Source organism: Cupressus sempervirens, chromosome 9 (assembly GCF_028749045.1).
Source record: "Cupressus sempervirens isolate cs-2001-9-10 chromosome 9, ASM2874904v1, whole genome shotgun sequence".
NCBI lineage: Eukaryota > Viridiplantae > Streptophyta > Pinopsida > Cupressales > Cupressaceae > Cupressus > Cupressus sempervirens.
In genome coordinates this window covers 189,295,210-189,367,298 of record NC_143126.1, presented here as the reverse complement: position 1 = coordinate 189,367,298, position 72,089 = coordinate 189,295,210, and the positions used below count along the sequence as shown (strand labels likewise).

General features: G+C 35.1%; 1 protein-coding gene across 1 annotated transcript; it reads left to right on the top strand.

The window, feature by feature from the left end:
• Nucleotides 1-23,674: 23,674 nt before the first annotated feature.
• LOC149538112 (Zinc finger protein 622) lies at nucleotides 23,675-58,348 on the top strand. The gene is made up of 5 exons (XM_089799493.1): nucleotides 23,675-24,119; nucleotides 56,643-57,227; nucleotides 57,330-57,499; nucleotides 57,649-57,870; nucleotides 57,991-58,348. Exons 1-5 carry the CDS (start codon nucleotides 24,015-24,017, stop codon nucleotides 58,148-58,150), a joined length of 1,242 nt encoding a protein of 413 aa, XP_089655619.1. The 5' UTR covers nucleotides 23,675-24,014; the 3' UTR covers nucleotides 58,151-58,348.
• Nucleotides 58,349-72,089: the final 13,741 nt, after the last annotated feature.

The window sequence follows — 72,089 nt, the reverse complement described above, 5'->3', positions numbered from 1 at the left end:
AACACAACAACACCTTATCAAGTTGTCTACAAGGATATGCGTGGCTTTCTAAAAGGAGTCCTCGATATACGCAAGGTACATGAGGCCCAAATCCGTCGATGAGAAGAATCCAAAATCACACAGCCGGGGGGAGACGGTAACCCAAATCTCCTCCTTCACCTCTCAAAGGTATAAAGTTCTTTGAGGCTTAGCCAACAGTGATATCAAACTCAATTCCCAAGAGAGGTGTCTTTGGATTCACCTCCCGATATTTATACTCCACCGAAACACAGGAGTTGAGGTTGTCCCAAGGGGTGATGAAATCCCCAAGTAGGCCTCCTAGAAATAAAAACTAAGTAATTCACTATCAAAAGTATTTAGAGCACTAAAGGTGGAACACTTAACTCTTCAAGTAAATGCGAAGTGAGTTCAAAAGTGGAACGTTTAACCCTTTAAGATAATGTGAAGTGAGTCCAAAAGTGGAACATTTAACCCTTCACACAAACTCAAAGTGAGTCCAAAAGTGGAACATTTAACTCTTCACACCAACTCAAAGTGAGTCCACACCTTAGAGAACAAGTGATTTCCAAAAAGAACAAAAGGGTTGCCTAGTGGAGCAATTAATGCTTCTTTCATGTAGACCCCTCCCCCTTAATGTGGCGCTGATCTTGCAATCATAGGGTGGAAATGAGGGGTTGACGGATTAGCAAGTCCAATAACCCAAGATAGTAATCTAGATCAATCACAAGTAATCTAAGACTGCTAATCAATACTACTCACAAATGAAAAAGGGTTGAACAATGGAATATTTAACTTTCCAAGTAAACATAGACGAGTCTACAAAGTGGTGCATTCAACTCCCTATGTAAACAAGGAATGAATCCATGCCCTCAATCACTTAATGAGATATTTGATATTGGAACCAAGAATTACTTAAAGTTTAAACACAAGCATTCACTTACACAAACTTGTATGAAAGCAAATCTATGTTCATTTATTTCCCATTAAGAGCATCAATTGAAATGTGTTTTATGAAAGCATGTAAAACACTCAAGCCAAACACATGAGAGGTTTAATTTTAATGCCAAATCTAAATGTTTTAGAGATCAAACAAAATACCTGATAATCTTTGCAACACATCTTTTCTTTGTTGTACCTTTTGTTTATGCTTGAATGCTCGCTCACAACGAACAAAGCAACAAATAAAACAAGCAAACACAAGATATACAATATATGTCAACTCATGCAAAACTAGAGTTAGATCTAAAAATCTTATTTTTAAGAGTGATAATAATCAGTAAGTAACCCAAATGAAAGCTCACATCATGCATTGATTCATTGTAAAAATTAAATGCAAGCTATTCATTAAATGCCATTTTTTTAAATTGATTTTTGACCTAGTCCTAAAGATTGGATCTATATGATATGAACTCGGATCCAAAATTCAAAATACAGAAAAGTGACCCCTATCAAAAATTAGAGAGCTTTCCAAAAATGTCAGAATTTTGAAAAGATCTTTTAATTTGTGCCATAGGGAGTCATTTTGTTAGAACATACTAGTTTTTGCAAATTGAATTATTGACCCCTAATATGACCTCTAATATCAAAACACAAAGAACCAACTCTATTTAAAATTCTAAGATCTTTCCGAAACTGTAAATTTTTCCAAAAAATTTGTTAATTTACTCCCGAAAATTATTTTTCATGAAAAATCATAAAATATCGAAAATATTTTAGAAAAATCTGAAAATTGTATCAAATCTTCTCTGATGTATCAAAACCTTACAAAAAAAATTTCAAATCAAAATACCTAGCCAGTTGAAAGATATGATCAAATCTTTCAAATCTAGGGTTTCTTTGAGTCTTGAATTATTGACCCTTCATATAACCTCTAAAATTGAAACACAAAGAACCAATTTTGTTTAAAATTAAGAGAGCTTTTTGAAACTGTAAATGTTTTCAAAAAATATGCTAATTTACTCTCGAAAATGATTTTTTATGAAAAATCAAGGAAAAATCATTAAAAAAATTGAAAATATTTCAGAAAAATCTAAAAATTGGACCAAAGCTTCCCTGATATATTAGAACTTTGAAAAAAAAAAAAAAGATCAAAATACCTAGCCGTTTGAAAGGTATGATCAAATCTTTCAAATCTAGAGTTTTTTTGAGTCTGCAAATAGATCTGCATAAAATCCAACAAGCAAAGGTGGGTTGCCCCATGGTAGGGCACCAAAAATGTATGCCTAAAATGTGAGCACACTTCTATGAGTCATTATATTCAAGATTTCTCAAAAATGAGGTCTCGAATGGCGACTCATAACTCCCTATTCATGGAGTGCAAGGGTTTGTAATGAAGGCCCTCAATCTAACCTAGTTTGTGCCCATGCAAGTACACCACGAAACAAGAGATTCAATGATCTAATATGCATGCAAATAGAAATGAAAAACTAATCTAAATGATAACAATGCAAAACAATGCAAGAAATGAAATCTAATCTATGAAAGCAAGATCTAAGCTAACATGACAATCAAAGTATGGATCATGATGATGGAAGGCATGCATGCAAGAGAGAATGAGACAAGAAGATAGAAGTTCTGCACAAAAGCTTTAATATTCAAAACTCCTTCTTCAAAAATCACTCTCCAAACCTGCAACATAACAATAGCATAATAATGGGTGTCTCAAAAATGAGGAGAGGGCTCTCTCTTATAAAGAAGATTGGATGATCTAAATTGAGAGGAAAAAGATTTAATCAAGGGTGGAGAAATAATGATCCATGTGAAATAAAGATCCACTAATGAGAAAAGTGGAGTGGTTGAGAAGAAAGTGGAGAGAGGATGAAGATAAGTCCCATATTAAGTGTAGATAAAAGATTTATTTAATTTTTTATTTGTTTTAACTCTATTTTCATCAAAAAGAGATTTAAGTGGGATATTTTATTTAATTAAAAGGGAGCAAGTTCTTTTAATTAAATAGAAAATATTTAATTAAATTAAAAGAGGAGTTTTTCTCTTAATTAATTAAATGTAGATGAATTATTTAATTAAAAGAGAGGTTTTCTTTTAATTAAATGGAGACTTATTTTATTTAATTAAAAGAGAGCAAGTTCTTTTAATTAAATAGGAAATATTTAATTAAATTAAAAGAGAGGTTTTTCTCTTAATTAATTAAATGTGGATGAACTATTTAATTAAAAGAGAGGTTTTCTTTAAATTAAACGGGGACTTATTTTATTTAATTAAAAGAGAGCAAGTTCTTTTAATTAAATAAGACTTAGGATAAAATGATCAACCTTACAAATAAAAAAAATTGAATTTGATCAAAGAAATTGATTTGAATTGATTTAATAAAATATTGCAAACCATTGATTCAAGAAATTTGATAATTGATAAATTAAATAATGGGGCCCATAGTCTAGGCGACCATTTTAGGGTGCATACAGATTCTACAATAAAAGTGACAACAACTGTCAAGGAGCAAGCTAAGGAACAAACAGGGCAAGATGTTCCTACTGCACAAAGTCAAGGTGCACCTCCTCAAATTGTCACCATTGATCAAGGCAGTAGAGAAGAGGAGAAATAAGTAGAGAAAACCCCTAAGGAGCAAGAGGCAATACAAATATTGGTGAACTTGTGTACCTCGAGGACTCCTAATAAGAAGTCGAGCATTGATGCAGTACCATTGCAGATTTTAGCACCAGGCTCGAGCACTACCAAGGTTGCAAGGGTACTTCGCTATCGAGACCCTGCACTTGATGAAGAAATAGTCATACCCAGTTATGACTCAAGAACCATGAACATGCAACAAATAAATGAAGTGCAAGAGGCACTAGAAAGAAGGAAGAGATAAGAGATACTCATAAATGAGTATAGGCAGAAGCAAGCACTGGTAGAAATCAAGGATATACTTCTTGATGCATTCAGCTTGCAAGTACTTGATGAAACCCAGCCCATAATGGAGCAATTGTCCAACATTGTGGACTAGGTACAGAATGAGGACCTAGAAATTGATGTCAAATTATTAGAATGGTCAAAAAAGAAATTTCAGACGAAAGTGAATGAGAAGTTATCAAGTGAAATATAACTTTCACAAGTTGAATTGGTGAAGAAGATTGAAAAAGTAAAGAAAGTACTTGATAATGTATTCTCATTGTACACTAAGTTGTGCAATTCATCATATTTCACACAAGAAACAAGCCAAAGGATACTGAGCTTGGAGCAAAATCTAAATATTTCCAGCACTCAGCTACCAAAAGATCCAGCTTAGAGTGAAGCATTTTGCAGCTACGCTTCACACACAAAAAGAACTAGTTGTGTTGATAGCTGAAGAGGCCAAATTAATGCAAATTCAATCCTCCATAAGTCCACATCTAGAAGTACTCCATAAGGAGCAGGCCTATGCAGAAAATGTACTAAAGAAAGATCCTAATCTTTCTACTCTAGAAGGCCTTGTTCATCTTGTAGCAGAGATAGCCATCCAACACAAGTCAGTGGAGATAGCTTCAGATAATTGGGATGCTTCTCTCAAGATGATTATGGAGGTAATTAAAACATTTTTGGCAAAGTATTCTATTTATCCTTAGGACATAACTATCAAAAAAGGGGGAGAATATACTTATTGGGGAGTATAATTCATTATTTATTAGGGAGATATTCACATTCACATTTTTAAGGAAGTAATAAAGCCAAAAGGATGTAAAACTACAAGATGTGACAGGGAACAAATTCAAAAATAGGGTACATCGATATAATAAAGGCAGATAAGGCAAAAAGTATCAGATATATTAGCATGAGACATATTCAACACAAGAATTTTGGTTACAGGAATGGAAATGGTACATCAGCTTAGGGGGAGTTACAAGATTTTAAGGTATACAAAATTTTGAATAAGTTTTTGAAGTCTTATACATATGCTGAATAGAATGTGTAGTATACTCATAAAGATCAGATTTATAATGTCTAGTTAATTATTTTTTCCACTCATGTCAAAGGGGAAGATTGTTGGTCTCAGAGTGGTTTTGACATTCGAGTGTCAACACACTTAACCAAACTCTCAAGTCAATGTCGAGTATAATATAGAAGTCGAGCTACAGTGTATGTCAACCTAGAGAATTCAACAGGTGCTGAGTGAACTTCAGGTGCCGAGCAATGTTTAGGTGCCAAGTAGAGTTCAAGTGCCAAGCAAAGTATAGGTGTCGAGTCACTATAGATGTCAAGTGAAACAAAATTGCTATAGGAGCCAAGTGAGCTAGTTTTTCTATATGTGTCGAGCATCACCAACTAGTATGTGTCGAGTAACATAGAATCAACATATGAGTTTGTGCCTTCACAAACTCAAATATAAACCATTTTTGGAGCCAACATGGAATGAATCTCAAAGATAAGAACGAATCTTTCACATTACCTATGCAATCAACATGCAACCAATAAGAAAAAATGAAGAAGGCATGCAATCAATAAGAAAAGTGCAAGAGTTGAGCAGGAAATGAAGATTTAATATTGATCATAGTTTCATACCTAATCCTAAATCTTCGAAATCTTTAAAAGGAGGACAAAGTCATATTATGAAAAAGAGAGAGGATGCGCAAGGGAGGATGTGTATGGGTGAAATATAGTGAAGTGCAAAAGAGTAAAAGACTTAGTGAAGAACAAAGTAGTATTGCATAATCCAGTTATTGAAGAACAAAGTATCAGAACCTCACAGAGTGACATATCAAAACCTCACAGAGTGACATATCAGATCAAGCAAGGATCAAAGTGACAGAACAGAACAAGGATCTGGAATTGATAATTGAAGATTGCAAAGCTACTAGGTCAAAGGCTTCCTAATACTCTCTAGCAAATTGTATTAGATATGGAAATCCTATGGACTTAGGTGGGCCTAGTAGCCATTTGTAAATCCTTTAACAAGATGGCATTCCAAGTGAATGTACAAAAGTCCTTTAACTAGGCCTACTTTTAGTAGGGTAGTGAAATCCTTTAACCAAGTCACTTTTAACAGAGTGTAAAGTCTTTAACAAGATAGGCCTTTCAAAGGGTAGAACATTGGAAGTGGTCAAACATTATAATCTTGAACAGTTACACATTGCTACAATGATATTTTGTGGGTGTCATCCCCACCCCAGTTTTACCTTCTCATTTTGGAGGGTTTATGGGTTACCAAATTTGTGTGTTATCTATTTTTTCATGCATGTATTTACTTTCATGTTTATCAGATAAATTAGATGAATGTGAATGGTTTCAATTAAAGGAATTTGAAAAGGTTAAAGTTAGTTACTTCTGATTCACCCCCGCCCCCCCTCAAAAGTAAATCTTCCTACTTGTTAATTCCAATAATGCTTAAAGACTTGAAAACTTGAATGCTTGAGAACTTGAGTGCTTGTGTATGTAGATTATTGATTATGGATGAGAAATGGAGCAAATGGAAGGACTTATATAGGGCTTAGAATTGACTAACTCCCACAAGATGACTTACTTAGGAATTAACACCCTGAAGATATCCAGGCATGGGATCCAAAGAGGGTACCCAAAATAGGTCCAAATCAAGGGCACATTACAACCCTAATTGGCCCGTTAGGGCTACACTATGTCCCTAATTCTCAAGAGTGCATTGCACCTTTGATAGCTAGGTTCCAAAACCTTTGGGGATCCCAAAATAGGACTAAGATCCTCAAAATTAGGTATAGAGTTTGAAACATAGCTGTTACGATGTGGAGAGCATATTCCAAGTGGATAGATGAAGTGAAGAGAGGACATATGAGGATAGATCCTACCTCGAGATTAACACAAAGAAAATAAGATCTTTTAAAGAGGATCTATTAGGTTTTACCCCAATTCCTCCTAGGAAAAAGGATAGAAAAGGGAAGAAAGAAGGAAAGGTGCAAGGAAATTGATGATCTCACATTAAATAGGTGCTAAACCTTCATTGAATTGAAGTGTCTCCAATTTAAGATGGTATAATTTCCATATAATATTTTGAGGAGTGTGAAACTAGAATGCCCAACTACTACGTTATCTCCTTTGAGTACATAAAAGGACTCTTATCATCTTAATACAAGAAAGTTAGATATGCCCTAACTAAATTTTAAGAGGAAACCAACTATGAGTTTATGTAATCTATATCTTTGGCTTTGTTAACCCAATAATATCATACATATATCAATCAAATTTGAAAGAGACACACTTCATATAAGAGAAAATCCTACAAACTAACCATATGTTTTGTTCATTTTCATTGCCATCAAAAACCTTTTTTGCAAGTAATGTTAGAATATTATCAACCCACTAAATTTTGAAAATGCAACCTCATTAGAACAAGTACACATTATACACATGGAGACAAATATTATATGCTATACTCTTGACTCATTCAATAAGTGTTAAAATAGTTGTTCTCATTGAGGTTATCTTATGAGGAGTTCAGACCTACTTATACACAATTCAATGCTTCATATTGATCCAAGCTCAAAATTAGAATATTAGTACATTTGAACCCATACATGTTCTCTTTTCTTATTGTTGTTTATCTAATATTTAATGGTAAAAACATCAACAACTCCTTCTTAACATTAAGCATTACAACAAATGGTCTACCTTGTCAAATATATTTTTAAAATAGTGTTATCTAGTACACTAACCTCTCGACTTTTTGGAATGAAAAATATTACATGACGAGAGGGTTTTGACAAGTATTTATGTATGTGCACAATATTTGTTGCAACATTAATTCCTCCTCATTAATCTAAAGACAATTAAAATGATAAACACAATCTCTTGCCACAAGCAATAGTTTGCATTTTTTCTCTTCTACACATAAATATATTATATTCCTATAACCTCTATAATATCATTGGGATTCATCTAAACCTCACACAAAACAAGTTATTTTCACCAATATGAGTGATTGGGATTGGGATAAAGATACATATTTTTTTAAGGATCATGAATTGGCTAGTTAATAATCATCTAAACTAATCTTAGTCTGGGTTTTCTTTTCACAATTGTCAAGTTGTTAGAGACTTGCCTTTTATGTTCTAAGCTGGTATATTATTGAAGAATCTCATTATTAGCTTAATTTTTTTCTATTTCTATAATGGGAACAATGTTATGTGCTATCTTAGCTAGCGGTAAAAGGGATAGGAAAAATCTTGTACACATAGATCCTCAATGAATCACTCATTGTAAAATGTGAGTAGAAAGATTGTGGACATCCATGCATTATATGTTTCAATCAAGCCTTTTTGGATAATTAGTATGATGCACTCTACATTGAATCAATGTACATAGTGGTATATTCATTAAATGAGATTCAAAGGAGATGAGGTATTGCTTTATTCATGGAATTCTTTATGTTATCATTGCATCATTGGAGGAAATTATTTTGATCGTAGTGAAAAGGACTCAATCAGTTGAAAGATGCAACACATTTGGAGCTTTATTTGTTCACCAAATGAAAAAAATATGTTTGTATATCTATCTTAATCAAATTAAATTGTTTTGCAACGTGAAATCTTAAACTCTGATCACATTGGTTGTTATGATTTGAAATAATTAATAGTTGATTTTTACGATAATTTTTGCTAGAAGTTTAATTATTTTATGAACTTAAGTGTATGTGGATGGATTTAATTGGAGTTAGTTAAAAAAAATATAGACTACTATGTTCACCTTTAAAAAAATTAATTGAATTATGAATATGGATTAGATTTTCAAGATAATTCCATATTGATCTTCAAGATCATTTCTTCAAGTTCATTAGATTATCTTGAACTCAATTTATATTTAAAGAATTTCAAGAGGAAATGTGAGGATAAACTTTGATAGATGAAAGACAATGGTAAGAGAGTTATACTACCTCGTTTGATCCACTAGTGAACAAAATAAATTGCATAAATAATGATACAGTTAGATTAAAAGCTCCAGGGAAGAAAGTAATAATGCACGAGTCCCATTGTTAACTCTAGAGTATAATCCAATTATGGAAAATTTTCCAAACATTTATGTCTCTATCAATACCACTAGCTCAAATTATTCATATTTATTAACTTATAAGCAAGAAATATATCAATCCTCAAATAGATTCTTTGAGACAAATTGGTAGATTGAAGTTAAAAAGGTCATAAAATGCATTCATTGTGGTACCCATAAAACCTGATAGTGGAGAAATAGGCCAATGGATTCTAAGACATTATGCAATATTTTCCTATATATTCTATAACTCCTACATTTCTTGTTGATATGATTAAAGTCTAAAAATGTGTATATTGTAGCACCCAGAAAACCCATAGTGGAGATCTAGACCAATGGGTCCTAGTTCACTATGCAATTCATGCGGGGTGAGATACACACGTGGAAAACTTCTTCCATAATATAGACCTAAACTTGTAAAATGCATGCACTATGGCACCCTAAAATATCCTATGATGGAATGCAATGTCTGTTGCATGAGATATAGGTATGAAAGACTTGTGCCAAAATATAGACCTTCTCAAGTTCTACATGTTTAGTTGATAAGAAATCTAAGGAAAAGGGTGAAAAGTAATTTATATCACAAGCCTTTGAATCAAAACAAACAAGTTCTAGTTCTAAAGTATTGGAAAACTATCCAAACTCTTCTCCCCTTGTCGATACTCTTTGCTAAGATTTTAATTTATTTGGCAATATTTTTTTCCATAAGCTAAGAAATGTGCTGAGTATGGCAACCAAAGAACAATGGATTTAGTAACACCATGCAATGCCTATGGTGTGAAATAGAGGTCTAGAATAATTTCGCTAGAGTACAGCTCCTTATTACAAGTCCTAAATCTTTAGCTGATCAAGACTCTTACTCCTACAAGTTGGTCTTGGAAAAGAAGGCTCAAAAGGAACTTGTCTATTAGGAAAATTAAACATATATTAATTTTGAATTACAATATTAATATATTGAACCACCACATAGTGCATTGGAGATTTAAAAAAATCTTCTTTATGATGATGCTAGTAAGCAAATGAAATTTGGTCCTTTAAAAAGGATTCAAAAGGACCAGGGGATCACTAGAAACATGTAGAAATCAATGGAGGTAATGAAGTTTATATGGTGCAAAATTATGAAAGCCAAAGATGGACCGATGAGATCTAAGACATTATGCAATTCTTGTAGGGTGAGATATAGAGTTGGAAAATTGCTGCCAAAATACTGACCTACTTGTTCTACATTTCTAGCCAATTAGCACTCAAACTCCCACAAAAAAGTGGTAGAGATAAGGAGTCAAAAGTAATTAGTTTCCTAAACCTCGAAATATATGTTGGTTAAATACAACCTTGCTATTAAAAAATCATCATAAAAATTTGACAAGTTTATTTATTGAGGAGTTCAAGCATTCAAAGTTTATCTTGGGCTTTTAAATAAGGCTTTTTATATTACTTGTATATGGTTTGAAGTGCAAGAGGTTTCTTGGTGAAATTAGTTACGGAAAAATCTATATTTGATAAATACAATCAATATGGAAGTTCCATAATTTTAGCTTCTTGCACTTGGAACATGTCTTTTGTCTTGAGGGAAAGAGATAAGAAATAAGGTTGTAGATTTATTGACTGAAATATTTTATGTTCGTGTGTTGCTTACTTGGAGTTGAGGATAAAATGGAAAAATAATCTTTCACTTCTAAATTTTTGCACATTAAGTTACATAATAGACACAAATAAAACATTTATAGTTGTAGGTACAAGACAATAGTATGTATCCAAAGGTAAGTTGTGGATTTTCTAGAAGCAACATATTGGCAATCTTGGATCACATTTACATGTGTAGAAATATGCAAATTTTATAGAATAGAATAAATAGATTGTGTATGACTTCTAATAAGTAATTATTGTTTTATAATAGGTATTGAGAATAGAAGTTACAATAAAGTTGTTTTCTAAAAAAACCATCTTTTCTAAGCCATTAAGACAACACATATGAAGAAGTAAAACTGCCCAAACCAAAAATAAATGTAGTCAAAACCATCTTGGGCTTGTTTCTTTTTTATTATTTTATGTTGAATTAGTATCTTTGATTTCGTTGTTAATCTGAACATATATTTCCTTTATCTCTATTGACTATATTTTTAAAATTAAATATTTTCAGAAAATTATAGTAAAAAATAGAAATTACTAAAAGAGGGAAGGAATCTTCTCTAGGCCCTAGAGGAACTATAGGGTTTTGAGGAATATAGTAACATGATGTAGAAACTGAATGACATTATGCTCCAACGATGATGGAATGGGTGTTAGTTTTAATTTAAAATGTATTCATGTGCACGTGTTTTCGATACCCTTTTAGGGAGAATGCAATTTTGGTCTAATTTTATAGTTAAAAACTAATACTTAAATCAACCCCCCTATATCATTACCAAATCTTAAACAATTTTCTAGGGTTTTAAAACATCAAGACTTTGTATGACAATACAATTTGGTTCTAAGATCAATAAATTGATGCAATACATGAATCAAAACTTGCAACAATTTATTAAATTTAAAATAATTTTCAAGAGTTAAAGGGGGAATAAAAATATAATCCAATGCATGAATCAAACTTTCCAAACTCTATAAAGTTTAAGACAATGACATGTTACATGGAAGGTAGAGATATTTGGAAGGGGAATGGTAAGTTTTTAGGTATCACTTGTATGTTTGGGAAAATTTCAATAGTTTATTTTAAAATTAAAACTAATATTCATGTGAATTTAAATTTAAAAATAAATAAATAAATATGTGACTTAAATTTATAGTTTAACTAGATGGTAGAGAGAAGAGGTTTATGGTATAACAGAAGGTTTGGAAGCCATGGAGGCTAGGATGATGGATCTAACAGAAGGAAGAGGTTTCAAGATTGGAACATACCATTTGGGTAGCATGAAGGGTTACCCTACTCAACCCAATGGCAAAAAAGATGTATGTTCGAGGGCAGGCTTTCAAAGAGAGGAACATATGGGTTTTCCTAATAGAAAGGAGGATGGGAAGATTAGGAATCCTTTCCCCCATTCCCATCCAGTACAACATTTCACTTCTACAAATCTAGGGGGTGAGTGGATTTTAGCATTATAGCTCAAAAAATGTGGTGCCCTAAGGTAGCAGAGAATCACCTCAAAATGTGTGTGGAGGATCTAGTGGTAGAGAGATGAACGGTGTATATTCTCAAGGTAGAGATGTGATCATGGCAAGATTGAGTGAGCCATTTAAGAAGTAATGCCTTTTTTTTGAGTGGGGAGGGAAATGGTCGACTATTAGAAAGCTAAAAGACTAGTGTGACAAATAGTGGGGGCATGCAAAAACTCTTGAAATTGGTTTTTATATTATTATAGTTGATAGTGCCCAAGATAGGGACTAGATTTCAAATAGTGGGACTTACTTTTTAGATGGAATAGGTTTTTATATGAAGCCTTGGGAGCCAAACTTTGACCCAACTAAAGAAGCTATTAGGTCTTTGCCAATTTGGATTGGATTAAGGAATTTACCTCAAGAATATTGGAATTAAGAATATTTTCAACTTACTACAAATAATCTTGGGACTTATGTTCAAATGGTGGAAATGGTGGATAAGGAGACTTTTCAAATGTTTCCTCACATATGCATAATGTGGAATGACTATCATCCTTTACCAAAGATGGTGGAGTTATTCTCTACGGAAGGAAAATAGAGACAAGCTCTATCTATAGAAGAGAACTTACATGTTTGTATGGAATGCCTAAGTAAAGAACATGATTCAAGTGGGTGCTCTTTGAAAGGAAAATTGAAAGAGAAATAGGCATAAAAGCTTCTCAATAGAGCTATGACTTTATTAGAATCTTCATCTAGAAGGGATGGAAAGGAGTGCCAAAGAATGTTAGCTATCTTGATATTTATAGTTATTCTAGCCTTAACTTCCACATATTTTTCAAAAGATTCAGCCTCATTGTCTATTTCTTCTTTCAATAGTGCAACAATGTTTGCACTTACTAAATCACTATCAATTTCATAATCAAAACTTTGTAGCCAAGCCTTCCTCGGCTTTACTGCTTGCACAAATGTGTTATACGTATCTATAAGAAAACACATGTCATTGTAATACCTTGTAACCAATTCTTCTGGTATCCTCATCCTCATATTCATTCTTTGCTTGAATTCCTCAAAATAAGCATCCATGGAATTCTCAAAATTTGCTCCTAATTGAGTAATTTATTCATTTATCTATCTTCTCACTAGTTTGTCCTATTCCCAAACAATAATACCAACACTAGGAAAATACTTCTTGATATAAAAGAAAATAAATACGAGGGATCCAAACTTACACATTGAATTCTTTGCTTTTCTAATAGATGATAGATTATCTACTAATTGTAGTCTTTGTAGCTTGGCAAGATCATATTCATGATCTTTCATCACTATCTTCCATGCTTGATCCACTACCATACACGACACACTATTCAATATGCTTGATTGATAAAATTTGTAAGCTATAACCCTCACATCAAGTTTGATTAGTGAATCATAAATGTTTTTTATGGACAAACCTTGTCCATTCCACTTGGCACCTGTGTTTGCCTCAACTTCCTCTCGATTCAGGCATCACATAGTTTTCTTCTTTTCTAAGGTTGGATAGCCTATAACTCTGTGAATCATTTTCTTCGTAATCACCATAGGTCCATTCTGTAACCAAAACTTGATATCATGGATTTTGCTCAAAATAATTTTTAATCCATTCAATCTTGAAATTCTTTAGAAGTTCTAGGACACAAGTTAACCCTTTCCTCTCAAAAACTTTAAATTTATCCTTCAAGATTCATCCATTACATAGCTTTTCATAAATTTCTTCAATCTCATAGTCTCCCACTTGTTTAATCTTACACATATAACAACTCCTAACATCATGGATCACAATAACTTTGGGTGGTATCGAGGATAGTGTACCCATTGAATCTCCTTTAATTGCAATTTCTAGAATAACATAAAACTTTGGTGGAGGACAAGTGCCACTCTTCACCAATTGAATTTTACTAACCTCTTGGCTTATTCTAGTGGTAGATGAAGTTGTCATATTCTCTGTTAGGATTTTAAGTCTTTTCTTTCTCTTTTGAATTACTCGAAACAGTCCAGATCTTTACTTGTTCGAGCTTCACATCCAAATCACTCTTGAATAATGTTGCTAGTCACTCAAATCGCCAAATTGCTCAGTGCTCTTGGAATTTGTATGAAAGACATGAGATAATGTCTTCAAAATTTGATATATACCTTCTTTCGATCGATTTAGGGTCTCTATTAATGGTGTGTACTCAAGTGGGTGGAAGCCAATTGTCTCAGTCGATATTGGTGCCTTTAAACAAATAAACTATAAATGGGTCTAGATAGAACAAATTCAATTATTCATGCATTAAATAGATAAACTATTTAATTAGTCATGCATTAAATTCGATATATACCTTCTATATATGGGTCTAAATAGAACAAATTCAATTATTCTTGCATTAAATAGATAAACTATTTGAACTCACTAAAATGTGATATCTAATACAAGTATAATTCACAATTTTATTAATAGGGGTAATTTTTTTTTTAATAATTGAGCACAATGAATAGATAAAGTGTTTGAATTCAATGAAATGCAATCTTTAATGTAAGTATAGTTGGAATGTTTTCCTATGAGTTTAAACAGAAGAAACTCAATTACTTAGTAGATTGAAGATATAAACTATTTCAATTCAATGAAGCACAATCTGCGATCTAAGTATAGTTCACATTTTTTAAATAAATGAGGCTAAATAGAACACATCCAACATTAAGAACTAGATTATAGTTTATTTTCCTATATTTATTCAAGACTTAATTTAACTAAAGTCTTACCTCAACTATCTATCTAACCTCACAAAAAAACCTCTTTATTTACAACTAAACCTCAACATTGATGCATATATAATGCTTATGAAAAAAAATGTTATACAAATATATTATTATGACTATTATGATATTAGTTATTATTGATATGACAATTAAAATTATAATTAAGCCAATAGGCTTATTTGTATGAGACTTGCCATCAGAATGTTGTGACATTTTGGTGGTGTCAGATGCTACGAAAAAGAAAAACTATTTTGGCATCATTCTCTATTACTCTCGATGTGTTGTGGATACAAGATGATGATATCATGGTAACTAAAATTAATGAATATTTAGCGATACCCTTGTCTAAGATGTGATGATTTCTTCTAGACTAGCTCTTCAATTAAAACTATGCACGTATATTTTGTATGACCATTTCCATTTATTTGGATTAAATCAGCAGAGGAGGACTTATTTGTGGAATGGTTGGCCCACACAAATGGTGACTCCACTGTATAAATCAGATTGGAATTTCTTCACAACATTAAAGTTGATGATGATCCTTATGTTCATAGACAATGTCATTATTAACTCAGATTTTGGGCTTGCCGAATGGCTTATAAGACAACAATACAAGTCAATAATTGAATAAATTTCTAGCCTTTGTGAAGTTGATGAGCATTCTCTTGTTTTGTTTTGGTAAACGATCATATTGACTTTGACTAAAGAAAATTTAGTACATAGTGTTGTTCCATAATTGTAACAAAATCTACTTTGCTACGGTATTATATATTGGTATATTTAAAAAATAACAAAAATGTAAAATTAAATGCAAATAAGAATTAAGATTACTAAGATCAATGATTGATTTTTTTCAAATCCACATTTTGTCTTGGCCTCGGAAGATTCCACAAGTGAATATAGTACTATTATGCGAGTTCGAATGGCGTTGTGAGTCTGTGCGTTCTAAGCTAGGGCATTCGTGCCCTAGCTAAGTCTGTTATCTGCTTCAATCTACTGCGTCGGGGGTGATTTTGTGTCTGCAGGGTCGTGCATTGGGAGGCTCTTCTTCCTACGCTTGGAGTTTGGCCGAGCTGCGGGAAGGGGAGAAGTTGAGGGTGAACGGGTTGCAGATTGCACCTGTTACTTCGTTTTTGCCACGAATGGGGGTAGTGGGATCCTTGCCACCGCTATTTTTTTGATCTGCTGTCATTTGGTCTCTGAGCTAGGGTGGATACAGAGGTTTGTTGGGGGAGTTGGCTGGACTCCGACTCAGGGTGAGGGGCCGATTGCCTCTTAATCATTTTGGGGAGGGTTTGGTGCCATAACATTATGGCAGATTCCACGGAGGAAAGGATGGTGAGAGGTTCTACACTGGATTTTTGAGTAGCTTTAGGCTCGAAGTCTTCGTATCAAGGGATGAAGACCTTTGATAATAATTTGTTTGCACCAAATTCTGGGAATGCTGATGTGGGGCCATCTAATGGTTCAAGAGTTTCGAAGACTAATGGTTCTCTTGAGAAGTGCAAGGAGAGGCCTAAGCTGGTTATTCCAGTTGCAATGATTGCTGAAGATGTTGAGTACTTTTCGAATCACTCATTATACTGTAAGTTTTGGGGATAAGGGTGTCATTGTAGTTTTTGGAGGCGTGGGCTCAGAGGACTTGGGAACCGAAAGGGGAAATGGAGATTATGTTATTGGCAAACAATTATTTCATGGTTACCTTTAATTGCACTTCTGATCGCAATCGAGTTTTTGAGGGGGGGCCTTATTTTTATAATAAGGTATGGCTGTTTATCAAGCCATGGCATGCCGGATTTAACCCTGCAGAGGAACTTCCAAACCATGTCCCGGTGTGAGTTTGGTTACCACGGCTTCTGGTGGAATGCTGTCGTGAGGATGTGTTGCATCTTTTGGCCTCGGTGATTGGTAATCCTATAGGAATGTCATCGCAGACCTTGGGAAAAAAGGTAATGACTTTTGCTCATATTTGTGTTGAAATTGATCTAAGTAGGCCATTACTAGATGCAATAGAAATGTGTGTGGGTTCATATTCTTGGGTGCAGCAATTAGATTATGAAACCCTCCCTTTTCGATGTCGGCTCTACCGAGAATATGGTCATTTGTAGCGGAGGTGCCCAAGATTCAAGACTAGGGAGGCTCAGCCTTCTCAACCTGTGAATAATCTTCCTACAACAGACAAGGGAAAGGGCATTTCTTCGGATGAGGTCGAGGCTTCAGATGGTTTTGTGCAGGTTAAGTCTTGCAATCAAAATAGGGGTCGCAAGAGGCCTTTTAATGAAAAGCATGATGATGGTATATTTAACAAGTTTGAAGTTTTGGATGAGCTCAATCAACAGGAAGTGAACCTGGGTTTGATCAATTTGGATCAGGGTTTTGTGGATTTAGTTCAGGAGGAGCTTGTTTTGGAGGCTTCTATGGACCCACAGGAGGAGGGATGTCAGCACTTGGAAATAGATCAACAAGGAGGAATCCCTGAGCTACAGGAACCCTTGGCCATTCTTTCTTCAGCAGGAGTGGACTCTCCATCTATGGGGGGGCAAAATGGCTCAAACTCAGCAGCAAAGCCCAAGCCTCCTCCTAGGCTGGGCATTTTGCAAAAGGACATTAAGAAGAGTGGGGCTGAGAAGTTTGGCAAACTGAGCCGCAAGAAGGATATGGAAAAGATTAAACTTGCTAGGGAGAATTTGGTAGAGTCAGGGGTTGTTAAGCCTTTGGATTCTATTTTCACAAACCCCTTGAAATGATAGTTCTGTCATGGAATGTAAGGGGTTTGAACAACAGCCCTAAACAAAAGGCGGTTCAAGAGTTAATCAGAAGGCAAAGTCCTGACGTTGGTTTTTTTGTAGGAAACAAAGTTATCTATTGAGAATATGCAAGGTCTGATTCCTAAGTTGTGGAGAAATGGGAAGAGTCAGAGTATTGGAGCTCATGGGGCTTTTGGGGGTCTGGTTTGTTTATGGAATCCTAGGAGAATCCAACTGCTTTGGTGGATTTCCTCTAAGTCCTCTATGTCTATGATTGCTACTAGCCTGGAGACAAGAGAAGTTATATTATTCTCTAATATTTATGCTCCTACTAATTTCCAGGGTAAACGAGGTTTGTGGTCTCACATTAGATTGGTTCGTAGTATGATGCCCTTGTATCCTTGGATTATGGCAGGAGATTTCAATGCGATTTGTGAGTTGGATGAGAAGAGTGGAGGTACTGGAAGGTTGGAACCCTCTGCATTATTGTTTAGTGAGAGCATCAATTCCTTGAACCTTGTTGATATCAAACCAAATAATGGTCAGTTTACTTGGAACAACCGTCGGGTTGGTGAGTCTTAGATTGCAAAAAGGTTAGATCACTTTTTGGTTTCTTGTTATTGGGTTGGAGGGATGTGGTCTTCTTGCTCAGAGATCTTGGATTGGAGAGGATCAAACCATTAGCCTATCAAGCTGATTACAAAATCTACTCACACGCTTCGTAAGCCTTCCTTCAAGTTCCAACTCATGTGGCTATGGGATCCTTCACTTAATGATTTGTTTTCTGAATGGTGGAGAAGGGGGAGACCAACTTTTGGCACATCAATGTATGTCATTGCTAAACTCGTTCAATATGTTAAATTTGAGCTTAAATGGTGGAATCATCTGTATTTTGGGAATGTCTTCCAGGCTAAGGTGTTGGCCCAAGCAGATCTGGATGATATTACAAGGAGAATTAGGGAGGAGGGGCTTACAGCTGATCTGCTTCAGGATGAGGCTCGGGTTGTGAAATTGCTGGAAGAATGGGAGTTGCGGGAGGAATTGTACTGGAAACAAAAGGCTCGGATTGAGTGGCTACAGGAAGGGGATAAAAATACTGCTTTCTTCTTCAACTCTGTGAAAGCTAGATGACAGGGTAATTCTATTACTGGATTGGTTAATGACAGGAGTGATCGTCTTTCTTCCTTCCTGGATATCTCTAGTGAGGCAGTGCGGTATTTTGAGTCGCTATTTTGTGAGGACTTGCAAGGGGGGTCTCCTGAGGAGGAGCAAATTCTTTCTTGTATCCCTTCTCTTGTTTCTGAAAATATGAATCAGCAACTCATGAGGGAGATTTCGTTAGAAGAGCTTGAAGGGACTGTGTTTAATATGAAGAAGGGGAAAACTCCTGATTAGGATGGTTTCCTGATTGAGTTTTTCTAGGAATTCTGGGAACTCATCAAATTTGACCTCCTGGCGGTGGTTCGTGAATCTCAACAGAACAAGCAGATGTTAAGGGCTCTTAATGCTACTTTTCTTGCCCTTATCCCCAAAACAGAGGAGGCGGATAGGTTGAGCCAATTCAGGCCCATTTCTTTATGCAATGTTATTTATAAAATTATTTCTAAACTTATGGCTGACAGATTGAAGAAGGGGATTGTTGATTTGATCTCTAAAGAGCAAAGTGGCTTTATTGCCGGTAAGCAAATTTTTGATGGGATTGTCATTGTGACTGAGGTTATCCACTCTATGGCCAAGTCAAAGGAAAAGGTGATGTTTATTAAATTGGACATGACTAAGGCATGTGATAGAGTTAGATGGTCCTTCCTCTGGCGGGTTCTTAGTGTGTTTGGATTTGCGGAAGACTGGATTCAATGGGTCAGAAGTTGTGTTACCTCAATATCCTTTTCAGTGCTTATCAATGGTAGTCATTCTGATCTTTTTGGAGCCTCGAGGGGTCTTCGTCAAGGGGATCCTCTCTCTCCTTATTTGTTCATTCTTTTGGCTGAAGGTTTAGGGAGATGGATTAAACGAAATGTGGAATTGGGCCTTATCCAGGGTTGGAAGTGGGAGGGTGTATTACCTCCGCAAACTCACCTGCAATTTGTGGATGACACTGCTATGATGGGGTTGGCCACTATGAGGGAGGCTTCTAATCTTTGAAGGATCTTGGATGTGTACATGATTGCCTCTGGTAATGAAGGAAAGTCTTCTATCTTCTTCTTCAATACTCCAGGCCCTATTCAGCAAATGATTGCCCAAACATTAAGATTCTAGATTGAGAGTCTTCCATTGATGTATCTCGGTATTCCCATCTCGGTGAGTAAACTCCCCAGAGAGTCCTGGCAGATTATTTTGAATAAATTTCGAGTGAAAGTTAATCATTGGACTCATCGCTGGCTATCTTTTGCTGGTTGGGTCCAGTTGATTAAGTCTGTAGTGCAAGCTCTACTCGTGTATAGATCTATGCTCCAAGTTGCTCCTATGGGCTTTCTGAAGGATCTTGATTCTGTGGTGCGCTAGTTTTTATGGCCTGATTGCTTGCAGTCCTCTAAATGGAGTTTGGTTAGATGGGAAGTGGTATGTAGCTCGAAATAATATGATGGATTGGGCCTCAGGCAATCAACTTTGATTGGGGAAGCTTTGGGGGCTAAACTGTATTGGCGGTGGTGTAATGAGTAGGATAAGAGCTGGGCCAGAATTATTTCTCATAAGTACCTTCCAGGAATTTCCCCTCTTGACATCTCTAGATACCCCCTTATGGGAAAAGGATCTTCGATTTGGGACACCCTTAAGAAAGGTGCAAAGCTTATCAAGGATAGATTATTTTGGATCTGCAAGGGAGGGGAGGCAACCCAATTTTGGTCGGATTCTTGGGATGGGTATCCCCCCATCAATTCTCAATTCCCCAATTTGGGGCTTCTTTGTCAGCAGTTTCAAGAGGCTGGCTAGTCTCGGGTGAGGGATTTCAAGTCCTTTTATCTCTGTGATCAGTTAGAGATGGCAAGATGGAAGCCCCCAGAGGAATGACCAGTTAATGGGTTACAGGAGGAGTGTGATGTGCTGCATAATATTCTATCTAGTCGAAGATGTTGCTCTCTCCAAGAAGATGACGTGCTTGCTTGGTCTCCCAATCCTAAGGGGATCTATACTATTGCTTATGGTTACAGTAGGTTGATGTCTCATAAGTTGGTTGGGCCTGAAATGTAATGGTGGAAAAAGGTTTGGAATAAGCTTTCATGGCCAAAATGTAGTTGTTTTGTTTGGATGTTGGCTTGGAATAAGTGTTTGACCTGGGATAATATTTGAAAGAGAGGATTTCTTGGCCCGTCTATTTGTGTTATGTATGGGGCTAATGAGGAGGATTCATGCCACCTATTCTTTTGTTGCCCTTTTGCCAAGCAACTTTGACACTTTTGGTGGGGTGTTTGAAATACTCCGTGTGTTCATGCTTCTTCCTTGATTGAGTTTTGGCAAGGAATGGGTCGACCCCCTTTTGTGGCTCCCTTTCTACAAAAGGTGTGGCTTGTGGGGCCTATATTCTTGTTGTGGCAGATTTGGCTGGAGTGTAATTGGAGGATATTTCGCGGGGAGCAGAGGTTAGTGCAACAAGTTTGGCTAAGGGTTTTGGGCATGGTTCAAGAGACAATTGTAGCTAAGTGTGATGTGGAATTCCCTTTGGAGAAGAGTGATGCGGCGCTGGTTGAAAGATTGGGGTTTCTGGGATCCTCTATGCCCTTGGCCAGGGATAAGAGACGGCATCATGAGAGGCAAAAAGTTGACAGAGTTGGAAAGTGGCAAGCCCCTCCCCTTGGTGTGTTGAAGATCAATACTGATGGTTCTTTAAGGGGTAATCCTAGTCCAGCTGGTATTGGCGGGATTGGTAGAGACTCTCGGGGCACTGTAATCTTTATCTTTTCGATCTATGAAGGGGTTCAGACCATCAACTGGGTTGAAGGCCTGGCTATTCTTGTTGCTCTTGAGAGAGCTCATGCTTTGGGGTGGAAAATGATAGTTTGTGAGTCTGATTCTCAGGTGTTGATCAATCTGCTCATTAAGCAGAAAGTGGTTTATGTTAATTGGCAATTGGCCAGGATTGTCTAACAAATTTTAAGGATTTGTTCTCTGATGGAAATGGTGACTTTCGTCCATATCCCAAGGGAATGGAATAGGGCTGCTGATTGTTTGGCAAAGTGGGCTTCTGAGTATGCTGAGGGATGGAGTATTGAGGAGTGAGAGTTAATCCCTCGGGAGTGTCGTCTGGACCTAATGAATATTTTGGATGTGGATGGCATTGAGAATGGTGATAGATGATGGTGAGGGTTGTTTTAGTTATGTGTGGGGAGGTGCTTTGGCTTTCTTGGGACCCCAGGCCCGTGCTTTCTCTGTAATGGTTCTTTCTGTTCTTTAATAAAGTTTTTACCCCTTTTATCCAAAAAATAAGATCAATGATTTGAAATAAAAATATTTTCATAAATTAAATTATTGAATTCAATCTGTAGAAATGATAAATATTAGATCTTTATAAGACTAACATATTTCTAATTTTGGACACATTATTATCGTAATAGAAAAAAATTCTAAAATTTATAAATACATGTCTTATGTAAATTTTTTAATATATTATTAGAATGATAATTTTATTAATTTTAAAAATATTAAATGTATATCTAGATTTTTAATGCAAATTATTCAAATATTAAATTCTTTTTATATTGAATCGATAATTTCCTTATATTAATAAAATTAGATGAAAAAATTATTTTATATTTACTCAAAATACTAGACATTATTTTTTATTTTGCTTTCTTGATAAGTGTTTTACTTGAATGAAGATGAATAAATTGATCCCTACAGTCTTCAATGAATCACTTCCTTAATGAGAGAGAGGGGAGATGAAGAGATAAAATGATAAAGATGCATGAGGTGATCAATAGTATATAAATGGATACATAGAAAGGATAAATATACATGTTAAAAGTAAAATATAGATAATGGGAAGTGAATGGTGAAGAGAGGAAAAAGATAGATAAAATACAAAGAAAGTCTCCATGCCTCTGCACTAAGATGCTAGGTTTGATGTTTCACCCACCCCTTAAGATGCCTTTGCATGCACATGATGCAGATAGGATAAAGTCCGACAGAAGGATGATAAGATAGTGACAGAGAAATCAACGTATGTATGTAGAAATATATGAAGAAAATTATAGGGAGGTAAATATAAAAAGTTTGATTATTAAAGAGTGACATATGGATATTAAATAAAAAAGAGATATAGAAATAAAGAGTAAGATGGAGAGGGCGAGATAGATATGAATTGATAGAGACAATTTTAAATTATTGTTTTCAAATAGCTAGGTTGTCCATTTCATAAAGGAAATAATAGTTAGAGGGGTAGATAATTATAATGAAAGATAGGGAGAGAGTGAGGCAGGGAGGGGGGGCAGAGCATAAGATGAATAATATATTTAAAAAGAGGGGGAGAGATGTGAAAATATTAATAGAGATAAAAATAGACAGGGTAATATGAAAGAGACTATGTAGACATAGATTGATAAGAATAAAGTATTAAAGGGCAGGATAGTTAACAAAGGGGGGGGGCGGGGGGCGATGGGGGCGGGGGGGAGTCAGAGGGAGATAAATAGGAAGAGGAGAGGAGGGAGATGAAGATATGAAATGATAAAGATATATGAGGTTGGGTAGTGGATAGATAGATAGATAGACCACATACATAGAGTAGATCAAAGAGAAATAGAGGAAATAGGGTATATATACATGTAAGAGAAAAATGTAAAGAGGAGTAATAAAAGCTAGAGATAAGAAGGGAAAACAGATTGGCTAGGTGTGTGAATAAAAAATATATAAAGGTGAAGGTAAAGAAGTAGACATGGAGAGTTTATAAATAACTATTCAAAAACATCATCAAAGATATACACGACTATTGACTTAACCCTTGCACCCTTCAAAGATGCAAGTGCTAGTTATATATGTTAAAGAATTAAATATAGTTTATAATTAAAACTTATACGAACAAATTATATGATTTTTTGTTACGAAATTATGCATTTGTAGTTTAAACCATATAATTAAACAATAAACAACAAATAGTAGGCGTGACACTTTCTAGAAAAAATACTCCCACAAACTAAACAGCTCTTTACTTTTCCATTCAAACGGCCCAAAAAAGAAAAGAATACAACCCTCAAGAGTTCGTAAGCGACGTCGTCAGCTTCTTAGACTTTTTCCGTCCATCCATCGTTATTCGCGTTTTGTAATGTCGGCCCTATTTGTACAACGAACCGGAAACAAAGATTTTCCCAACATCACGTTTCATTTTATCACCCAGGACGGTGAAAATAGTCAAGACCTCATTAGCGAGTCGGCTTAATACACAGAAAAATCAAATAGCAGAGCATATCAAGAAACGATTGAAAGTACAAAAGGATACATTCGGGGCACCTACATTTGGTAACGATGCCGCTGTTAACTTGCAATGCATGTAATGCAGAGTTCGAAGAAGATGCGGCTCAGAGGCTTCATTACAGGTCTGAATGGCACCGCTACAACCTCCGCAGAAAGGTGCGTTGAATTTTCTTACGCCCATTTCACGAGATTGAATGTAATAATAAAGGTCCAAAACCCTCAAACCTTAGGGTTTTGAAAATATGAAATATTAGGCCGATCATTTGGAAACATATAAATTGCAGGTTACTAGGTTTTAGGGTTTTTTGATTTCTTGATCTTATTAGTTAAATAATTAAAGATATAGGGCGTCTTTCACGTGGAACAGCTCTGGTTAATTTTTTTGTGGAACTGCACTCCAAACCAAAAAGTTCTGGTAATCTTGCTCTTGATCCCCTATCACATGCCAGTCACCTTCAATGGCTCTGAATCATCTTCCCGGTTCTGCAACCGCCACAATGGGTATTAGCCCTCCTGACCATTTTGTCCTTACACACGCTTTCAACACCCACACAACTTCTTCTTTAGAGCCAAGTTCCAATGCCCACGCAAGCACCATGGATGCAATATCTGTGTTCGACTGCTATCGTTGCTCAGAATTCAGACACTGCTCTCCAAGAAGCAGATTGATAATGTGCCATTGTTGGGATTATCAATGGTAAATATGCGTATTAGCCTTTTCCTAGTAGCATCCTCCAGGAAGCATTGCTGTTGTCTTGCAGTGCACAGCGTTTAATTTGCTTCCATATCTGCACTCCAAATCATTGATTCGCTTTGCAAAACCAAATGACGGTGAACTCCAAACCGACTTCTGTTCAAATATGAGCTAGCTCATCAACTTCTTAGATACCTTGATCAACTTCCTCTAGACTCTTTTCTAAGTGAGTATTGAAGTACTCCAAGTGGCATACGCGGTTGCCTCGAACATCCCCTGTGGAGTTATAATTGCCTGTCATAATAAATGTAAATGCCTTCGACTCTGACTTCTAATAGTGACGAACTTTAAATTCACAAGCACTTAATTTTCCCAATCGAACAATCTCTGAATCAGAGTCAATTTCCAAATGCTTACTATCAATTCCTTAGAAGCCCTCTATTGATTCATTCTCCGACTGTTCTTTCAAAGTCAAAGCAAGTTTGGATATGGTGTCTGTAATCTCATTTCTTTCTCATTTCACTTGGGTAATCTTAAATTCTGTAAAGGTTGCTATTAGGGAATTGATCTTCTTTAATTCTTGTTCAGATGCCAAATTCTAATCTCACTTTTGATGATTGCTTTCACAATTATCTGAGAGTCCCCTTCTAAATGTGGTTTGTCCGCACTTACACTGCATTGAGAATTGTCTAAACTTCTGTTGCAGTCTTAGTCCCATCTTCAAGGTGTTTAGCTCCAATCAACAAAATACTACCTTTGTTGTCTGTTGCCCCAAACCCTACTCCTAAGGGGCCTGGGTTACCTTTTGAAGCACCATTGAAGTTCAATTTGATCTAACCTTTCTCTGGAGCTTCCCAAACTTCTCTCAAAACCCTAGGAGAGGATGGATTTACCTTGGACTGCCCATTGATGGGCCATAATAAATAAAATGTCACTTGATTAAATAAAGTACTCCAAATATGATGAATATTAAAGTCGGCTTTCTAGATGCTTCTTGGAGTTCTTTATAAGGATATTTGATGGAGGCAGTAAGGCATGCATTTTGATTTGATGAATGAGTTATGATTTTTGGAAACAAATATCTTTAGAGTTTGATAGAATAGCTGGACGAAACCTAGTTCTTCCAAAGGGGTGGATTCGTGACAAAGTTCACAGTTGTATAAGTTGTTATGTTTTGAATAATATTGACTTTGTGGGGATATATATATATATATATATATATATATATATATATATATATATATATATATATATATATATATATATATATATATATATATATATATATATATAGACACACACATATATTTGCTGTAAATTTTGACATTGCAAAGAGTTGATTGAAGGCCATATTTTATTTGGTGACGGGATCTGCGGGAAGTCTTTGGGAGTATTTTAATAATTGATGCGGAATTATAACCTTGGCACACAAGCCTGGAATTTGATGGTCACCCCTGCCTGTCATATGAATTTTTTATGACGGTTGGGTCATTTTAGTGCCTTTCATTTTACATTTTAAGAAAAATATTGATTGTTAATTTTTTTATATATGAATAATTTATATTATTTTTATAAATTTAAATAATTTGTCAATATAATTTGTAATATATTAAATAAAATAAAAATGCTCATAAGTAAAACATTTAATATTTTAATCTAGAAGAAAAAAAATTCATTTGAAATTGAGATACAAAACATAGACTGATAAAAACAAACTAATCCAATTTACATCATTTCTTTCACATCCATTTAATGATACTCCCATTAATGCATCTAGTTTATCCAAATCTAGATTTGACTTTTTAATATCTTTGATGATATTTTGTTTTGAAAATCAAAATCCTCTTTCACAATCAACATTTCTTGCAGGAATATTAAGCACAGCCTGCCGTAACTTCATCATATGAGGATAACTTCTATGTCAATACTTTATGTTATGAAACAGTCTCTTTGAAAACATTTCTGATGTAGCTGCAAAAATGAATATAGTATTAGTAACTATGTAAGAATTTTTTTCTCTATAGATATTGGAAAACTACATAAAAAATTTACCTTATGTGATTCAATACGATGAAGAAGAATTTTGAAGCTATAGTAAAACTAAGATGCATTGTTTAATAAGAAATAATTTTTTTTGTGATACGATTGTTTTATACAAATAAGAATTGAAAATAAGTATAAGTTAGTAAGAAATGAAAAAATTTCATATTTACAAAAGTTTCTAATTATTTCATATTTTATTTAAAAATAATTCTAAGTATAATAATTAAAAATAAGTATAAATTAGTCATATATTAAAAAAATCATAGATGTTTCTAAATAAATACTATAAGAAAATTTTAAAATATAGAAGTTCTTATTTATATAAATATTATAAAATCATAAAATATAAAATTAACTAGACACCTTTCTAAAATTCATATATTCAAATTTAAAAATGCTAAATCAGTATAAATATAAAATAAAATAAAATAAAAATTCCATGTTTAATATGAAAAGATTTCAAAATATTAAATTTACAATGAATTATGCTAAAAATATATAAATATAAATATATAATAGATAATATAGAATATGTGTTAAGAAATAAATAATGATATTATTAATTAGTAAATTGAGTTTCTAAAATGCATATTTTTTATATTCTAAATTTCTACTAATATACACAAACATATATTAATATTAATAAAATAGAAATATATATATATTAAAATATGTTATATTTTTTTATACGTATTAAAATATCCTATATTTTATCATACATATATTGCATACATTTTATATAATGATATATATATTATTAAGTAAAGTATTATATCAATCTTATAAGAGATTTCGATTGTTTATCAAAAAATTTAATTGTCAACATTACGGTTTTATAAAAATCTAGCTTGTCAATATGTACGGTCTTAAAAAAATTTAGCCTGTCATATACGGTAAAAAATAGAAAAACAGCTAATACGACCATCAATTTCCAGGCTGTTGGCACGTATGTCTCAACTCTCAATATTGATAAATAATATAATCATGGGCTAAGTTGCTGAATCATGAGACTTTTGTGGTACCGGAATCTGATTTTGAAACGAATCTTCTTTGTTACATTGATTTGTTTCTGGATTCAATTGTGTAAAGATTTTTACCATCAACATTTCAAATCACACTATGTGATCCATCATCAGGATGACAAAGAGCAAGAGATGCAAAACAAAGAATCTCCTGTGGGTACACATATGAGATTTGTGTTTTTAAATGCTGAAATGTTGAGTGTTCTAGTTTGATCTTTTAAATATTTTGCACATCTGAGATTTGTGTTTTTAAATCCTGAAATGTTGAGTTTTTAACTTTGATCTTTTAGATATTTTTAAGACCTAGGCTGCTGATTAATGAATTCCGAACTTATCTACCATGAGATTCTGGCTTGATCTTCTTGATACAAAAATCTGAATTTAAATTAGAATTATATGTTTCAAAATTTAAAATTTGAAATTGTTTTGTTTATTGTACGTATAGGTATAGGACATTTTAAACTTAATTCTATTTTTAAGCTGCATACATACATACATACATATACACACAAATGCACATATACATACATGCATCTATCCATACACACACATATAAATCTGTATATATATGTGTGTGTTTTTTTGTGTACACACACACACACATGTATATATATGGATGCATGCATGCACGAACGTACCAAAAATGTACCCTCTCCCCCACCACAAACAAAAAATTCTGCTGCACCAGCGTTTCATACCTGTTCCTGTTCGTGATGCAGCAACTTAGATCATGGGAAAAGTAAGGAGACTTTACACGGAGTATAGTTGGGGGCTTAATATTTGATGACATCAAGGTTTCTGCAGAATTATTTGCTAAGTCCTAAAGTTCCATAAAATATTTGTACCAGCAAACAATATAAGAGCTAAAGGTGAAATCTAATATTTCAATTGAGCAAAACCTTCCCATTATGTATTCTGTGAGTAACTCTGTAGCTATATTGTCAGTGTCAGTCTGTCTATTTCTGAAAGAAATGTCAACAGATTTTGTACTTCTGGTGTTCATTTTATTTGCATTAGGGTTACACTTGTGCCTTGTTTGTGTCAACTGAGTATTTTTGCTTTTTTATTCGAAAGCATTCAATTGGCAAATATGACAATGAAAGAATCCAAACTCAATAAACACATAAAGAAGAGGGATGATCCATGGCATGATCCACGGAATCACTTCATGATTAATGAGCAAAACAGTACTGCGGTCTATTTCAAATGTTCACCAGCACAATGACATATTCTCTGTTTTTATACTGTGGTTGGTAAAAATAAAGTTGTAAAGATATACAAAATATCCGAATCCTATGGAATGAGCATCATAATTTTCAAGAATGGGGTTGGCGTCCCACCTCATGTGAGGCCTGAGATGATCGTCCTAGTATCAGTCGTGCTCCCTGGCAGATTCGTTTTACCAAGCATCCCCTCCCATTCTTGAACTGGTCATATTTGAAATTTCAATTCAGTCAACTTAACCGAGTTGGCTCATAATAAAACATTAATAAAATCAAGGCAGCCAAGGCTGATTCACATAAAACTATTTTAATTAAATAATTATTAATATAAGATAATATTATTATTTGTTTATTTAATTGTTATTTGAAAAGCAAATAAAAGGGGTGCTGTAAAGCACCTTAACTAGCTATATCAATTTGGGCTCATGATAGTCCTCCCCTCTTGAATCGCTTGACCTAAAGCAATTCTAAGTCGAGATGCTCAAAGACCTCAATCCCTTTGTAATGTCCCCTTTTTAGCATTTATATCTTGATGTTGTTGTTAGCCTATTTCCCCACGGTTCCGTAGGCTAACTAGGACATTAAAGGGACTTAGAGGCCATTTGGCCTAGATAGTTTCAGTTGCAGGTCTTTCTGTGGGGTTTTGAGGCAACTCTGGGCATACTTACTATTTATAGTAAGTCATCTTGGATATGGTCGGACATCCAGTGGCAGCGGTATGTCGATGGTAATTGTTTAAAATCGACAAGAAGACTTGTTTATCATTGATAAGATTTGTTATGCATTGATAAAGCTATTTTATAAAGTTAAATTTAAATATTTAACTTTATTAATGCATAGACTATAGTTTGTGGAAAATATTTAAATTAAAAGAGTCCCCTTTATTTTATAACACATTGGAGACATAAGTTACATAAAGGGAGTGATGTTTTATCCCACATGGAGAAAATGAAGGATTTAGCTCTTGTGAGAACACTATAAAAGAAAGGGAAGAGCTTCTTTTTAGTATGCTTGGAAATATTAAAGAAATTGGAAATTTTTTTGGAGATTGTCTCAATAGTTTGAAGGACGAAATCCCTTCAAGCTGGAAATTTTGACGCTATTGAAAGATATGGTCTTGAGATTTAACATGGTAGCAGTCCGAAAAAGTAGTCCGAAAAAGCGGAACCGAAAAAGCAAGCCGAAAAAGCAGTTCGTAAAAGCAGACCGAAAAAGCGGAACTGAAAAAGCAGGCTGAAAAAGTAGTCTATAAAAGCAGTTCAAAAAGCAGATCCGAAAAAACAGTTCGAAAAAGCAAATTGGAAAAGCAAACTAGAAGGGGCAGCATTGAAGGAAATTATTACAGCCATCTACAACCAGGTTCTCTTGTTATTATTGTTTTTAGGGTATTATAAGTTTCAGCTGTAAGTGTGCATTATACCAGCATTATCATTTTGTAATCCATGTAAATGCCAAAAGTCTTGGCCATATTTCATGGGCATTGTATTTGAAATTTCATTGCAATTAAGAAGATAATAGTTGCTGGTGTCATTTAAGCAATTCAATATCATTATTTATCAGCTAGTTAGTTTGCATACCAACTGTTTGTAAAAATGCCAGTTGGCTGTAGGTATTAATTTCTCATGCTTAGATCATATATATGCATTGAATATTGTCAAAATTAGTAGCACACTTTTGTTAGGTCATTGTGTAGTCCATTTGGAGTCTTCTAGCACAAGATTCTCATTGATGCAAATTGAAGAAAGAGTCATTTAGAGCCAGCTAAAATACTATATCAGTCATACGTCCCTTTCGTCAGCATTTTTGAGAGCAGATTTGAGGAGGGTCATTACAGTGGTATTAGAGCGGTTTCCTGCCAACCTGATTGGGTTATTTCAGATTGAATTCAATTATCAGTATGGCTTTAACAGGAGACAAGGATTTGGAAGAAAGAATGCACAATGTAAAGAAGAAATTAGATTGTCCATTTCAGCAAACAGAAGACCTTCTAAGAACTTTGGAGGAGTTGGAAACTTATTTAGGCAAGTTTGATCAGTCAAGACCCGATGCTATGCAAACAACTTTATCTCCAGCATTTGGTTTATTGGTTAAGCCCCGATTATTGAGACATCATGATGAGGTAATAAGACTTACAGCTCTCTCTTGCATTAGTGAAATCATGAGGATAATAGCTGGCCTTGATTCTTATGACGATCAGATTATGAAAGAGGTACTTCATGCCATGGTAAAAAGCTTTGAAAAGTTGGACAACATTCGGGACCCTTATTTCACAAAGAGGGCAAGATTACTTGAAGTATTTGCAAGGTGTAGATTTGAAAATATTATGCTGGCAATTAGTTGTATTAGTGACATTCGCAGGATGTTTAGTACATTTTGGAATATTATGGACGAGTTTCATCCCAGCAGAGTATTGGCATCGATGCACTCCATCATGTTCACAATCTTGTTTGAGGGGGAGGATGAAATTTCTAAACTTTTGGCAAAAGACTTATGGTATGTTTGGACAAAAGAGAGGAATTTGTCACCTATGGCATGTACGTGGTTAAAGAGCCTGATTGATAGGCCTAAGGATCGTACCTTCCCTATGACAAGCAGAAACTTGTATGAGGAGTTTAACAGATATGCGGATTAGATACAGGGAGACATTAGCACATCTTCAGGTAATGGTTTATCTGCATCATCTTCATAGGAAGAAGGGGTTACAGATGTTGTGTTGGTTGAGCTAGTTGCATTAGAAGGTGATATCATAGACACACCAGATTGCGTGAGTGACACAGATAGTGATTCCAGTACAGTTGGGCTGGATGAAGTTACTGCAGTTGAGGATACTGTCATGTTTGAGGATAGTACAGTTGATCAGAAAGTGAGCATTCATGACTTTGTTGAGAAAGAGTACCAGGCACAGTTAGATGCTTCGTCACATGAGGTTGAGGCTGGTAGAACTCCGCATGATTTGTTCAGCTAGTTGAAGGTGAGCAAAGACAGTATTGTGACTTCATTATCTCATCATGACAGGATGTGGGATATGATAGAGGATCACATTCGGATGATTCAGTTACAAGGTAGACATAAGGGAGTTCAGGCAAAGTCTTCTTGTGTTGACTTACAGGCGATTAGGGAAGGAATGGGAACGATGAAGTTGAGTTATTTACATCTTCTATCAAATCGTGACCATCTTCTTAGCCTTGAGGAGAAAGGAGGAGGAAGTTGACAAGCTTTCTTGCGAGCTTGAGGACACTCGAGCTTCTTTGGTGAATACTCCATTGGCATTACAGGACTGGGAGAGACATAGGGATAAGCATGGCATGGAGTTGAGTTTAGTTTCATCTTGCACTCATGATACTCAACTTTTTGCGGCAGGCAGATCATATGTGGTCGTTGATAATGTTGCGAGTTCATCTTGCATTCACATCCAGGATACAGGGACAATATCAGACAGGTATGTGGAGTTAGTTGGTATTGGTCATATTACCCAGGTGAGGAGTTTGCTTGAGTTACCAGCTGATTCTAGTTTACGGATATGGACTCGAGATTGTTATATTGGCGTTTGGGATTCAGTTGACTGGAGATCTTTATCACTTTTTGGTAGCAGTGATTGTTTGGGTGCTATCATGGATTTGATTAGCAGATTGCACGGTGTTGTCTTTTCTTGTGCCAGTAGCTTGTCCGATGTTGGTATTAGTTTTTATACACCGGTGTTGGGCTTTGTTCATATATCCAGTCGACCATTCTTGCTGGAATGTGTTGATGATCTTTCATCCTTGGCAGTGCGTACAGATGAGTCCGAGGATCATATTGGCATTGATGACATCCAGGAGGATGCAGTGGGCAGTTTTGAAGACTTAGTTTCCTTGGCAGGTTCTTTTGGTACAGAGGAGTTGGATAGCAGTGCTACAGTTTTTGATACTCTGTATGTTGATATGAGCTTTGGAGTTGATTCGCAGGATATGGATGGTAATACTCTAGAGACCAGTAACTTTGAGGATACTCCTTTAGACAGTGCGTCAGAGGAGGTTTGTAGGAGACAGTCTAGCCAGTGCCATCATGTGTCTAGTCAGTTGAGAGTTAGTGAGCGAGACATTTCTATCGCTTGCCAACATTTCGACGCTGCTCGTCAGTTGTTAGCAGTTTATGGATGGGGTTCTCCTACTAGTGATGAGCAGGGAGGTAGTTATCTTTCCTTGACAGAGATCCACTCTTTATGGGAGGCTATTCGGATTCTGAGACAGAATTATATGCAGTTGGTAGTCGACAGAGATTATCTTATGGAGTGGGGGAGTACAGCATACGATGCATTATTGGCCAAGGAAGATGAGGTGAGTGAGCTTACTCAGCAGCTCGAGGTGACTTCTGAGATTCTTGAGAGTACACAGTTGGCTTTCAAGGAGTCACAGTTTCATTTGGCTAAGGTGACCATGGAGTTAGAGCAACTGCAGTCTTTACCGAATTCTGTACAATCACGAACCGTGGTGTCTGGGGATCTGCGGATGTCCATGGTCGAGGTTGATAGAGGTAGTGGAGATGAGGATATATCTGTCCACGACACTAGTATTGGCATATTTGGTCCGTTTCCACTAGAGGTAGGTTCAACTGAGTTGGGCGCTGCAGCTGAGCATTGTGATATGTTTGACTTGGAGGGCACAGAGACTAGTGATGTTGTTGATTCTGCACTCTTGGCTATATCATCCTTTGACTTAGCTGATGATCAGTCACAGTTGGTTGTATTACGTCTGCAGGATGAGTCTTTGACTGGGATTGGTTCTTTTTACCGGCATTATACTGTAGGATATGTTCATCGGTTTGCTTTTGATCCATGTGTTGAGGAGTTGATGGCAGACAAGTTTGGTCTAGGCTCTCGTTTTTGCTATCTACCGTGTAATGACTATTCACCATCAGCAGTGCATGGGTGTTATGGTTATGAGACAGTGACCGGTGATCTGCAGAGTTGTGTTAATTGCAGTAGGTGTGTAGTGTGTGGATTCTCTGTATTTGGTGCAGTTTCATGCGGGAGTATTCATCGTTGTTGCAGAATTGTATTGTACATTCCACATAGGCTAGTGGGATGTGTTGATGGTATTTACTATGTTGGCAGTTTGGGTTATCTACTTTACTTGGGTTTTGATATTTCGAGAGCTTGTTTCTCATGGGTTCCTGACTTTGGAGTTTGGGTGAGTTGTATTCGCCAATTTGATTATGGATTCCTCTTGGTTAATTTTTCAGAGGTTGTTGCAGGAGCCTATGTTGATTGACACCAGTATAGTTCATGACTACATTTGGGATCCAGGCGGATTGATTGGGTTGTTGTTCGACCATTGCTTGGGGACAAGCAATTTTGGGAAGGGTGGAATGTAATATCCCCTTTTTAGCATTTATAGCATGATGTTGTTGTTAGCCTATTTCCCCACGGTTCCGTAGGCTAACTAGGACATTAAAGGGACTTAGAGGCCATTTGGCCTACATAGTTTCAGCGGCAGGTCTTTCTATGGGGTTTTGAGGCAACTTTGGGTATACTTACTATTTATAGTAAGTCATCTTGGATATGGTCGGACATCTAGTGGCAGCGGTATGTCGATGGTAATTGTTTAAAATTGACAAGAAGACTTGTTTATTATTGATAAGATTTGTTATGCATTGATAAAGCTATTTTATAAAGTTAAATTTAAATATTTAACTTTATTAATGCATAGACTATAGTTTGTGGGAAGTATTTAAATTAAAAGAGTCCCCTTTATTTTATAACACAATGGAGACATAAGTTACATAAAAGGAGTGATGTTTTATCCCACATGGAGAAAACGAAAGATTGAGCTCTTGTGAGAACACTATAAAAGAAAGGGAAGAGCTTTTTTTTAGTATGCTTGGAAATATCAAAGAAATTGGGAAATTTTCTGGAGATTATGTCTCAATAGTTTGAAAGACGAAATCCCTTCAAGTTGGAAATCCTGACGCCATTGAAAGATATGGTCTTGAGATTTAACATGGTAACAGTTCGAAAAAGCAGTCTGAAAAAGCGGAACCAAAAAAGCAGTCTGAAAAAGTGGAACCGAAAAAGCAGGCTGAAAAAGTAGTCCGTAAAAGCAGTTCAAAAAGCGGATCCGAAAAAGCAGTTCGAAAAAGCAAATCGGAAAAGCAAAGCAGAAAGGGCAGCATTGAAGGAAATTATTACAGCCATCTACAACTAGGTTCTCTTGTTAGTATTGTTTTTAGGGTATTATAAGTTTCAGCTGTAAGTGTGCATTATACCAGCATTATCATTTTCTAATCCATGTAAATGCCAAAACTCTTGGCCATATTTCATGAGCATTGTATTTGAAATTTCATTGCAATTAAGAAGATAATAGTTGCTGGTGTCATTTAAGCAATTCAATATCATTATTTATCAGCTAGTTAGTTTGCATACCAACTGTTTGTAAAAACGCCAGTTGGCTGTAGGTATTCATTTCTCATGCTTAGATCATATATATGCATTGAATATTGTCAAAATTAGTAGCACACTCATGTTAGGTCATTGTGTAGTCCATTTGGAGTCTTCTAGCACAAGATTCTCATTGATGCAAATTGAAGAAAGAGTCATTTAGAGCCAGCTAAAATACTATATCAGTCATACGTCCCTTGCACGTGAATTGGTTGATGAAATTCCTTGATCTTTCATTAGCATTTTTGAGAGCAGATTTGAGGAGGGTCATTACACCCTTCTCATGTAGCATCTTTAGCCTTTAGATGGTAGTCCTTGTTGGAAATTGTAGCTGCGATAGAGATTTGTATCCCTAGAATATGGATATTATTATCGTTATGGTCACCTTCAGCTGAAGAGGACATTTATGATAATAATTGTAATATTAAATATAAAGTCACATGTCTTATGCCATGCGTTGAGGCATGCATATGTAAATGCAAAGAGTCATATTTCGGGAAATTAAAGAGACCTTCAGTTGTAATGTCAAGAGTCTCTCTATTTTGTTATATATATAGCATCAAGTGAAAAACATTGTACATTGGAACATTTTGTTATCAATAAAGTGATATTATGTTGTGTGGCTCATTTTTTCCCCTCATTTTGGAAGGGTTTTCCCAGGGTAATCTTGCATATCTCTTGTATCTATTTTGGCTATTCCTTATTTCTTTTTATCTCAATTTCTGGGCAGTAACTTTAACAACTCCTTCCACTTCACCATATACTCTGGAATCAGCTTATTTAGTAACCTCTTCTCCCTCGCATTCAAGACTGCTTCAGATCCCAATATTAATTTGCCCTGATAGTCAATTGGCAGCAATTCTGTCGAAGGCACAATTTACTGCCCAAGGGCCTTTTAAAGGTAAGAAACATGAAAGGTGTTATGCATTCTGCTATTGGGAGGTAGTTCGAGCGCATAAGCAACTTGTCCCACCTTCTTGATTACTGGATAAGGTCCATAGTAAGGGCCTTTTAAAGGTAAGAAACATGAAAGGTGTTATGAATTCTGCTATTGGAAGGTAGTTCGAGCGCATAAGCAACTTGTCCCGCCTTCTTGATTACTGGATAAGGTCCATAGTAATGGGGTTTTAATTTCTGTGCCCCACTGCCTTTGATGGATGACTGTCTTATATGGCTGCAATCTAAAAAATACCAAGTTACCCACCTCAAATGATCTTTTTGTCCAATGCTGGGCAGTATATGACTTTTGCTGATCCCGCATTGGCTGCGAATTCTCCTTGAGAGCTACCAAAATATCCTTGCTCTGCTGGACCATATCCTTAGCACTGGGAGCTCTACTATCAGTAAAAATCAAATCCATTAGAGAAGCAGCATCAAACCATAGAGGGCCTTAAAAGGTCATATGGAAATGCAGAGTCATATTTTGTGAAATTAAACATACCTTAAGTTGTAATGTGAAGACTCTCTCTATTTTGTTGTACATATCGCAGCAAGCGGAAAACATTGTACAGTGGAATATCTTATTATCAATAAAGTGATATTTTGTAGTGTGGCTGGGTTTTTCCCTTCATTTTGGAAGGGTTTTCCCAAGGCAATCTTGTGTATCTCTTCTATCTATTTTGGCTATTCCTTATTGCTGTTTATTTCAATTTCTGGACAGTAACTTTAACAGCCCCTTCCACTTCACTATATACTCTAGAATCAGCTTATTTGAACCTCTTCTCTCTCACATTCATGACCCCATTAAAGAAGTAGCATCATAATCATAGGGGGCCTTAAAAGGTCTTATGGAATTGCAAAGAGTCATATTTTGAGAAATTAAAGTGACCTTCAGTTGTAACATGAATAGTTTCTCTTTTTTGTTATATATATCGCATCAAGCAAAAAATATTGCACACTGGAATATTTTATTATCAATAAAGTGATATTTTGTTGTGTGGCTGGGATTTTCCCTTCATTTTGGAAGGGTTTTCCAGGGTAATCTTGTGTATCTCTTGTATCTATTTTGGCTATTCTATATTGTTTATCTTTATTTCTGGGCAGTAACTTTAACAGTTTCTTCCACTTCACTATATACTCTGGAATCAGCTTATTTCATAACCTTTTCTCCCTCACATTCAAGACTGCTTCAGATTCCAATATTAATTTGCCCTCATAGTCAATTGGCAGTAATTCTGTCGAAGGCACAATCTGCTGCGTGAGGGCCTTTTTAAGGCAAGAAACATGAAAGGTGTTATGAATTCTGCTATTGGGAGGTTGTTCGAGCGCATATGAAACTTGTCCCACCTTCTTGATTACTGGATAAGGTCCATAGAAATGGGGTTTTAATTTTTGTGTCCCACTGCCTTTGATGGATGACTGCCTATATGGCTGCAATCTCAAAAATACCAAGCTACCTACCTCAAACAATCTTTCTGTCTGATGTCAGGGAGCATATAACTTTTGCTGATCATGCATATTGTGCAAATTTTTCCTGGAGAGCTACCAAAATATCCTTGCTCTGCCGGACCACATCCTTAGCACTGGGAACTGTACTATCAGTAAAAATCAAATCCATTAAAGAAGTAGCATCATAACCATAGAGGGCCTTAAAAGGTCATATGGAAATGCAAACAGTCATATTTTGGGAAATTTAAGAGACCTTCAGTTGTAATGTGAAGAGTCTCTCTATTTTGTAATATTCAAGCGTAAAACATTGTACCTTGGAACATTTTATTATCAATAAAGTGATATTTTGTTGTGTGGCTAGGTTTTCCCTTCATTTTGGAAGGGTTTTCCCAGGGCAACCCTATGTATCTTTTTTATCTATTTTGGCTTTTCTTTATTGCTGTTTTATCTCAATTTCAGGGTAGTAACTTTAACAGCTCCTTCCACTTCACTATATACTCTGGAATCAGCTTATTTCGTAACCTCTTCTCCCTCACATTCAAGACTGCTTCAGATTCCAATATTAATTTGCCCTCATATTGGCAGCTATTCTCTAAGGCACAATCTGCTGCCCAAGGGCCTTTTTAAGGCAAGAAACATGAAAGGTGTTATGAATTCTGCTATTGGAGGTAGTTCGAGCACATACGCAACTTGTCCCACCTTCTTGATTACTGGATAAGGTCCATAGAAATGGGGTTTTAATTTCTGTGTCCCACTCCCTGTGATGGATGACTGCAATCTCACAAATACCAAGTTACCCACCTCAAACAACCTTTCTGTCTGATGCCTGGCAGCATATAACTTTTGCTGATCCCACATATGCTGCAAATTCTCCTTGAGAGCTACCAAAATATCCTTGCTTTGCTGCACTACATCCTTAGCACTGGGAACTCTATATTATTAAAAGTCAAATATATTAAAGAAGTAGCATCATAACCATAGAGGGCCTTAAAAGGTCATATGGAAATGCAAGGAGTCATATTTTGGGAAATTAAAAAGACCTTCAATTGTAATGGGAAGAGTCCCTCTATTTTGTTATATGTATCACATCAAGCGAAAATCATTGTACACTGTAGAATTTTTTTTATCAATAAAGTGATGCTTTGTTGTGTGGCTGGTTTTTTCCCTTCATTTTGGAAGGGTTTTTCCAGGGTAATCTTGTGTATCTCTTGTATCTATTTTGGCTATTCCTTATTGATGTTTATCTCAGTTTCTGGGCAGTAACTTTAACAGCCCCTTCCACATCACTTTATACTCTGGAATCAGCATATTTGGTAACTTCTTCTCCCTCACATTCAAGACTGCTTCAGATTCCAATATTAACTTGCTCTAACAGTCAATTAACAGCAATTTTTTCGAAGGCAGAATCTTCTGCACAAGGGCCTGCGAAGGCAAGAAACATGAAAGGTGTTATGAATTTTGCTATTGGGAGGTAGTTCAAGTGCATACACAACTTGTCCCACCTTCTTGATAATTGGATAAGGTCCATAGAAATGGGGTTTTAATTTCTGTGCTCTACTACCTTTGATGGATGAATGCCTATATGGCTGCAATCTCAAAACTACCAAGTTACCCACCTCAAACGATCTTTCTGTCCATTGCGGGCAGCATATAACTTTTGCTGATCCCACATATGCTGCAAATTCTCCTTGACAGCTACCAAAATGTCCTTGCTCTGCTGGACCACATCCTTAGCACTGGGAAATCTACTATCAGTAAATTCAAATCCATTAAAAAAGAAGCATCATAACCATAGAGGGCCTTAAAAGGTGACATACCAATTGAAAAATGATGAGTCGTGTTATAAAAATACTATTTTTAATTCAACTCTTTAATCTGCTCTGTTTGCTGTCCCGTGACATAATTCCTCAAATAGCCCTGAATCCATTTGTTACTATTTCCGTTTGTCCATCTGTTTGGGGATGGTAGCTAGTACTAATTGTTAACTTTGTTCCAGTCAAGTGAAAGAGTTTCTGCTGCCTCTGTCACTCACAATGGTATTTGGTAAGCCATGAAGCTCGAGAATCTCTTTGAAAAATGTTTCCTTAATACAGCTTATTTCCTTAATACACACAAATAAGGAGGGAAAGGATTAAATGATTTGTTTTTAGACACATGAATGAATGGGAACTCAAAGTTTCTGCAGTATACACATGCATGAACAGACCAAGCAGGCAAGCATCACAAACTGTAATTAATCAAAGACCAACTCATGGTCAGAAGAAATACTTGCAAACAGAAAGTTCTGAATTTTTTCTTTTCTCCTTTCTCAGGATGCAAAACAGAGTAACTCAAAGTTCACATTCTCCTCCACAATGATTATGCCTAAAATCAGATAAAGCATCCCTCTTTCCTCTTTTACCATCATGAAATCAGGACTCCTCCCTTTTTAAAGACTTTTCAGTTTCTGTAACTGTTTTTTTAACTGAAATCATGAAAGTGGTTCCACTTAGCTTTGGAGGGGGAAGAAACGCCAATGCCAATATGAAGTAGTGCGGTCAACTTAACTGAATGTATGCATGAGTTGTTTCAACTCTGTCTTGCTCATTTCAAAAATGTTTACATGGTGGTTTTATTTGTTGTCGGGTATTTCAATAGTTGAGGAACTGCTTGATAGTAATGATGTCATGAGTGAAAAGAAAACAAGAAACTATATACTCTGATTTTATTGGGTTGGGAGTTACCAAAATATCTCACTTCCTGACATTGCTTGTGATTTTACCACTTCTAAACTGATTTGGGCTTTTGTAGTCAGCATATCAGGGGAATGAGTCGACTTTTGTACTTCATTCACGTTTCAAAGTTCAAAAAGAGTGCCGACATCCCAACATCAAGCGGGATTTTAAAATCATTCAAGAACCATCTTTAATGGTTCACACTGAGTCCAAGATGAAACCACGAGCCCCAAATATCTTCACTTTTAACTGAATGTCATTCTTGTAATTCCATGTTTGCATTTTCACTTACAAGATGGAAAATTCGTTTTTTAATTGTCGAGTTTTAGAACTCGCCGAAAACTCGCAGGATCAGGGGTGTCAAGTTTTTGATAAAAACTTGCTGATTACTTGCCTAGTTTTTGAAAAAAACTCACCCGTGCCCCAAAATCAGATGTTAAACACCCAAACATGTTATTTCTTGATACCAGTGTACATTTGCAGCATTGTTTCAGTGTCTCAAAGCACAAAAAAAAGTCATTTTTGAAGCTCATTTCTTATTTGTGGGAGGATTTAGTCATTTTTTTAATCTCAGGTGCAGAAGGATTTATACAAATATAACATTTAAGTATAAGTTATTTCCTTTTTATACTTTAAGTTACATTTGTATAAATACTATCAAGATGTTTGAGATAGGTTTTAGCTTTGTAGGAGTTAAAATGCAGATTCTAGATTTTAGGGTTTTAAAAATATTCCAGTCCCAAATTTCAGGGTTCAACAATGTATTTTAATTAAATTAAAGTTGTTTTTAGGTTCTCGAGTTTTTCCCCGAGTTTTTAAAAAAACTGCCCGAATTTGTTTTGGGCTTGGCAAGTTTTTGCCAAGTGAGAGTTTTCAATCTATGGGGAAAACCAGTGGATGCTGGGGACTCATCAATTAATTTGTCAATTCTTGGATTGGATAGTGGTTCCTGATAGTTCTTTTGTTAAGGGCTTGGTAATCTATACACATCCCTCCTGACCAGCACTTCTGAAGATGCAAAAGGGCTTGCAGTCTAATTTGCCCCATTTCGAACAATTATTTAATTATCTTCTCAGTTTCTTGCTTATATACGTTGGGATGATGGTTGGGAGGATCACTACTGGTTTTGCTCCTTCAAGCTCAATGATATGCCAGAAATCTATATTAGGAAGTAATCTTGGTGAAATGCCCTTGCATACCTTTACTATGTTTATCTAAGTTAGACTGAATCTGCTCATTAGCGGTCCCTTTGTTCTTATCCATTGCAAGGGTAGCAATAACCAAGGAAATTATGTTTGGACTTAGTTATGTTTTCCTGTTGACTTTTCTTGCTGTCTTATACTTAGCAACTTTCTTTTTCCATTTTTTGCTTTATTCTATATTCATAGTAGTACAAATATTTCATCACCGCTGCCCATGCTACCTGCCTGTTACGAAAAACTCTCTCATTTGTCTGGCTGATACTTTTATTGTTTCTTTTGTTAAATTTTTGAACCAGAATAGAATCACATGCAATAAACAGGTCAGAAAAATATACAAACAGATGACACCATTATTAAATTTGTGAAACAATAGTATGTTATTGTCTCTATTTTATAGCATCAGGCAAACTGACTGTGCACTGAGCAAGTAGCCATTACATGTTATTCCCAGCTTACATTCTTGTTGATTCAAGTGACATACAAGCTTTTTAGTTTTTACTATTATCATCACACGACATTGTCGAGGTCTTGCTTTTATGATCTTTCTTCCATGCACCATTCAAGCAGGGCTCATCTCAAAATCTAGTTCCATTTGTTATATCTTTTAATATTTTATTTTATTGTTTGGTTTTCCAAAAGATTGTGATTTTCTGTCAAGCAGATTACTTTGTCAAGTTAAATGGCCTGCTAATTATGTAATAGTGTCAAGAATCCTATTTCTACTTTTAGTCTTTCGCTCTGAAATCTACAATGGCTTGAAAAGCTGTCAATTCTTCCGTTGGATTTGCCAAGCTGTATTAACTTAGGCTCATTTTATTGCTAGGCCATAGTCTTATGGACCATTGTCAAGTCTAAGAATTGTTGTGCCAGGTGAAATGGCTTGTTAATTATCTGGTAGTGGGTTGATCTCTCATTCCACTTTTAGATTCTTCATTGGAGGATATTATTTCCCTTTACCTGAAAAACCAAGTTACTTGCCATTCTACGCTTAAATCAAGGACATTGAGAAAGCTGTCTGCTCTCCTGTGACATGCATTTATTAATTGGGAGCAATCTGGCTTCAAGGCTGGTTAATACCAAGAAATCAACAATTTTAAATCTGGCAATACTTATTTTTGTTTTTGTTGAGATGATAAACATCCTGAATCTTTGTATGGCCCGATGGTATTGGGTGCTTTGGTTGCCCAAATAATTCATCTCCTTCAGCGCATGGCATCAAGGATCAAAGGTACCATTCTACTAAATTTGCTTGTGACTTATCTCAACCTCTTTTTCTCAGCAAGATTTGATCCCTGGTGGCCTCTTTGTGAACAATTTAAAATTATCAATTGACCAAGGGTCACTAGACAAGGTGACAATAATTTTGTATTTAAAATTTTCAAAAAATAACCAAAAAATATGGAAATGCCTGCTATGTTGAGAGTCCATGTTATAGAAGTGTAACTATTCTCCGAAATCTGAGTATCTTGATCTCTTCCGGCTGTTTCGCGAATTATTTATGTTTGGGACCCTAGCTTATATTTCTGTCTTGAATTTCGGCCATAGTTGCAAAACTTATTGATTACTCACCAAACTTATGAACTACATTGGCTTGCAAGTAATTGGAATGGGCAGTCTTTGATATTTTTTCATTGTTTACAATAGCATTGAATTTGATTGGCTTCATGTAATGTCCCCTTAATAAAATTTTATGATTTGGACAAATTTGTTATAATTCAAGCTGCAAGAGGATTCTTCCCATCCGTAAGGTTTAAACAATTTTTTTCTTTGCAGCAATGAATTTATTGAATGAGATTTCTAAATGTTCATAATTTAATGAGTTGAACAATGTAGTAATTGATCAATGTGATGATCTGCTGCATTTACATTGATAAAGACTAATGGGCAAAAGTTTATTTGTTCGACGATAATTGTTATGTGATCGTCTTATTTAAAGATCACTCCAAAGATGTCAAGAGTCATAAATCTAAGATTAGCCTTGTCCTTGATTGTTGACTGGATGCTGATTATAGAATTTGAGGCAAGGGTTGATTGGCTAATCTTTGTAAGGTGTGTTATTGCTGTTGTACTCATTTCCTTTCTAGGCTATGTCAGAATGTTTGAAGTGCTCCCTCTATGGAGTTTATAAATAAACTAATCTAAATCTTCACTTTATTTTCTGCCTTCCCGTTCAATCGTTGAGAGAGTGAATGAAGAGATGTAGTTAGTAGAAGTGCCTTATCTTAGACCTTTTTATTATTTAATTATTGACTATTTAATCGTACCCTTCCATGAAATAGTCAATCTATGCCTTATATTCAATTGTACCCTTCCATCAAATGGTCTATGTTTTATGGTCTTTAATAGGCAAGTGCTGATAATACAATGGTAACTTGTCGAAAAATAAAAATAAATTATGTTAGTCAACAAATTGCTTGTTATACCTGTGTTCTTTTACTGATCAGTTGAATCGATATTAATATTGCTAATAATAATATTTTAAAACTATTTTACTAATTTCTTGCGGCACCAATAGAATAATAGTACAATTCTAGTATTAACAATAGAACAATAGTTTGAATAAATTAATTGTTAGTGTATAAGTTATATATATATATATAGGTAAATGTCCGAGGCCTTGTAAAATATGTTATATTAAAAAAAATTACATTGTCTTTGTTGAAATAGGCACTGGTAGGAAAGAACGGAGAAGAAAACCTCTAGTTTTGCTCACGACTAAAGTCCTGTATAATACAACTTTTAAAAGGGGCATACCTCAGTTTTAATATTATTACAAGTACGTTCCTTGTTCATCTTATCCTTTTTTCTTTTGTTAACCAATTTAAGTTTTCCACCTTTGATTTTGGGCTTCCTTTCCTTTATTTCATAATTTGTTTATAGTGCTGGTCCAATTCCATTCTATCCGCTATTCTTAATAAAGATCTCTCTTTCTTCCTTTATCTTAAGACACTTCAAGCTCAAATTACACATTTGTCTTTTAAAACATTAATTAAACACATTTATGATGCAAACTATCTAATTGAAATTTAGCATTATTAGAGATCACCGATGTTTCCTTTAACCTAAAGTTTAGAATAATATGCTCATTTAAACGCGCCTAAATGAGTACTTATTGTTTTACTATTCATAGTTTCACCTAGGGGTTACATTACTCAGTTTTAATATTAATTATTATTTCATTTTTTGATTAATATATTGTAAATGCCGATATAAGGAAACTTAGCCTAAATATGTAATAGATTAACTCCGTCTACCACGACACTATAAAGATACAAAATTCCAATCTTTTAAGATTTATATTCACTGTTTCATGTTAGAAGAAGATAACATTTTATAAGAAGTTCCTTGTTAGGAAAGTAGTAAGTTTGCAATCCGTTCACTTTCTTAATTCTTACAAATTTCTATTCATTTGAATTGAGATCTAAATCAACTTATTGGCCTAATTAGGCGAGAAGATGAATCTTTATCCTCAATATCTCAACTCTATCCATCATAGGTAATTCGTGCACACTCGGATCTAATATAGATTTACCATCCCATACCTCAATCTCCTCTTCTGCTAGGTAAATTCCCATCCAATAATTACAAGCTAGTCAAATGTGGAAAAAGATGAATAAGAAAGCTAGATTTCTTCTTACAATTGGGAACCAGTTAACCAATCTATTGGAATCTAGCGATGATACAAGAGGATATAAAGGGATGAGTTGACATTGGTCGATAGGAGTGTTGTAATGACACGGTCTGCAGATGTATATATCATTTCTAATACTAGCAATCGCCTTGTCAATGTTGCCAATGTATTCATGATTAAACAACCATTTACATAAGATTAGGATGTTCGATTTATTTGTCTCTAAATGACAAGCCATAGCCAAGAACATAACCAAAATATCACTGGGAACTCTATACTAGTTTGTGTTATTGAGAAATCCTTTGCCAAGGATTCTATATAGTGCCCTTCTAATCAAGAAATGACAAAACAACCGACATTATAGTCACATTTACTAAAGCAAACTAACGGAAGGTTGGAAGGCCACAAGACATGCAAAAATGAAGAAACAGCCAACATTATAGTCACATTTACTCATATAGTCCTTTTTCTTGCCCATTGCTAAATAATTAAGATAAAAATAAAACAATAATCCAGCTACCCCCATATTGAGAAGCTAATTTGTAGTTACCAAAGATAACTAGATATATTCATTAGATATCTTGGAATCTGATCACATATAGATGGGCTATCCGAATGCAAAAAGAGTCCATAAACGAAAGACAAAGAAACAAAATGGGAGGAAAACAAACCTAGCCAACTAAATACATACATTGTTCGATCAATTCCTTGTTAAAGGGAACTCAACAACAAAAACTAGACCTAGTAATCATACTCGAAGTATTCAGAAACAAGACTAAACAAGCATATATATTAGATGCCAAAAGAGCAAACAGAAGCTAAGAACTAACCCAACATGATCAAGAGTATTCCTCAGTCTTCCAAAAAACCATAATTAGGTCTTCCACTTCTTCTATGTCAAATTCCTTAGGCTCTGGAGACGGAGCAAAGATAGTACATACATTGTTCAATCAATTCCTTGTTAAAGGGAACTCAGCAACAAAAACTAGACCTAGTAATCATACTAGAAGTATTCAGAAACAAGACTAAACAAGCATATATATTAGATGCCAGAAGAGCAAACAGAAGCTAAGAACTAACCCAACATGATCAAGAGTATTCCTCAGTCTTCCAAAAAACCATAATTAGGTCTTCCACTTCTTCTATGTCGAATTCCTTAGGCTCTGGAGACAGAGCAAAGATAGTTTTCTCTTGATTGGACTTGTTGAAATTCAACAAAGAGAATTCCAGTTTGCTTTGATCCGCGAAGTCTATTCCAGGTTCGATGAAAGAATTGAATGCTTTGAGGTAATTAAGAAGCAATTCCTTGCTTTGGTACTCCATAATACCCCTCCATCTACGAAGAAATGAAATGCTTGCTTCCATCTTCGACCATTCCTTGTTGAAAAGGTTGAAATCCCTGATATGGAGAATAGGACGTCTAGGAACAATTGTATGAACATAACTGCTTGGATAATGCAACATATATTTCTCAGCATATGGAATTTTCAAATTCTTGTCAATACTAAGGACTGCATGCTCCAGCCCCTGTAACCAGGGTTGGTCAAATAAATTGTAGCATAGGCGCACGATATCCCAATGATCAACCTAAGCTTAGGCCAAACAAGCTATAAATGATCCTAGAATTGAACTATTGGTACGCCAGGTGTAATCATAGTTAAAAACCTTTTCACCTAATGCTCTATTAACAACTACTCTAGTCATATCATCGACAGGGTTAAGGAGTCTATTCCAATGTTCTGGTTTAATAGAGCCCCTAAATGCCATTGTTTTGACTATGCAAGCATGGAACATATTTATGGCAAATTCCATTCTAGGACACAAAACTAAGCACACAACAAACACTAGATGAAGCTACCGGATACAATATTTAGGGATAGAGATGCCGAAAAAGACTACAATACTCCACTATAAATAGCCTCTTTCTAGAAATCCCTAGAATAATCTAGAAAGGCAGAAATCATAGCTAGAAGTGGGAACTCAGAGTAACTAAAAAAAAGTACTGGCTAGTGAGCGAACTTAAAACCCGAAAAGGAAAGCATGATTACCCTTACCGGAAACAATACTAAGTATTCATGATACTATCCTAGATAAAACTGTGAAGCCTAAAAGGGAACTTTCTAGGAACTATAGTCATGCCAACCTATGATATAGAAATATATGTTTGAAGTTATATAATTTATTTTGGTATATTGCAAGTTAATTTAAAGATATATTTTTCATATATATATATATATATATATATATATATATAGTAATATTATTAAATAATATATTATAAATTTATATCCATTAACAAAAAATTATACTATTATTCAATTTATTATTGTATTTTATCATTTAAGTACAGGGGACATCACACTTCATCATAGAGGCGCGTATTGGTAGCAAGTTTAGTTTCTTTCCTTTGAATATTGTTTATCATTTTATAGCGATATAATATTTTCTATTTATACTATTTATTAGTTCCTCTCTTATGTAATTAACGTTTTTGTTTGACTCCCCAAGTATTTTTTTTTTAATAAGCAAGATTATATTCTTGAAGTTTTGAGCCTTGTATTTTTGAAATCATTTATCATAGCTAAAATTCTTTGTTTGATTGGTTGAAGCCTATTTAATTGGGCATAAATCCTAATTTTTAGGATTGGAGAATTTTAAAAATAAAATAAAAAAATAGGAAGGTAATTTTGCCACAAAATTGGACATTGACTAATTCAATTAATGACTACCATGTGCATCTAGATTTTAGAAATCTCCAGAAATTTTTCAAAGTTGACACTGAAATGTTCTCACACTGTCATAATTGTCCACATTATTTCCATTGCTGAACTCAAGTCACAAAATTTTCGTATTGGCCAACGATTTTTCATGGTCGGATAACGCTTGTAAATCTTTTAAAATATTAAAACAAATATATAAAATGTATAAAAGAAATATACTTTGATAATTTTGTTTCTACTTTAAGATAATTTTAATGTTATTCTTATATAATATTATTTAATTCTTTCTAGGACTGTATTATTAACTTAACAAAGTAATTTGCTATATTATAGTGATATTTTTTTTTGGTTGGTAGAAGGCCGTAGCTATATTATTTATATTGATTAAACAAATAAAACTTACATTGTCTCCGTTCAAACGGGCACTATTAGGAAAGAACGGAAAAGAAGACCTCACAGTCTTGCTCGGGACATTTGTCCTATATACTTTTACATCATAAAATGGGCACACCCCAGTTTACAAGTTTTTTAGAGTTACTATTTCTTTACAACGATTTACATGTATTCATTGTTTATTCCAATTGCAATTTGAAAGGTTTTCCTTTCATTGTTATTCCATGTTTATTTCTTAGGGAAATTTGAGCTCTTGATGAATTTCTGCTTGACTCGGTACCTCCTTTCATTGGAATTCCCTTAGCTTTAATATTGTTTCTTGCTTCATGGCTCACTTCCGTTTTTGAAAGAAATGATATGCTCCCTTCCAGCCCACTTGTAGACACTAACAGAAGACTTATTTGAAATGTTAGTATGGTAAAAGTTTCAGAAGATATATAATTTTATTTAGCAACCCGTTTGTGGCTGATTGTTGCATTTCTTTTACTTAGGTACCAGTCTCTGTGATGTGGGGTTAGCATAATTTGTTTATGAGTTTAATTGAAATAAGTGAAACTACCCTTAAGCCTGTCCAATTTTTTAATACTTTGATGAGTTTTAATTATTATTGTGATTCTTGTTATGTCTCTATTTCAAATTATGATTATCTATTTTGATTGGTAGTGAATAGGTGCAAGTTATAATGCAACCCAACTAGGTGATAAACTGAGCACCATCTACAGTGTTAATTAAATTTTATGAATGTAGTGCTGGGAGTAAGAGGGAGCCATGAAAGGCAACCAAAAATGATTACTGTAATGATCCAAGCTGTATATCATTTAAACTGAATTTGAAAATGAAAAAGGAGACAACAGAATAGGGAGCCCAATTGCTACTAAAGTAGCAAGAAAATAAAGGACCCGAATCAATGAGCATCACAATAGAGCAAATGAAGACAAAAGCTATCTAAGAATGAGAACCAAATAAGCATAGCAAAGACCCAAGTACACACCTTGTCTAAGATAACAACGAATATATTATCATATTCCAATGAACATACAAGTCGAAATCTACAGAATCATAATAATTGAAAGCCAAATGGAATATACAAAGTGGAACATGAACAAAACTGCCGATATACCAGAGAACGAAAAAATAACCCGATATAGACAAAATCTAGAAGACAAGCTACCCAAAAAGGTTAGAACATGAAACAAAGGAAGTGCTAGGAACAAAGAACCAAAAAGCCACTCTGGGAGGCTCAAAATTGAGAAGGGAGCAGGCCCTGCAAAAGAACTACTGGAGGAGGACTGTTGAAAGCAAGACGAAGCTAAACTCCCAAAATGTCTTCCTTCTCTCTATACCACTCCATGCCCCTCTAGTCGACACAAATGTGCATGTTAGTGGTAGCCAGAAGAAACATCCGATTGTGGGTGGTTTGCTCCATATGCTGCATAAAAGTCCTCTTGTCTTGCAAAATCAGAATAGGGAAGACATCCACTGGCATATCCAAAACACTGAACTCGCTTATTTTGGAGATGCAAAGGTCATCATCAATGTTACCTAGGTCCGCATCTAGCTCACAGAGAAAGGGTGCTTTAAAAACAACCTTGTAGAAATCCCTAAGCGCCATTTTACCCCTATCCACGTGCAAAATGGTTGCTATAAACACGACCACTATGTCAGAGTTATGCTTAGGCCTGTCAGCTAAAGTAGAATCATCTTCGCCTAGGATAATCTTGATTGCTTGATAAACTAGATGATCCTTGGATTTGACCATCTTGCTAATTCTAAGGACATAAATCCCCCCCCCTAGAAAGCCATCTCTCTAAGACCAGGCTTCATCCTAATCGATGTGTTCATCCTACAAACTTAAAAGCTGAAAAGCTCAAAGAGACAGCGATTGAACCCCTATAGCTCATGATAATCGTAGTTGCGAATTCGCAGGCTAAACCATTAAGGTTCTTAAATAGTAGGGGCATCATCATTAGGAGATACCTTACCTTTGGGAGCTCGTGCGAGAAATTTGGAAGATGTTACAACAAGATATCTGGAATCGAGCAATGCCTCAAAATGTCCTTCACCAAATGCGTTGTCCATTATTGGATAATTTACAGGTATTAGGGTAGGAAAAACTACATTGTGTGTGATTAGTGAAACGTGTGAATAGATCTACCAACATTTATAGGAGTCTCAAGTTTCAATGATAAAGTTATTAAGTCACCCCTATCTCACTTTCTAGAAGGGTCTAAGTTTGATGATTACAAAGATTAAATAGTACAAATCCACACTAGTCTGTTGATTTACATAAATGGCTAAATAAGAGTTTAAAAATCTGAGTGAATATAGTCTAGAGCTGTCTCTAAGAGTTCCATAACTGACCAATAAATGCACAGAAGAAGATTCATCAAAATTATAGATAGTAAGATTTTGTCCATCAACTCTAGAGTTTGCTAAGACATCTACTATTTTGTTGCCTTCCCTATGTCGATCTCTAAGCCTATGTTGTTGATTAGTGACCAAACACTTAGTCATTTGCAAGTTATTTATTAGGTGAGATTACAAGGTCATCATTGGACCAAGTTATCTAGTAAAGTCTGAATAGACAGTACTTAGACCGAGTAGAACAACAACTGCCGAGCAGATATGCGAGCCGAGGAATATGGTATGAGCGGAGTAATATAATGATGATGGAGCATTTTGAGAAGTTATCAAGTGCCAAGCAACAACATACATGACCGAGCGTTAGAACATTCAAGTGTTGAGCAATGCAGTTTTGATATGTGAGTTTGTAATGACACAAACTCATATGTGAATCATTTTGGCCGACATTTCTATGAGATTTAATATCTGTAGAGCCAAATCAGATTTTGATTACATGTCATTAGTAGAAGGTAATGATCCCTAGGCTAACAATTTAACCAATTAGAAAAAAGGATATAAACTGCAAAGATGATGAAGGTTAAACCGTTGATCAAGATCTGAAAGCTTCACATGAAGCCTATTTAAGGAGGATTCTAACCCTAGAATCGATATATAAATAAATAAATAAATAAATAAATAAATAAATATATATATATATATATATATATATAGAGAGAGAGAGAGAGAGAGAGAGAGAGAGAGAGAGAGAGAGAGAGTGGATGAAATGCGGAAAGGATATATGCATGTGAAGGAGTTCAAGAGACAGATCCAACAGAGAGAGCAATCAGAGTAGTGAAGGACTGAATAGATTTATCAAATTCAGAGAACTAGATTAGAGATAGAGGAAAGAGGAGACCCAACATCAGCTTGCAGAGCATACCGAGGGTCAGTGGTACTGAATTAGTTATTTTGTAATTGAGACAGGGAAAATCTCTTAATAGAGCGGTCTTAATAGGCCTATGTAAATCTCCTGACAGAGTCCTTACTTTATTGTAGGTATCAAGTCCTCTAACAAGGCAAGACCTAATAGTCTTTGAAGTCTTTAACATGATATACCTCTCACTAGGTAGATCATATCTTATGGTAAAAAATTGTAACCTTAACAAGTTAACTTTATTGTTGCAATAGTGAAGATTTGTGGGTTTCATCCCCATCCCAGTGTTACTTTCATCTTGAAGTGTTTCTTTGTAACCAAATCAACATGTTATGTGTTGAATTGTTATGGATGTGATGAACTTATTTTATGTTTCAGCATTACAGTTTTAATGATGAATTAGGTTTGATTAGATTTTGAATTAAATTTTGATGTCAAAAGTTTAAGATCCTGATTCACCCCCCCACTTCAGTATCTTGTTTCCCACATATATATTCCAACAATTGGTATTAATGCTTAGTTCTCTTGTCAGGAAGTTTAGCAGCTTGAGAGGATAAGATCATGGAGATGGCAGTGTACAAGATGGGAAAGATCATTGAGAATCAGATAATTGAAATCTGGATCGGGTTCTAACAATTAGAGACAAATAAAGAAGAGTTGAGAAAATCCCTCAAAAGGAGAAAGAGAGATGGTTATACAACTTAATGACACTCAATACACAAAGTTGATACAAAAGGATTGTTGGACAATGGAAGGATTGGTAACAAGGATGAAGCAATGACATAACTATTAGAAAAGAACAATGCCCTAGTGAAGGAAGCAAAATATCTGAAGACAGAACAAGAAATTCAATCCGTTACGCTACATGAAGCTATTGAACAAAAGAAAAAAAGCAATGGAAGATAAGCTCATAGCTGAAGAAGACAAAAGGAAAACAACTAGCAGACTTGAAGAAACATCAGTTGAAGTTCAGAAGCTTACAAATACTTAGCTTGACATGATAAATCAATTAGTAATTGCAAACCAGGAAGCAAACAAAAAAGATTTGGAGATCACAAATCTAAAGTTACAAAATGAGCAATTGAAGAATGAGTTAAGACATGAAAAGGAACTCATGGAAAGGATGAACAAACCAAATGAAGCAATCAAACATTTTGAAGATATGATGAAGTCACCAAGAACAATAGACACATTAGGACTTGGATACAAGCAATTTTCAACTACTGAAGAAGGAGAATCATCCAAAAGTGGAGAACAAAGGAATGCAAAATCAAAAGGCAAACCTACATGTCATTACTGTGGAAAGATTGGACATACATCAAACAATTATAGAAGCAAAAAATGACAAGTAAACAACAAAACCTAACCGAAGTGGTAATTGTTCTAAATGCAAGAAAGTAGGACTTTAAGCTCATGAGTCCAAGACAGAGAACACAGATTAAACTAGAAAGGTATCTAGATTCCAAGGTCACTGTTACAATTGTCAAAAGTATGGACATAAGGCTTATGAGTGTAGACTTAAGAAGAAATCACATTAGTCACCTGGAGAATAGACTCATGCAACAAAGAAAGACAATTCCTATCACTGGGTTTATAACACATGGTACAGTTGTGACTATTGTGGAGAATATGGACACATTCCAGAGTATTGCATCAAGACACATTTCAGAGGAAATTACAAGAAATGGCTAAATGGTGAGATAGTATGTTTCAATTGTCTTAGAGTGGGACACATTAGTAAGAATTGCGAAACCAGGACACCTACACCAACACCAAGAAATGATAATGGCAAACCAAAAAAGAAGACAAAGATAGAGTTAGTAAGAGTTGGAAGCATCAAAGTAGAAGACACTGTGGCCACCCAATTTGATTTATCTGGTGATCACATCACGTGTCACTAAAAGGAAGAGTTATGTAGGAATTGTATACTTGAAAGCTATATTTTACATTAGTTCCTAGCATTAAAGTGATGAAGATATATCTACATAATTGGAGATGCATTGAGAAATGTTAGAAATGAAAATTTAGTAAGTACCTAGCATTAGTGGTATAATCTATATTGATCGAGTTTTGTAGTATAGATTGAGTGATCGATAACAATTACATACTGACCGAGTAAGTTGGTTATGATCGAGTGCATAACTTTGATCGAGCTAAAGTTGAGGCTGAGCCCAGTTGTCATACACTATCTGAGTACGAGGACATTAATTGCAGAGCTAAATTGAAGGATCAAAGGTATATATCGAATTTGAACAATTATTTTTCTTACCCAACAATCAAGGAACTCATGTAAAGACTCAAAAGCGATCTCAACGACCAGAGCAAGGAATCGCAACAAGTTATCATCAAATTTGTGAAGAGAAGTATTACTCTTATTGTCGAGAAAGGTATTTTGTGAAAAGATTTTATTGAAAACCCTAGTTCACAATGGCGTTTGGAAGTTCTATGTCAAAGGATAACAATGCACAAATCATAAGGAATGATCATTGACCTCCACCAAATTTCAGAAACACGGTTAATATTGAAACCCATGTTGGTAATGTTGGAGCGTTGTCATCTATTCCACCTAGAGTCTTGATTGTGAAAGACATCAAATCATTTAGTCAATGTAAGATTGGAGAAATTGGAGATTTTGAAATCATGATAGCTTATGACAAGTTATGTGTAGATGAAATTCTGAAAGATGAATTCAAAATCGTTGCAGACAAAGGGCTGATTGGTGACCTAGATTTTCCTAAAGTTTTCAAGAACGAATGGATAAAAATTGTTTTAAGCCGAGTTCACGACATGAAAGTATGGTTGGAAGGCAGGCCAATAAAAATCAACAAGGCAATCATTTGAAGAGCAACTGGGTATCCTACATTAGATCGACCTAAGAGCATAAGGAATGACACACAGAATGAAATTGAAAACCTAACCAAGATCATCTTGTAGAGCATATCAAGACTTAGGTACTGAATTAGTTATTTTGTAATTGAGACACAACAAATCTCTTAACAAAGCGGTCCTAACAGGCCTATGTAAATCTCCCAACAAAGTAATTACTTTATTGTAAGTGTTAAGTCCTCTAACAAGGCAAGGCCTAGTAGTCTTTTAAGTCTTTAATGAGATAGACTTCTCACCAAGTAGATCATATCTTATGGTACAAAATTGTAGCCTTAACAGGTTAACTTTATTGTTGCAACAATGAAGATTTGTGGGTTTCATCCCCATCCCAGTTTTACCTTCATCTTGAAGTGTTTCTGGGTAACCAAATCAGCATGTTATGTGTTGAATTGTTATGGATATGATGAACTTATTTTATGTTTCAGCATTACAGTTTTAATGATGAATTAGGTGTTGATTTTGATGTCAAAAGTTTAATACCCTGATTCACCCCCTCCTCTTAGTGTCTTGTTTCCCACATATATATTCCAACACCCTATATATATATGCTGAAACCTAATCTCTTCAAATTTGTCCACCGTGTTTAGTGCTATTTCGAGTTTTGAGTTTAGTGACCAAGTTGGCGTACTTCTTTTTCGGAGTGCATTAAGAATGATTTGTGAGTCTCCTTCTATTATTAGTTTTTTAATTCCTCCTTCTAGGCTTAGTATAAGCTCTTTTAAGAGTGCTTCCAATTCTGGTAGGTTATCAGTTATCCTCCCTAGCAGTTTAGCCCGTTTAAGGATCCATTTGTCTGAGTTGGTGATGTAGCATCCTAAACCAGCTATACCTGGGTTTCTTGTCAATGCACCATCAAAATTTACATTTGCCCAACCTAACGGAGGGGGTAGCCATTTGCAGTTCTCTTGGGCTTGTTTGTTAGCTTTGTTATAAACCCTATGGGGGTTGATTAAATTATTCCAATTCTTTTTCATTAGTGCATCCCATTTTTAGAAAATTCCTTCCTTGGTGTGATTCCTCAGATAATTATTAATAACTTTAGTGATGCTAGATTCTACTTTGTTTAGGAAAGATTTAGGTTGTAATTCCTTATTGTTGTAGATTCGCCTATTTTTTTCCTTCCAAATCTCCCATGAGAGAATGGATGGTAAAATTTTCCAAAGGTGGTTGTAGATTTTGGATTGTCCATCTTTAGGCCAACTTTTAAGATATTCCTAGAGGTTGGAATGGAGAGCTATAGACCAGTTTAGTTTCTTACAGAGCCATTGCCAGCATGATTTAGCAAAACTACACTGGAAGAGGAGGTGGTCTACTGTCTCTGATGCCTTTTTGCATAAGGGGCATCTCGAAGGTCCTTATTTTGTTAAATCGATCTGCTAAAACACTTAAAATATAAAATATTTGAAGAAATAATAATAATATTAAATTATTAAATTTTAATAAATATCCCAAAAATTATAATCTGAATAGTTTTGGTGAACACAAATTTTAGAAGTTTTTAATGTTGTAGTTGTTACGTCTTTTGGGCAACTAAAACCTCAAAAAAAATAATAATTTACATATATGTCTTTTGAGCAACTAAAACCTCACTCTACTAAAGACGTCCTACAAATATTTCAAGGAACAATTATGGTACATTTAAAAGATACACAAAATTTAAGGTACAGATTTTTTCCTCATCAATTATGATACCTACAACCCCACCTCTCACTATGACCACAAAAGGCAGGGACTCCGGACAGTAGCTTTCAAAGTAAGTATTAGATGCATATTTTATGTTGTACCTTCAACTTCTTATGGGCTCAAGTCAAATGGTAATAATAGCGGCAGAGACAATGTCAAAACTGATTTTTTTGGTCTATAACATGCATTACATTCTAACGTATGTCTAGATATGAAGGAAACTAGTATACCCCAAATTTAATATGAATATTTTTAAAATCTTTTTACAGAGGTTTATTTTGATGTTTGGAAAGTTTATTGAAGTTATTGCTGTGTATTTCAATTTTTCACGTCTGTCATGTGCCTGAGTTTCTCAACTATGATATTGACTACTACATATTTTTTACAGGTTGCTGGAGTCCCTGGGGTGACAGAAGCATTATTTGAGGCAAGACAGCAAGCTTTGGCAAATGAGCAGAAGAAACTTGAAGGCAGCCGGATGTTGTATAACTGTAACCTTTGTGGGAAAGAGTATAGAAGTGACAAGGCCCATGCTCAGCATCTTAAGTCGAAAGCACATATTTCTCGTGCATCTGAGGTCTCTGACTTGCAAAGTGCTGGAATTTCGGTCATTAAGCCACTCCCAGAACAAGCTACAAGATCCTTAGCTACCCACGATGAGGAAAAAGAAGATTCTGAAAACAGCGAGGAATGGGAGGTGGTCGAAGATGAAGATGACATAGTTAGTTTAGCAACAGACTCTTTGGGAAATTTGGACGTCAATAAATCAGATTCAGGAGATACCAGAAGCAAATCTGGTTTATCGAGAGGCGAACTCCAGTGGGATGTCAGCTGCTGCTTCATATGTGATTTGAGGACAGATGGAACCATTGAGAGTTGTGTAGAACATATGCACAGGACACATGGCTTTTTTATACCTGATGCGGAATACTTAAAAGATCCACATGGATTACTCAACTACCTTGGTCTCAAGGTATTCAAGAATAATTAAGTGATTCTTAATGCTTACGGCTAAATCTTTTTAAGAATAATATGGAATCCGTAAATCTGAAACTTTGTCACTGTTATGACACAGGTAACGGAGGATTTCATGTGTTTGTATTGCAATGAGAAAAGGCAGCCATTTCAAAGTCTAGAAGCTGTTAGGAAGCATATGATCTCAAAAAACCACTGCAAATTACACTATGGAGATGGCGATGAGGAAGAAGATAGCGATTTAGATGATTTTTATGACTACACTAGCAGGTGTTAAATGCTCTCCTTTGCAAATTTGTGACTGCATCATAATAGAGTTGCTTCCCTGTTATCAAGACAGTTTTACAATCTGCGGTGCTGACATTGATTGCACTGTTTGTTTATCATCATTTCGTGAGGATTAATATTTGTTTATGCAGTTATGTCGATGAAAGTGGGATGCAGATAGTGGCCACGGGGGAAAATCTGGATGCAAACTTTGAACTTGGCTTTGGAGGTGCAGAACTTGTAATTAAAAAGACATCAGAAAATGGGACAACCAGCAAGATGCTTGGTTCTCGTGAGTTTCTAAGGTATTATCGTCAGCGACCACGCCCTACAGTTGAGAGAGATACTGCTCTTTCTAGAGCACTAGTCTCAAGGTGAGTGATTGGATCTCTGAATGTTATTTAGTTTTTAGCTCAAGTGTGGTATTTTTTTCCTAATTTCAATTCCACAAACCTGTTAACATGCATTTTAAACAGAGAAATTTATTTCTGCAGATATCATAGCATGGGTTTGGCAACTGTTCAATCGAGAGATAAGGAATTGAGGAGACATGCATTAAAGAAAATACAAAGTTATGGAGCAGAGGCAATGCGCACAAAAATAGGGATAAAGAACAATGTGATCAGGAACCTGCCAAATAACGTTCCATATTGAGATTACTTGCTCAATTTTGTAAATTTCAACATAAGCTTCTGTCCAACGTTGGATATGCAGTCATTTAGTCGGTTGCTTTAAGTATTAACATATTATATTGTATTCTCAGCTTTATATTGCCGTGAGCGGTGCATTTGTGCGTAGTGAACATGTGGATATTTTGAGAGCAAATATCATCTTATACGAAGGTTCACTGGTGCCCGTGTTTTTCTTGGCTTCTTTATCTCATGGAAGAGCGTGTTTAGGAGCCTCTGGAGTATGTTATATTTTGTTCCATTTCATGAAGAGTTCTACGATAAACTTTGCTTGTTTTTCATTTTTTTCTTTAAACTTTGCTCGTCAACTATTTGCCTGTTCTTCATTTTTGTTCGATAGCATGCATCATTGAATGTCCATGCCATATTTCTTGTTCTTATACAGGTACCTCACATAATCTGACATGTGTCAGGTTTGTTATAACCTTAGATCATTTATGTGGTTACACGAATTTATTTTTATATTTGATCAATTTATAAATGAATGAATGATTTTAATAACGTTCACGAGGCTAAATTAGTCCATAGGACCTACAAACATGTCAAAAAAGAAGAAACACTATGCTTTTTGGAGACGTTTCTCTAATTCTACCCATTGACAGTGAATATTGACCAGTAAATTTGTTGTCTTGGCCAACTGCTCTTCCTCAAAAGGAGTATCTAACTTGCCATTTGCTAGAATATCCCGATAGCTATAGCAGATGTCATTGTATGCTGGACAATCCATGAAATAGTGACGCTTGGTCTCAACCTCTCCTGTGTTATAAAACCAACATTTCTCTCCTCCAATTCTTCCTTGGGTATTGTCCATCTGCCCGTTTCACATTTCAAATGATGGGAGACCGTCCTAAGTTGTCTAATGAGCATCTTAGCTCTCCATTTATAACATGCTATCAAATTCAAAATAGAATTACAAACGATTTAATACCATAAATTATTTCCTTCTCATAAAATGAAAAATACACTTTTTATGACTTGTAAAAGTGAAAAAGAAATAAATTATAAAATCCAAGTAATAAATGCAATTGTTCTTTTCCCTTTTCATAAGATGAAATGTAAAAAGTAGGAGGGTTAAGAGTTGACTTTTTAATTTATTTTCATTCTGAAATTTCTTATAGTCTCACCATGAGATCTCTATAAGATTGGTTGAATACTTGCTAATAAGATTAAAATTATGAATCCAACTCTATATAATTAACAATGTAGCTTTTCTTTTAGCATTTCATTAGATTTTCAAATAATATTATCTAGCATAGAAGGTAATCCCAACCACGCCAAATAGTTAATTAGAAACTTATGATCACTAACTTGACCTTATGACTTAGGTAACCAAGCAAACCACATAGGTTTACTAAGCTCAAGATGTAGCTTTTCTTTTAGCATTTCATTAGATTTTCAAATAATATTATTTAGCAAAGAAGGTAATCCTAACCATGCCAAATAGTTGATTAGAAACTTATGATCACTAACTTGACCTTATGACTTAGGTAACCAAGCAAACCACATAGGTTTACTTAGCTCAAGACTCTTGGCAAAGATGGCAACTTTAAGCTCTCTTTGTATTTGCACCCCTTTTCTTGGTGATACCTTCCCTCGCCTTTTGAAGGTGATTGAATCAATTGCATCCACTTAGACACACAAAGGTAGTTAGACATAATCTTCTATCGCCATTAAGTATCTCTATAAAAAACCATTAATTGTTAAAATTTAGATGGTTAATTTCATTAATCCACCAACATATGTTTATGCAACTCTAAATAAAATCACATATAATTATGATCAAACATCTACATAATTATTTATTAAAGCTTGTTGAAATAAGCTTCATATAAGGTTTCTAGCTATTAAAAGAAACATTATATGAAGGAATTTCTATTTTTATCATAATCTTACAAGGGTCATTGCATTCTTAATAGGACATTACATTATGTGATCGCATAGTTACACAATGAATCTTATGTGCTTTGAGGAACTTGAGTGGCTCAATCATGACCACCCTTGAATCCTACACTTGTAAGGAATTCTATTCAATCATCTGAAATATATTTCTTCTAAAAAAGAAAGAGGAAAAACATTATGCAACAAAGCCAGAGCTTGAGGTAGTGTAATTTTGTAGGCTTTTGGGTTGAGAACTTCTAAGACTTCAAATCATCCTACATATCTAAGTGCTAGTTTAGAAGATTTTTCAAATTTGATCAAACTTCCTTGAGCTTTGACTTTGAGGATTACTTTCTCTCTTTCAAATGGTTGGTATTTACGTGGCATCAACATAGGTTTTATGTCGATCATTACCTTATTCCAACCATTCCTTTATCAACTTGACTTTTTATTCCATTTTTGAGAGCATCTCAAGACCATATGTTATCTTATATTCTAGCATATCCTAGCTAATAGTTGTCCTAGATCTCTTTTCGTACGATGCCTCAAATGGTGCCATCTTAATGGTGGATTAGTGTGAGTTGTTGTAAGCAAATTCTCCTAGTGGTAGGTAATCATCCACTTGTATTAATCCACACAATTTTTTCTCAAAATATATTCTAAAATTTGGTGTACTCTTTCTTTTTGGTCATCTATTTCTGAGTGATATGTTGAACTGGATTCCTAGAGCTATAAGAAGGTTTTTTGGAAGTTGAATGTCATTCGAGCATCCCTTTGTTATAATATTTTTTAGAAGTTTGTGTAATCAAAAAATTATTGCACAATTTTTTGAGCTATAATGGGTGCTTCATTTGTCAATTTATTTTGTATAAAGTGAACCACCTTAGTTTGTCTACTACTATTAATATTATATTATGTCTCTTCCTTAACATTGGTAAGCCTAGAACAAAATCCATGCTAATGATCTTCCATTTTCAATTTGGAACACATGGTTGTAACAACCCTACTAGATGTTGATGTTTTGTTTTCACCCATTGACATTTGAAACAAATTGCCAAAAATCTTATGACATCCATGGAGTTCATATATACCTTACTTGCATGGTGAATGTTATAACATAAACACACCTTTACATTAGATAGAACCAATGAGATTTTTGTGACAAATTTGATGTGATGAACAAAACATTCAATGATTTTACTTATCCTACCCATGGTTTTGTTATGTTTCATGTAGAAGTTGATAATAATGCTTTAGATGTCACATTTGTCATGCCAACTTCTTATTAGTTTCAAGTTAGATTCAACCTTCCTTGGCACACTTTTATGAAAGCCATAGTCTCTCCTATTCATAAGTGCTTGAAATTTCCCCATGATGGAGAAATAATCACGATTGACCATAGTCTCTATCAACTTTTAGCCACTTGAGGGAATTTTGACCTTGACTTCTTTTGGCCTTCCACGTGTCCACTGATTCTACCTTGCAAAGATAACTATTTTTCATACTACCTAAAATAAAAAAATAATTAACATATTTTGTCTAACATGGATGAAGAAGAGAAAGATCATATTTTGATCAACATGATCATAGTAACATGGATGAAGAAGATAAAGATCATATTTTGATTAACATGGATGAACAAGATACACTAGATGATTATTTCAATGTCTCTAATGCAAATTATGTCCATTCGAGTGATTTTGATGATACATATGATCTTATTGATATTGATCATGATTTGCTAGCTAGATTTGCAAAACAAATATCTCTCAATCCTAGTAACAAAGTGACTCGTCCTTAGAGCATGGCCTTTGTTTGGAACTGACTATTGTTTCATCTATTGTGTTTGATGTTTCTCCTCTTGCATGTTGCCCACATTCCCTACATAATATATATTGAGATGGGGGAACATACTATGATTAATTAACTCCTCTTAAATGCTGGATTCCTTTGTCTTTTCCTTGAAATGTGCTTCCCTTGTGATGTGAATCTCATTTTTAAGCTTTCTTTAAAGATCCTTGTTGCTCCATTGGTGGAAGTTGATAAAGCAATTGACCTATTATGGTATTCTTGTATTTATATCTCATTTATTCGACCCTTGTTGCTCCATTTATTTGATATGTCATATACATGTGCTATTATTTATAAATGTGCCTGTATGTTATTTGATTTGGGATGATACAAAGCAATAGCTATTATTCTTTTTGGTCTCCATAATGTTGGCTTGAAAACACTCATCTTTGCATCTCTTCCGTGATCTTCTTCCATTGTGCTAACATTCCTACCACATTTGGGGATAATGATAACTCATTTTGATTTAATTATGATATACATGAGTTATCGTATGATCATACTAATTCCAAAATTAGTAAATCCTTTTTGTGATCTCTCTTTTCATGTATTTTCTCTCGTGGGTGCATGTATGCTTCATTAAATCCAATGCTCCCATTAAATCATTTGTATTTCTTTAATGAGGGGCATATGCTCATCCACACACAAACATACAATGATTCACTATAATATCTTATGTATATGGCTAAGGAGACAATGTTTTCCTTACATTCATCTTTACAATATCATCCCCCATGCATTGTTCAGTAGATCCTAAGACTAATCCTTCTTTCATTTGTTCCTTTTACTGATATCCTTTATTTAGGCCTTTGATTGATCGCTTTTGTGGATTACTTAATAGAGACAAACTTTCCTTAAGGTCCCATTCCCTTTATTTTGATGGTTTGACTAGCATCCCATAACTTGCTAGACTATCAATTTCATCTTTGCAACAATGTTTTCCCTTTTCATGATCCATAGTAAGAAAATGCCTTACTAGGGTAGGTGGTCATCTCTCTCTCTCTCTCTCTCTCTCTCTCGCACGCACGCACGCACGCACGCACGCACGCCTTTGCCTCTTTTATCTTGATTTTGAATTTCGTGAGGACCTATGTCACTTAGGGGCTTGAAGTATCCTTGTCTCCTTAACCTTGATACAAATTTCTAATTTATTGTTCTACTTTATGATAAGCATAAGGTTGTTTCATACTACTATTAAAATGGGGGCTAAGTGTACCATCTTAAAAAGTTTGCACCCATCATTAGGTGCTAATTTAGGTACCATTTTAGAAATATTGAGATACCATGTTTGTTATGGTTGATCTAGCTACCCATCTCCCTCAATTAGGCATATGCCCTATCATCATAGTTTCTCATTTAAATTTTGGTGCTTTTTCCTAGGTACATAATGCCTTGTACTTTATGTTCCTAGGAACAAAATGCACAACGCATTGTGTTCCCCTAGGTTTGGGTCCAAATTTGAATTAGGCCTCCATTGCAATGTTTTGATGGGAAAATTAGACCTCGTGGTTGACCTAACTTATTTTAATATATGTAAATGTATGATGAGGTATACAAACACTCTATCTCCTATTTTTGGTAACCAAGATTATAAAGAAATAATCAAGTGAATCCATGATTTGAATTAAAACATCCAAGATCTAACATCTCTCCAAGACCATGGCATTTTGAAGGCAATCTTATCCATTGTAGCAAGCTTCTCTCTCATTATGGCCAAATAGAGGTTTTCACAATCGACCAAGCAAATCCTTTGTCCATCCGCATGCATTCTTCCTTAATAGTTATTAATGGTACAAGGAACTGGGGGGGGGGGGGGGGGGGGGAGTGTGAACCAATGCAATCATAGGTAAATAATCTTTTCCAATTAACTTCCACAATAACCAAAATGCACAACGCATTGTGTTCCCCTAGGTTTGGGTCCAAATTTGAATTAGGCCTCCATTGCAATGTTTTGATGGGAAAATTAGACCTCGTGGTTGACCTAACTTATTTTAATATATGTAAATGTATGATGAGGTATACAAACACTCTATCTCCTATTTTTGGTAACCAAGATTATAAAGAAATAATCAAGTGAATCCATGATTTGAATTAAAACATCCAAGATCTAACATCTCTCCAAGACCATGGCATTTTGAAGGAAATCTTATCCATTGTAGCAAGCTTCTCTCTCATTATGGCCAAATAGAGGTTTTCACAATCAACCAAGCAAATCCTTTGTCCATCCGCATGCATTCTTCCTTAATAGTTATTAATGGTACAAGGAATTGGGGGGAGTGTGAACCAATGCAATCATAGGTAAATAATCTTTTCCAATTAACTTCCACAATAACCAAAATGCACAACGCATTGTGTTCCCCTAGGTTTGGGTCCAAATTTGAATTAGGCCTCCATTGCAATGTTTTGATGGGAAAATGGAAAATTAGACCTCGTGGTTGACCTAACTTATTTTAATATATGTAAATGTATGATGAGGTATACAAACACTCTATCTCCTATTTTTGGTAACCAAGATTATAAAGAAATAATCAAGTGAATCCATGATTTGAATTAAAACATCCAAGATCTAACATCTCTCCAAGACCATGGCATTTTGAAGGCAATATTATCCATTGTAGCAAGCTTCTCTCTCATTATGGCCAAGTAGAGGTTTTCACAATCGACCAAGCAAATCCTTTGTCCATCCACATGCATTCTTCCTTAATAGTTATTAATGGTACAAGGAACTGGGGGGGGGGGGGGTGGGGGAGGGAGTGTGAACCAATGCAATCATAGGTAAATAATCTTTTCCAATTAACTTCCACAAAAACCAAAATGCACCGAAGACTATAACACATAAGTAATCAATTAAATCATCTATACAAAGACCACACTTTTTTAAAATTTTGAAACCCTTAGTCAGAGGGAAAAACTATAGTGGGGATTGGCACTCACAAGTCTCATTGTTATGGTACTATTTTTTTCTTGTTAGGAGCATTGTATCACCCTGTAAGAAGAATACATGGTTTAGAGAATCTATAGCCCAATTGAAAGCTATTATAAAGACCTATTGGGATCTACCCATTTAAGGGATTTAAAACTCCTTTTGAGAGTCACCTTGCTAGATGATTTCATCTTTAGTCCTGTTAAGGTCCTCCTCACTCTATTAGGAGAGACCTAGTTTAGGGATTTAGCTTTCCATTATGTTAGGATTCAACAATTGAAAGTGATATGATAATATCACTCACTACATGACAGATCTAATGCACTTCTACTCAATTGCTCTTTTCTGAATTGCTTCCACAACACTTTAATATTCCTTCATTAACACCTTAATGCATTACAACTTGACATGACTATACACAATTTGATCTTCAACTCCATTTATATAATTATTTTCAAGCCAACAAAAAAACCTTAAACATGTTATCAAAGTTGGCTTCAAAAGAAATTCAAATTTAATGAGTGAAGGTACCAATCCAAAAATTGAACTTCCTAGATGTCAACCCAAAATAAATCACCAAGAAAATAATCCAACCTTTGACTTTGATTACATAACATTTAAGATTCATAACAAGTAACCTTGTTGTTACTATGTTCTAACTACTATCATCGATTCACTTCATCAAATCTCTATCTAAATTGGAAATTGAATGATATGATTATTGATTTGCATAGATATGCCTCTGATGATGCTTCCATATCAACCACACCTTTTGAAATATCAAACTCCTCATTGCACCACTTATAATGTATTTGGCCATCCTATTACTAGAACATTGAACACTTAATAGTTATGTCTAGTCAATCAGTTTCTCTACTAAAATGATTGATCCTACACCTCTAGAATGATTTGTTACCATCAATGACAAGATTGCTACAATGATTCATTCTTGTTGATGCCAATAATCTCCCATAAATTCATCACTATGCCAACAATTTTCCCCTTTGGCATTGATGGAAAAACTTAGTAAAAAAAAGACTTAATTGTTTACACTAGCAAAAATGATTTTGATAATGACCAAGAACAAAATTAACCCCCTCAAAGTTGATGTAAAGATTTTGTAGATTGACCACTAACTCCCCTTTGGGAATCACACGGTTCCCCACTAACCTCCAACTACTCCCCCTTTGACAACAATGACAAAGGTGTGCAAAGAGGTGCAAAATGTCAAAAATAGATTATTGGTATGCACTTAAATCTTCTAATTTTTTTTACAAAATTGGTCTTTAAGACTTGAAGATCATTATCCCAATTCTTCAATAGATTTTCCATTATTACTATCTGACCTCTTAGTAAATAATCTAACTCCACTTGTGCATCAATTGTACACATATCTAGTAATGTTAGCAACTTATGCTTCCCTTAATCCTATCTACAACAAATCCATCTTAGGAATCAAGTTTCTTTGTAGTTCTAATAATGTTGCAATTCTCTTATTCTACTCATTATTATAAGTTTTGAGCTTAGGGATCACAATCACAATATCTCCTAACACTCCAAAATTTATAGCTAAATGACTCACCAAATCAAAACTTGCGATTAATTTCTTCAACTCCTTTTGTGTCTCATCCTTCTTCTCAATATCTATAGTGAATTTACAATCATCACAAACTATGACAAGTAACTTACCATGTTCCTGCTATGCTTCCTTCACTCAATTCAAAATAAATGACAATGTGACTCTTTCTAGTGCCATAGGTTGAACTAATTTATTTGATATTTTTCCCATAGTCCTTTTGGACTTTGTACATAACCACATCTTCTAAAATTTGTTAGAGAAAAAGGTTAATTTAATTTTATTAATTAAATTACCTTTTCTCCCATCTTAAGATTTCACTTTATGTGCTTTTTGCATTCTCTATTTAATAATTAATTAGTAATTATTAAATAGCTTTTACCTTTTAGGTTACCCTTTCGAGTTTTGATCTCCTTCTATAAGGATTGATCTTTTGGAATAATTAACATATTTTCTTTATCTGAGAATACAATTTGCATGTTTTCAGAGAAAACCCTTGCCTCTTCTTGTCTTTTTTCTTCTAGTGACAAGTTTTCTACATGCAGGTATTCGAGGGCTAGATCTGTTGTAGCTTGTTCAATATTTGGAGAAAAAGGGAGAATAAGGGTTTGATGGATCAAATTTGGAGTATTTTAGGTATTTCCTGAGAAAATATGGGTTTAATTGATTTTTAGAGTAGTTTGAGGCTAAGCGGACCTCATGGATGGATTCAAAAAGTGTCAAAACCCCTATTTCCATATAACATTTGTCCATTTTAGACAACATTGATTCGGGAGACAAATTTTTTTGCCCAAAAGATCATATGACCTCCTGCACGCACTTTAAGGTGATTTAAAAATAAAATTAAAAAAAGAGGCCGTAGGCCATTTTTCGGTGCTAGTAGTGCGTTTTGGCACCGTAGAGGTGCCTTTTGACATCGCCCACCCTATGTTGGCCTGTAAAAATTCCCGGCCACTAGAGATCTTTTTTTGCCACCAGTCGAGACTGCACTGTCACCAGGACCTCCACTGCACCGTTGGGGCACCTCTCTGCCATTGGGATCATTGTGCCACTCAGCTTTGATGCCACCATCGACGTTCCGCAGCCACCTATGACCATTGCGCCACCACCCTTCGGTCACCTCTGCACCCTGCCCATGTGGCATTGATGTTATGTTAGCACTTGCCATGTCATCATATGGGATCCCATTGTCACGTGGCAATCATTTTTTGCTGCACCAACTAGCAAGCCGTCAATTTTAAATGCAGTAAAATGCTGACATCATCATGATGTCAGTATTGCATCATCACTCCTGCTTGCCCTTTAGGTCCTATTTTGACCTAGTGTTGGTTTTTTGGTCGTATCTTGAGCATATGGAGGTCTTTTTTTGATTTCAAAGAAGTGTTGGAAAGCTAGTTCCGAGACAGAGACAATGGCATAGGAATTTTTGGGTTTTGATGCAGTTCAATTGCCTATTTGGGTAGTTAAAACTAGATGTTTGATTTTTCATTCCTACTTGGGCATATCTTGAGCATCCCATCTTTGTTTTTTAAAAAACGTTATATTTTGGAAAGCTGGTTCAGTTCTCTTTCCAAAAATGCTGGTTTATCTTCCAAATTTTGCTCCATGCTTTTTCTATCATATTTTTTCCTTTCTTGCACTATAGTGGATATCTTGGGTGTTTCAGGTACGGGGATCATTTTCATGGCATGCAATTTCTTCTTTTGGGTTGTACTATTTGTTGTAACAACTCTTTGCCCTTTCTGATCATTGTTGATATCATTTGTAAGGATGTTTATGCAAACACATTGAGATGAAGTACCACTCCTTTCACTTTTGGGATCTTTCTCATCATTGACTTATTGTACTTGCACTACATTATAAAGTGCCATGGGGGGATAGTTGTTTTCCTTTTAGTTTCCTCTTCTTTTGTCATGTGAGTGCCCCTTCCACGACATTAGCCCCATGATGTGTCGATGACATGTGCCTTTATAGGTGTCTGTACCTCTTCCTCACTCTCAATGTTCTTGGTTCTTTCTATTTTGTAGGAGTTATTGGCCCACTTTCTCAATTTCTTGTCACCTCACCCTTGTCTACATTAGGCGGGGTTCTTCTGTTGTTTCTCATGCTTCCTTGGTTTGATGGAGTGAGCTATGTATTCAGTTTTTATTCCTATGTACTAAGCGAATGTTGTGGCTGGGTGCCTATGCATTTCGGTGAGATGGATCATTTACCATATAGACACTTTTTTTTTCGTTCCTACTTTGGTTGTAGCCTTCCATGTTCGATTGATTAGTTGTTCAATCTTTGGTGTTTCATGCCATTTGTATCTCTGAGTTCAGTTGTTTGCCTTTTTGTGCCTCCTTATTCGATGCAAATTACAATCTTCTCTACCCGGTCAGGTTCTATTTCAAAGGAGGTTCTCTAGATCAACAGTTTCTTTTTGATAGAGTTTGTGACTTCTTCATGTTTCATTGATGGTTCTTCATGATCGCTCCTTGTTCATATTTTCTGGAACATTCCTCTAGTTGGAGGCTTCTACAGTCCTTCACTGGGTTTTCAACTATCTTTTTTTGGAGTAGAGTTTTTCCCACTGGGTTTTCTCTATTTCTTTGTTTCATAGAGATTTAGTTGTGATTGGGTACCTCATTAGGCCTTGTTTTCGAGACCCAAGTTTGCTTTCAACAGTGCATTGTAGTTTCCTTGCTCTTTTTGCATTTTTTGTAATTGCATTGTTGCTCATCTTAAGGGGGGGTGTTAGAGAAAAATGTTAATTTAATTTCATTAATTAAATTACCTTTTCTCCCACTTAAGATTTCGCTTTATGCACTTTTTGCATTCTTTATTTAATAATTAATTAGTAATTATTAAATAGCTTTTACCTTTTAGGTTACCCTTTGCAACTTTTTAGGTTACCCTTTCAGATTTCAATCTCCTTTTATAAGGATTGATTTTTTGTAATAATCAACATCTTTTCTTTATTTGAGAATACAATTTGCATATTTTCAGAGCAAACCCTTGCCTCTTCTTGTCTTTTTTCTTCTCTATGATAGGTTTTCTACATGCAGGTATTTAAGGGCTTTGTGGATTTGATTTGCGTATTTGCTCAAATCCTTCAAAATTTGCATTCTCTCATTCGTAGTTTAACCTATTATATCAATTGGACAATACACCTATTATATGTTCCTTATCCTTGTTTGCAGTACAATATCCCTCAACTTCTTCTCACTTCTCCTATTCTCCTTCCAATGGCACATCCTTAGTATGTGCTTTCTAATCCTCATGGTCATCACATCTAGTAATATCCACTATCAATACCTATTGTTTCTTCCCTATAGATGCAATACCTATGGTATTATCAAGTGTAATCTCCTTCTTCACTAATCAGTCCTTATCATCTATGGCATATCCATTTTCTCATTGGAAACATTCCTATTAGTGGAGTGGATTTATAAAGTAATCTCAAAATATGTATATGTAAATGACAAATGTGGGGCCTCACCTTGACCCATCAAAGCATAGAACATTCTTACTTGGATTTTGATATTCAGGACTTTGATATTTTGACTCTTATTCAAGACTTAGACGGACAATGGTTTGTTTTATATATTGATTTTGACATTACAGTAGTGTTTTGCACCTATGATATGCACTAAGAACTTGATATTGTGAATGGAATGATCGAACACATATGGATGCAACTTTATGACATGATAGAATTAGATTATGATGTGATGCGAAATGTTAATTTGATTATGATGATTTATGATATGCAGATAAATGTTAATTTGATTATGATGATTTATGATATGTAGATAAATGTTAATTTGATTATGATGAATTCTGATATGTAGATAACTGTTAATTTGATTATAATGATTTATGATATACGGATTTTAATATTTTAACATTTCGAATGAGTTATTTGAAATGATTAGGAAAGAAAATTTAATTGAAATATGTTAATATGGATTACATAACATTTGAAATTATATGCATTTATGCTATATATTTTATATGATCTCCTTGGACTATTGATGCTCGAGTTTAATGTGCAAGAAGTGAAACCATGGAAATTTTTGGGGTGAAACAAGTTCCAAACCTATGTGAACACACTTTAACCGAGGTGAATCTTTGGAAGATTCAAAAGCCTCATTGTGAAAGTATTTTGCTTCGTAATGTAAGTTTGCTTGTATGAGGAAATGTTGAATCATAAAGATGCATTAGGGACATGTTATGGTGATGTGGAATGTGCTTTATGTGTCACTTGACACTTGTGGATTTTGTGTGCAATGACATGTCATCTAGGGTTTTAGGTCATGGTGGCATTTTACCCTAAAATTAATTACCTTGCTAATGTGTAAGTAAACCCACTTGGACAAGGGGTAGGATGAGTCACAATCAAAGGAAATTCGAAATTGGACTTGGCTAGGGTTTTGAGGGTTCATTAGGTGGTCCCAAAGTGTCTTTTATGTGAAAACAAGCCACCCATATGATAGTATAACATGTTAGGGACCTAATTTTGACCATGTTAGTGCCTAGACAGCCTAGGGGCCCCTTTACCCATGCATTCTTCCATCAATTCAAAAATGGACTTGTCACATGTGTTCTCTCCCATGTTTTCACTAAATCAAATATAGCAAACTTAGAGGGAGACAAGTTTGTAAGAAGAAGTGGCTTGATGTTTTTGCTAAAATAGTTAGTGGGAGGGCCTTATTAGAGAGTCTTGGACAAATTAGTAGGGTGTTCACCCACTCTCTAAGCTTAGAGATAGTGGACAAATTAGTAGGGTGTTCACCCACTCTCTAAGCTTAGGGTTTTGGAGGAAGACTAAGGGAGCTCTACAAAAACTATGATTGCCTTTAGCTTGGACCAAGGTTGGTGTTTCAAATCATGACCATTTCCTTTCTTTTAGCATTGCATAATGAACCTGCAAGTATGGAGTATTTGTTATGGGAACATGCATTGTATTGTAAATCTTTGCATGGTAAATTTTGGTATTGTGTTGTGATGGTGTGAATATGTATTGTGTTTCATGAAATTTCTTGATTTTCTTTCTTGATCTCCTTGTTTTGATTTGAATGTCAAGTGTTGTTATGGGTGTGAGGGCTTCACTCACCCTTTGGGAAGCAAAGAAGTCTAGGGTGAAGGGCCTAGTTGGGCTTGAAATATAGTTGAGAACCTTGGAGTATGGGCTCCATTGTATGCCATATTCATTCATATCTTGCTTTGGGGGCGATAAGGGAAAGATGTTGTGGAAAGGAAGTTAATGGAGTATGGGCTTCAAGGAAGCTATGGCTGCTGGTAGTATGTTTGGAGGATGTTGTGGAAGCCCTGAAAGGGCATGGAATTTTGTTGAAATGTGAAAGGTCCCAAAAGGGCATGAAAAATTGTTTATTGCAGATATGGTATGATATGACAAGTCTCCTTTTTGTAAGCACACCTTCACCCTATGTTCAAGGTTCCATTGGTGAATCATTGTGAAATACGCTTGGGATGGGATAGTTTGGTGTTATGTGGTGTGTTTCATGCATTAGCAAGTTTTGAGTGTGTGTACCCCATTTGGACCTTGTTTCCCCTGCTCGGTGGGTGGCTTCATAGAAGCCTAGGATGGGAGGTGAGCCTTAGTGGTTCCAAGTTTTGTGTTGTGTTGTAGGTTTTGAAAAGATGATTCCTATGAAGAGATTAGAGTTCATT

What these genes read in the sequence shown, in the direction of transcription:
- LOC149538112 (XM_089799493.1), top strand. Translation starts at nt 24,015, where the DNA reads ATGCCGCTGTTAACTTGCAATGCATGTAATGCAGAGTTCGAAGAAGAT. An exon ending in GCTACAACCTCCGCAGAAAG is followed by an intron (nt 24,120 to 56,642) that starts GTGCGTTGAATT and finishes TATTTTTTACAG; the next exon opens with GTTGCTGGAGTCCCTGGGGT. An exon ending in TCAACTACCTTGGTCTCAAG is followed by an intron (nt 57,228 to 57,329) that starts GTATTCAAGAAT and finishes GTTATGACACAG; the next exon opens with GTAACGGAGGATTTCATGTG.